The sequence below is a fragment of the Dipodomys spectabilis genome, unplaced genomic scaffold, assembly GCF_019054845.1.
Source record: "Dipodomys spectabilis isolate Male_0828 unplaced genomic scaffold, ASM1905484v1 ptg000588l, whole genome shotgun sequence".
NCBI lineage: Eukaryota > Metazoa > Chordata > Mammalia > Rodentia > Heteromyidae > Dipodomys > Dipodomys spectabilis.
The window spans coordinates 445864-513949 of record NW_024871265.1 but is presented as its reverse complement, the minus strand read 5'-3'; the positions used below and the strand labels follow the sequence as shown (position 1 = coordinate 513949).

At 43.9% G+C, this 68086-nt stretch overlaps 1 protein-coding gene across 8 annotated transcripts; it reads right to left on the bottom strand.

Moving 5' to 3' along the window:
• Positions 1-9534: 9534 nt before the first annotated feature.
• On the bottom strand, positions 9535-67530 carry Pax8 (paired box 8). Of its 8 annotated transcripts, none has more exons than XM_042670931.1 (13): positions 67437-67530; positions 66973-67080; positions 65729-65845; positions 37210-37375; positions 35146-35346; positions 33792-33880; positions 33336-33461; positions 32889-33064; positions 27372-27492; positions 26687-26893; positions 19451-19552; positions 12339-12425; positions 9535-10719 (listed from the first exon to the last, which is right to left on the bottom strand). In XM_042670931.1, exons 2-13 carry the CDS (start codon positions 66995-66997, stop codon positions 10643-10645), a joined length of 1494 nt encoding a protein of 497 aa, XP_042526865.1. In that variant the 5' UTR covers positions 66998-67080; positions 67437-67530; the 3' UTR covers positions 9535-10642. The 8 variants fall into 8 exon arrangements, with proteins under 8 accessions (XP_042526865.1, XP_042526866.1, XP_042526867.1 ...); XM_042670932.1 differs by having other exon boundaries at positions 26687-26896; positions 35146-35343; XM_042670933.1 differs by having other exon boundaries at positions 35146-35343.
• Between the last annotated feature and the right edge of the window lie 556 nt (positions 67531-68086).

Below are 68086 nucleotides of genomic sequence, written 5' to 3'. Positions count from 1 at the left end.
TTCTTGGTGCAAATCTAGGAGATAGATACTATATGCGTTTTGGCAATTTCAATTCAGACCCAGAGATTCCTTGAGTTATCTGTCTTGGGGCATATGCCAATATCTGAGCCAATCGCATTAACAAAGTCCAGGTGGAATATGAATTCTACCTTAGAAGATGGCAGGAGTATGGCCAATACCACCCAAAGAACAAGGAACTTGCACCATCTATGAGAAACTGTGGTTTTTATACTGTCAGGTTAGGAAGAATGGAAAATAGGTGAAAACCAACTAATACCCAGATGTCACTTCCTCTGTGAAGTCTACTTGAGTGATCTCCTCCCATGACTTTCTGCATCCCCAAATCTCCTCTCCTTTCCTTACCTCCTTCCTTCCTCTCTCTTTATTTCTCTATTTCTCTCTTGCTCTCTCTGCCTGCCTGCCTGCCTGCGTGTGTGTGTGTGTGCGTGCACGTGTGTATGTGCGTGTGTGTGTGTTTGTGTGTGCGTGTGTGTTTCTCTCTGCTCCCGAGAGCACTAAACCTTCCAAGAGCAGGGCCAAAGAATGGCATCTCAAGACTACCATCCCCACCCCAAATCTCCAGGTCTTCTTCCTCACTTCTTTCCTTTCTTTCCTTCCTTCCCTCCTCCTCCTCCTCCTCCTCCTCCTCCTCCTCCTTCTTCTTTGTTTTTGGTTGTGGGCTTGAACTCTGGGTCTGGGTACTGTCCCTGAGCTCTTCACTCAAGGCAAGTGCTCTACCACTTGAGCCACAGCACCATTTCCAGTTTTCTGGTAGTTAATTGGAAATAAGAGTCTCTTTCCTGCCTGAGCTGGCTTTGAATTGCGATCCTCAGATATCAGCCTCCTGAGTAACTAGGATTACTAGTACTAGGATTACAGTGCCCGACTACCTCTCCCTCCTTAAATTTTTTTTCTGTCTTTCCTTTATTTACCTCTCTTGCTCCTCCTAAACCCTAAATTCATTTCTTCGTAGGTGCAGCCTCTGAGGTCTTTCTTGGCTAGGTTCACTGAGGGCCTTTCAGGACAGCTTCAGGGAGCAGTTTTCAAAAAGGAAACATTTAGCTCCAATCTGAATTTCAGACCTGAGTTGTGACTGTCTGCAAGATATGGTGCTTCTATAAATCTCTCTGGAACTGTAAGGTTCTGAACAGGTGTTACCTGTTACCTGTAAGACAGCTGAGTGTCGTGTCCCCAGACTCATCCTCTCTTGACTTCCTATTTTTTTGAATGAATCTGTGGTGCTTTCTCCATTACTTTGAAAGATAACTCACCAGAACCCCTAAGAACATTCAACCCAGTGTTCACCTTTGGTACAAGGTTAGAAGCTTCAGTTTTTTGATCTCTCTGCATCTATCTGTGATGAGACACTGGATTGGGAGAAGTAAATGGACAGAGACAAGACTTCTTCCTCATTCAGGATTTGCAGAGCAATCTTGTGCTTATCTTTAGCCCTTCTCCTGTCCATATGAACTCACTTTTTTGCTTTGAGTTGGACTAAGATTGGCATTAGTTTTGCCTCTGAGACTTTGGTCATGTAAAACTCAAGCATATGACTTCTGGTCATGTGCTAAATTTGTGGTTCAAACCCCACTGAGATAAAAGACCTGTTATGATCTAGAGGTATGGGTCCATTCCTACTGCAGGTAAAGAATTAAGAGGCAGAGGAGTTGTGAAGTATAGTGAAACAGAAGGTTATTGAAAGGGAAAGCAGACTGAGGAGAGAGGTCCCAGAGCTGGGGGCCCATTGCAGTCTTCTTAGAGGGCAATTCTTACAATATGGGGGCTCCTCCTATAACTCCTTTTCTGGGCTGTGCACTGATTTTCTGATAGCTTGTGAATACACCATCATAGCTCTTTTCATAGGCTGAGTGGGAATATAGGACATTATGGGAAGAAACATTTAAGTGGGAAATCAGGGCATTATTTTTATTTTTTTATTTTTTGGGTCCGGTCGTGGAGCCTGAACTCCGGGCCTGGGCACTGTCCCTCAGCTCTTCAGTTCAAGGCTAGCAGTCTACCACTTGAGTCACAGCGCCACTTCCGGCTTTTTATTTTCTGCTTCTGTGGTGCTGAGGAATCGAACCCAGGGCCTCATGCATGCAAGGCAAGCACTCTACCACTGAGCCACCTTCCCAGCCCCAAATCAGGGCATTATTATGGAAACAGTTGCCCTCATGGCTCATGTCTGCCATAACTTAGATCTGTCACTTTTCTATCCCTAGCAAACAGTCCCCTCCCCCTTTCCCCACCTCAAACACAATGCTGAAGCGAGGGCAGAAGGGTGAGGAGCCCAATGCTCTTGTTCGGCAGAACTTGGAAGTGACTGCCTCTTGACTTTGCCTGCTTCGAACTGCATGAGATGACTCCAGGAAAGCTGGAGTTAGCTGTAGTGTCTTTATGGGATAATCCACAGTTAGTCACCTTTATCACGGTCAGGTGAAAAATTCCAGTGGTTTAACTCCTTTGAAGAACTAACTTACAGTCTAACAAAGTGAATACCAGGAAGCTGTTACTTGAGGTGGGAGGGGGAGTTAAAGTTAAGGGGAGGGATTATAGACAAATAAAGAGAGAAAGGGTAGGATAATGCAGTCATAATATTCAATGTATATATATGTGTGTGTAAAAATACAACTAGGAAAATTGAAAGGATGGGTGGGGTTGAGAGAGATGGGGGCGAATGACAAAAAGAGATGACATTTATCAAGAGGCATTGTACTCATAAACTGACATGGTGAAGCCCTTTCATACTACTTAAATATAATGATTAAAAATAATGATTTCCCAGCTGGGTGCTAGTGGCTCATGCCTGTAATCCTAGCTACTCAGGAGGCTGAGATCTGAGGATCATGATTCAAAGTCAGCCCGGGCACGAAAGTCTGTGAAACTCTTCTCTCCAATAAACCACTAGAAAATGGGAAGTGGCACTGTAGCTCAACTGGTAGAGTGCTAGCCTTGAGCTGAAGGGCTGAGGGACAGTGCTCAGGCCCAGAGTTCAAACCCCATGACTGACAAAAAAATAAAAAAATAAAAAATGATTTCCCTTAAAGCCAAGGGTTAGCAAAAGGGCTGCTTTCCTTTGGGAGCCAGAACACCGTTTTCACATGAGCAAGAGCCAAGCACATGGCCGTGATGGCCTTTCACTAGACCACCATGAGATTTAAGGCCAATTTCCAGACTAACTTTTCTACCTCTTAGAGCTTTTCCTACCTACCATAGGGACTATTCTGTTATCTTGGTGCTTTCTTTTTTTATTTGTATCTTATTAATTTATTGCATGCATTTCCTATGAGCTGTCACAAATCCTCCCTTGAACAAAGTGAGAATACATTAATATTTAAAATAAAATAAACAAAATGCCACTGTGTGTGTCTTAAGCTAGAAATTCCTTAAGGGCAGGGACCATGTCTGTTTATATTGCACCTGGCACAGTGTCAAACTGAGGCTTAACAAATGAATTTTGATGAAGAAAGAAAAAAGCCACAGAGGCCCTCTTTAACTGACAGTCCTTCAAACCCCTCTTGCAAGGAATTCCTTCCTCATGTGATCCTCCAATTTCTGACCATCCATGCTCATCCCATTGTCCCTTGCCTGTCCCAAACCCTGTAATAGCCATAGCCACATCTGCACCTGGTGAGAAGCATCACCTCAGACACCCCTCCTACCCTTTTACCCACTGCCCCAGCTTTATGAGTTTGCTTAAAGTTGGGCACCTGCACATGATGCTAAGAAACGCTGTGGACAGAAGTGTTCAAGATGTCCCCATGCATGCTTTGGCCCCATGGGGGTCTCTAGCCAGCCAGGGACCTGGCAGAGGGAGGGAGAGGATAAACCGCTTCAAAACTCCAGATGCAGCAGTTAAAAAGAGGACAGAAGCAATGATCCTTCAAATTGCCACATCTGTATAATCTGCCTTTTATTTTCTGCTTCATGAAGTTTTATTTCCTATTATTTATTCACCTCCCCGCCCTCCCCTCCCCCGCCTCAGCTCCTCCTTAGCAGCCCACATGCTCAGATAGGTCCTGAGCCTTGACCTGGGTCTGGGTCTCTCTCCCCACCCCCTACACACACACACACACACACACACACACACACACACACACACACACACACTGTCTGACTGCTGGGAGATGACTCTTGCCTCCACTTCCTTCCTCCCACTCCCTCCTTTCCCAGGGCATTTGGGATGTGAAACTCACCCACAGTTTTTGCATTTGAGCCCCTAAATACCCTTCCCTCCATGCTCCAAGTAGAGCCCTGAGGAAAGACACATGGGGTGAATAGGAGGGTCATGAAATGAAGACTAGTTGCCAATCCCAAGAGTTCTTGAACTCACAGCCAGATGATATCACGTTCCCAGCTCCAGACAGCTACCACCTTTTCTGTACCTGTCATTTCCCACTCTGCTGAGTCTCCTCTCTCTTTTCCTCTGGTTCAGCAGACCTTGGTCAGAGTCTGGATTTGCCCCATCCTGGGTGCAATAGGTGTCAAGGTAAGAAGAGGAACAAACCACCCAGTTTGTGTAGGGAGGGGAAGCCTGTGGTTGGTTCAAGACTTTGAGCACTTATCTCCTGCTTCCCTACCAGGGTATAGGAACAAAGAGGCAGGCTAAGAGGCACAGGTGCCAGATTTTTCTGTTCAATGAGCTAAGCAGCGGTGAATCTAACGACAGTGGATGGAATGGGCATAGATACACAGGAAGGCTAAGGAGTAGCCCCTTAAGAGAGAGACAGGCCAAGCTGCTGGGCCTGAAACATAGAGCTTATTAATGAAGTCTATAGCAGCTGCTTATAGGAGAAGACAGCAATGCCAGAGAAAATCCTGGGAAGCCCATAAGGGATTTTGCAAATATTGTCTGTATTTTATATCTTTCTTATGATCTTCACCAATTTTCCACATTGCTCTATGGTTGCAAACATCTCATATCTAAGCTCTGAGAGGTTTGTTCTTTTTTTGTGATGGAGAGGGTAGGAGGAACGTTCCAATTGGATTTATTTTGTTTCTCCTAGGTACCTACAAAAGAGAATTGCCCATAGTAGGTTAGTTCATGGAAGAATGAATGGACCAGTTAGTTAATGTGAGGATGAAGCAAAATCCTTATTATCTCTGTCTATGTCCCTCCTTCTTCCCTCCCTCACTTCTTGCAGAGCACCTGGGCAGCAAAGATGGCGCTGAGAGGGAGTTAAGTGGGCAGAGCCTGATTTACTGTAGAGCACATGAGCAGCAAAGATGGCTCTGAGAGAGAGTAGAGTGGGCAGAGCCCAATTCGCCTTACATTCAGTGCGTAACCAGCCTGTGGAAGCTTAGGTGCATGATAGGGTGTGACCTTGACAGTGATTGGTTCCTCTTCCTCCCCTGCCATGCCACCGCACCTTTTTGGCTTTAAAAAGGGCTGCTCTCTGTTAATAAATGAGTTTGCTTCCTGCTTGACTTGGCTCCCCGCTGTGTCTGGTTGTCTCCTGGGCTGAGGGAGGCTGGGGAACAGGCCAATGCTGCACTTACCTTTCATCGGACCCAACAACTTCTGCCCCATCCTGAGATCTTTTAGAAACCTGTCTATAGTTTCACATATTTGAGTCAGAACCTCTGCCCATCTGAGCAGGTAGGGAAGCAAAACTCCACCCATACTTCAAACAGGGATCAGATTCCAAATAGGGGATTTTGCCTGGAAAATTGGGAGAAAGGGACTTCATAACTAACAACTCCTAACCCTATTCAGGGTTAGGAAAACGTCTCCATGGTTTTCACTGGCCCTGTAACTATGGCATCAGAAGTGAAAGCAGAACATCATTCTGGGTTAAGCCAGATGGACACTCTTTGAGTCACCAGTGGGATGGATCAGAAGCTGCAGCTCTATACTTCAGGCCTGGGTTCCTCTAGCAGCATCCATTAGCCACTTTCAGTTGGGGTGCAGGACTTACCACACATGGCAACCGTGATTACCAGGATCCTTATCATCATTGTAACAATAGCTAACAGGTTCTAATGATACCCACAATCTAGTGGCAGGGCAGCCCTGGATTAGTGGCCCAGTCCTTGGCCCTCCCTTTGCTTCTCTGCCTCCCCCTCCACCAACTCTTTCTCTCTTCCTTTCTCCTTCTGTGAGAAATGAGTTAGTTTCCTTTCTAACCAAGCTCATCCATTTTGTGGACAATTTCTTTTCTGCTACAGGAAATCTTCTGGTGTTCTCAACTCCCCAGGAATTCATAGGTGGGAGAGTTGATATTTTGTACCTACGAGTTTCTACTGTGGGACACCCCCAAACCCAGGAAAAGATTGTGCAAGGATGAAGAAGTGGGTTGTAGATCATATAGAACCTAGGTGGGGGACTGTAATGGGAGTTCCCTATCTGTGCATCTAGCAAGAACTGGGCTATGACAAGCCCTATACCACTGAAAGGAAACAAATATAAAGCAAACAAAATAGCTATATTATTAAATGAACATATTTTTAATTTAATGTCAGCTCCTGGAGTTTGGGCAGAGATACGTGCATACAAGAGTCCATGGATGTGTATGTATGTATATGTGTGGGCTCTTGGAACTGCAGGGTAAGTTGTCTTGGTTGTGGGGAAGATATCCTGGCTGGGGAGAAGGCAAGAGGGAGTTGGATGGGAGAGGACCACTGTGGAGGAAGAGAGGGAGTGGGAGGTCTCAGAGGGGGTGGGAAGGGACGTATGCTGAGGGGGAGGGTGCTGGCTTCATGCTGTTACTAGTTTGATTTATCCCTAATGAGTTCTCAGCACATGGCTGCTCCCGGCTCACTCCAGGGGCCTCCTGCAGGCCCCAGCCCGCCCCAACTCCAAAGCCACAGCAACTGCTCGCTCAGAAAAGAGCCAATTTCCACACTGCACAGTCCGCTTCACTCAAGGGAAATCACATTTTCCTGGGAGAGCCGCAGGCAGAGCTTCACTCCCCAGCCTGGCCTGCTGCCACAGGGCACAGATGCAGAGGAGCTGGTCCACCTCCCCACCCCCACTTGGCCTCCTCCCACAGGGTCTGAGGCTCTTGCCCCAAATCGCAGGCAACCCCCACAGCTGGGTCTTAGTCTGTTCTGCTTTTCAAAAATGGGGGAAAAGGGTATCGAAGGAGAGTGCTTCCCCAAAGAGAAGAAAGACCCATCCTCCTCCATCTTCTTCCAGGAAGAAGATCCTGATTCTGTTTGGGGATGGAAAGAGGCAGTGTGAGGCTGATGATGGTGGTGAGTGGGGTGCCAGAGTGTGTGAACAGGATGACCAATTTCCAGAACCTGTGTCCTAGAGAGGTCCAAGAGCCAAAGGAAGGAAATAAAGCAATGAGAAGAGCAAGAAGCCAAAGAGAAGGGGACTTGAGAGCAAGAGGAAGCTTCCGGGCACCTCCACAGCTCATGGAGGATCTCAAGGCTCTCTGCAGTCATTCACCTTCTCTTTCACACATCCACAGACCTGGAGATACAAAAGTCCATCACATGGAGGAAAAGGCATAACTTCTTTGAACTCAGCAAAAGAGAGAATGGAATAAGAAAATAAGATGGAAAAAAAGAATGGACAAACAAGAGACACAGGGAAGCAATTTTTGTGGGAGGCAGGGTCCTTTCATTAGAACCATGCCACAGTCTGCTCTGTCAGATGTTATCCAGGGACTTAATCTAAGGTTCTGGGTTTGTGTGGTCAGTGCTAGGAAGAGCAGGTCATGAGGCATGTGATAGATCAGAAAGAGCTGCCTAGAAAGCCCAGGTCTTTTCACGTAGGGCAGTGAAAGAGGTTAGTATAGGAGCAGTTGCAATGGGGGTGTCTGTACAAAGAGCCCTTAGTACCATGGGAATGTTTCAGACCTCATTCCCACTTCTGCAACAAATACCACTCCCACCAACCCCTCAGAAACCAAGGCTTCTGACTTCTTGCACAGTAAACCAGTCGCTTTCAAATTCAGCCATCCACAGATGCTTCCCTCATGCTCCCAGGGCAGATTGGCCTTCCAGCGCAATTCCTACCACTTCCCACAAGTCCCTATCCTTGTCCTCACATCCTTTTTTTTTTTTTTTTTGTATTGTGCTCCTTTCATAGCCCACCCAACTCACAACATCACACCCAGTGCTGAGGTACCTCATAATCATTTCTCTCTGGCAACATTGATGGTGATGACTATATTTTCTGAACCTCAAATGATCTATAGTTTCATCTTGGATCCTTGGATGACTTATCCACATGGGGTCTAGCCAAAACCTAATCCTTGTGGTCATACCACACAGTCACCCAACATCTGCTCTGAGATGAGTGTCCTAGGATAACCAATTTAAGAGAAAGGAAGGTGAATTTTGTGCCAAGGTCACCTCATTAAAAATACATCCAAATCATTTGGAGAGGGTGTGCCATGGGCACACAGTATTCCTAGAAGGGTTTTATATGTGAATGAAAAGAATTGATGTCCACGTTTTTGGTGACCCTACACATCTTAAAGAATTCTTGAGTGGGAGGTTTTCTTAAGGCATTTAGGAACTTAGGTGCAAGGTCATGAAGAGCCTCAGATAAAACTGTCTTTAGGCTGGGTGCCTGTAATCGTAGCTACTCAGGAGGCCGAGTTCTGAGGATCATGGTTCAAAGCTAACCTGAGCAGGAAAGCCCGTGAGACTCTTATCTCCAATAAACCACTAGAAAACCGGAAGTGGCGCTGTGGCTCAAATGATAGAGTGCTAGCCTTGAGCTGAAGAGCTGAGGGACAGTACCCAGGCCCAGAGTTCAAACCCCATGACTGACCAAAACAAACAAACAAAAAAACAAACAAACTGGCTTTAGCATCCTACTGCCAAGCTCAAGCAAGAGGGAAGCACTGTTGCTAGAGAACGAGCCTCATTTCAAATGCTTCACAGGAGGGTTCCCCTTATGATACAACTATTGTCAAGCCACCCCTGCCCATGAGCTTCTCTGCTTATGGGAGACCTAAGAAGATAACAGCCTTGTCTTTACACTTCTGTCTCCCCACCTTCGGGGGGGGGGGGGGAGTGTCCCTTGGTAGGATAAAGAACCTTTCTTCCATCAATTATCTGCCCAGGTATCCATATTAACTTGAGCACCAGTTCCCTAATATGTAAACTGTTGCTGACTCCAACTTAGCTTCCACAACACCCTCTCACATCAGGCGGGCACAAGAGAGCCTAGTCTTTTCCCTTTCATCCTCCACCACTATGAGGTCCATAAGAGATGTCCCAGTTTGTAGCTACTCCTGGATCCTTCCACAATCAAGGCCACTGATTCTCTGACATCCTGTTTTAATACTAACAGTAATTGCTTATGGGGAGTACATGATGGGCCAGTGCCACATGCTTGTTTCATGCTCACATTTAAAGAATGCAAAACCTCAAAGCTTGAAATAACTGATTTACCCTGTGTTGGACATCTACTAAGGACAGAGGAAGAATGCTACCTCAGGGCTATGGGATAATAGAAGGTCCTTTTACACCCAAAGCTCCCAAGTGACTTTTCAGCCACTCAGCTTTGAGCTCAGGAGGAAGCCTCAACCCCATGGTACTTCCTTCTCCAGTCAACCTCAAAGCCTGAGATAAAGAGTAATGGTTTATTGAGTCATTTGGCAATGGTGGGTTGTTTTTAGAAAAGAAAGAAGGATCAAGGAGAAAAGCCCAACACAGTAGGGAGACGATTCACTTGGAAGCCAAAATATGGGGAATGGAAAGAAGAAAGCTTGACCTAAACAGAGCTTCATTTACAGTATTTACAGTCAGGCTGTGGGGGAACAAACTGCAGGGGCTAGAGAGGAGACCTCATTATTAGCTCCAGCAGCCTCAAGGTCTCTTCAGTGGCTGTGTGGGCTGGAGCTGCAGACAACACATTGATTTGGTAGGAGCAGTTGGAAGGGGAAGTAAGTCCCCACCATTCTGCCTAGCTTTGCCCTTGGCAGAGCTGCACTGTACCTCCCAAAGGCCATGGATCTTTGGAATTGCTGTCTCCAGTTACTTTTGGCTGATCTGGTTGCTGTCAGCAGCCAACACAATCTACTGGAAGAGAGGCTGGTTGGTGCTTGTAAGTTCACAGCAGCAAGCAAAGGGAAGGTCAGCAGGCAGCTGGAGTTTCTGATGGACTTGGCTAGCCTTTCCTCATGCCCAGGAGGGAGGTGTAGGTAGATCCAAGCAAACTGAGCTGAAGAAGGTGGCAGGAGGCAGAAAGTGGTGACTCTTAGTGACTAATGGAAAGCCTTGGCCCAGGGTATGAGTTGTGGGACAAAGGACTTGCTTACTACTGTCAAGATTGCTAGAGTGGTGTTGATGATAGATACACACAAGGGCCACTGTGCAATTGTTAGCTCATTTGCAACCCCCTCATGCTCTTCATGCTCCCTCTTCTTTCCTCTTCCTTTTTTTTTGTGGTGGGCATCAGCCTGAGCATGTTTCTCCACCAATTTGGTCTCTTTAGTAATAAACTGGTTCTCTCTCTGGAACTTCTGCCCATCATCATGGAGTTTTAGAGGACAGTTCAACCTTCTCCAAGGTCATCTTGTCATTCATGGTTCATTAACCACACAGGGAGTGAGTTGCAATGCTGGAATTGTCGTTATTTTTCATGTAATAAATAAAGATTCCTTTGTATGACTGAAGGGCTTGTCCCAAGCTGAGTCCTCCTGTTTCCCAGTCACTCCCACTGTCCCCATGACAACTACAGATGGTCAAAGGCTGTGGCAGTGGTGGGTGGTGCACCTGCCCTTGATGTGGAGCTGTAATAATATGGAGAACCTGGACATGTTAAAAAAAATAACAACAACATTGCTGGTCAGAGGAGGAAATTGCCCCACAGCCTTCCCTACATCTGCTGACCTATAGGACAGCATGTGTTAATCATTTATGTGTTGCCTACCTGATCATCAAAGATTAACTACTCTCCAGCCTTGTTTCTCCCTTCTCTAGCCTCACCTTTGAATTTCTGGCCAGAAGAGAATGGTGGCTTCTTGCTCTCTGTCTTTCCCCCACTCCAATCCTGGCTATTTTGGCCTTCAACACCCTGACTACTGGAAAAGGGTAACAGAGAATAGTTATATATGGAACCCCAAGAGCCAAGTACACTGGAGGTTATTGGGCTTCTCCCTGGCCTTGCCCAAACAGTAACAGGTTAGACTAGGATTGAGATTCATCAGTCTGGGCTTAAGGACTTCCTAGCAGGCTCTGCACACCTACTGGGTGGGCAGCCTAGGGAGGCTCAGCAGGGTGGCTCCCAGAGCCCCACACATCTTATTGCCCTTGTCCTCTCTGTCTTGTTCTTGCAAGCATCTGGCAAACACAGTCCATGTTGGCCACCCTTCTAGTCTGGAATACCAGGATATAACAACTAGAGAAGGAAGGTCTTAGGGAATGTACAGTTCAGCTAGCTTGCAATGGTGTCCTTGGGTCACTGGTTCTCTCGGATTAAGGTCTGTTCTGATACTCCCAAGGCCACCACTTCAGAAGGTGTACTAGTGGAATCCCTCAAGTTCCCCATATGTAGACTTGCTTTCCTGAAGAGTTTTCTCTATCCAGACTAGGCCCCAGGACAAAAGACAGGTGAAGAGTAGCCTCCAAGCTCATTGACACTGACACTCAACTTTCTGGCCTGTGCCTTAAATGCTGTTTTCTCAAGCCGAATACGGAGAACTGGATGGAATAAGAATTGCTGAGTAAGACTTTTACTGCTGAATCATGATTATTTGTGACCCACTTAGATGGTTAATGGGGACCACAGAATGGCATCTTGAAATCAGCTCTTGTAAAGGAAATCAACTGGCATGTCTTTGGGGGTGTCCTTGAGCCAGTATTTGCTGCTGTGGGTTATAAGCCTTTACAGGTCAGGAGACCTGTCTTAGGCTTTTCTTGAGTCCATCCTTGCCCTCTAATTTCCCCTGTCTTTGGAGGCGGGAACTCTAAATCTTACACACTCAAAAAGATTAGCCAGCTGCTGGTAGCTCAGGCCTATAATCTTAGCTACTCAAGAGGCTGAGATCTGAGAATCATGGTTTGAAGCCAGTCCAGGCCAAAAAGTCAGAGACTCTTATCTTCAATTAACTAGCCAGAAGTGGAGATGTATCTCTGATGATAGAGCTCCAGCCTTGAAGGAAAAAAGCTAAAGGCCAATGCCTAGGCCTTGACTTCAAGCCCCAGCAGCAGCAGAAAAAACAAACAAACAAACAAACAAACATGGCTTTGAAGACCTAAAGGGAACAGAAGTCAGAAAGTCTCTAGCCTTCTGTGCTGCTCCCCCCTCCCCAAATAAATAACAAGTCTCCATCTAGCCTAGTGCATCCCAGCTATAAACACATTTTTGTCTGGTCTTGTTCCCCTCCTACCCTGCCCAGCAGAAAACTTGAACAGCCCCAGGGACTTACTCAGCAAGCTGGAGTTGGGGAAGCGCCAGGCCTCGCTGTAGGAGGAGTAGGGGGTGTGGCTGTAGGTGTTGCCAGAGTATTCACTTCCTGTTGGGAGCACAAAAGTAGAGGCCTGTGAGGCTGTTGGCAGTCATAGAGCGGTGGGGGTCAGGAATAGGGTCTCCATGGCTGGAGGTGGATGAGCCCTGGGATAAGTGTGGCACAGGGTGGAGGCAAGTGAAACCAGGGCAGGGATTGTAGAGCACAGGTGGCTTCTCCATTGTTTTGTGGGAACTCCACAGTGTCCATTTCCCCAGGCACTAGAGGCACTATAGCCCTCAAAAGAGCCCCAGGAGTCAGACATCATTACTATCCTATTTTCCAGATAAAGAAACTGAGGTTCTGGGATCTGCAGAAGCTGGAGGGTCCAGTGTAGGGTGGAAGCTGTGCTGTGATCTGGGGTCTTTACCTACTTCCTGAACCTTCTGTAGAAGAGAGTTTCCAGAGGGACCCATGGTAGAGATAGGGGTAAGGGAATATCACATGGGGGAGTGGAAGCACAAAGAAGGGAAGGGAATAGCAGCCGAAACAAGAACTTTTTAAGTCTTTCTAAGTATAAATTTGTTAAGTGTGTGTGAGTGTGTGTGTGTGTGTGTGTGTGTGTGTGTGTGTGTGTGTGTGTGTTATGGTGTGGGTATGAGAAGGTGCTGAGAATCAAGGATAGGAAAGATGGGAAGATCCTGGAGAGTATGAAACACTGGAGGAGGTTATATTTTCTTGGGCTTGTTCTGTGACTTTGTTCTTACCTTAAGAAAATTCAGTATATGAATTTAACCACTAAGTAGATCAGATTACCTCCTTCTCTGAATAGAATCTTGAGTTTCTCAAGATTTATTTACCAAAAACAAACAAACAAAAAACCCAAATCACTTAAGCATTCCCTTGTATTACAACATTGACAAAGTTAAGCTGACCACCACAGCTACTTTTGGTACTTAGTATGCAGCTTAAAGTTTACAAAGCCCTTTTATTCTTATAACCATTCTATGACATATTTTCCATATTGTCAGTTTATAGAAAAGAAAAGTAGAGCATAGACTGAGTGAGTAATTTGCCTCAAATTACAGTGTCAAATGGTAGAGCAGAACTTGATCTTAGCACTGTGGAGGTGGGAGGGAAGGGATGGTAGGGGGAAAACAAAGGAGGGGGCAACAATGTTCAATAGGAAATATATTCAGTACCTTGCTCATGTAACTGTAACCCCTCTGTACAGCATTTTTACAATAAAAATTGTACAAAAAAGAACTCTTGACTTAAATTCCAGATAATTCTCTATGCACTTATCCAATAATTTCATTTACAAAGCCAGGTTCCTGCCACTTTTGAAAGCCAATGAGTGTCCACATAGTCTTTGAAAAACTCATCTCAAATGTGAGCTAAGTACTTTCTTAGGCTCCTTGTCTAAAGTTTGAAACTCTCTGGCTCTGCAGCCAACTAATCTGAAGTAAAATCCCCATATCCTACCTCCTGGTTGGGTAAATTTGGATAAGTCACTGAGCCTCTCTGAGCTTTTGTTCGTGTCTGTCAAATGGGGCTGATTACTGTTCCTATCTCATGCAGTGACAATTACTGAGATAATATATTCGAAATGTTTAGCCCCATGCTTAGAATATAAATAGCATTTAATAAATATTTAATTGTTATTATTTTCTCATGAAACAAGCGTTAAAGTTCAATTGAGGCTCAATAACTCCTGCCAGTTGGGGTTAATTTCTTGCAAAGACATAGGCATTTGTTAGAGCTTGAGGCAGAGATCCTTTGAATCTAGGCAGTCCAAAATAGGCAGCAAATCACAGTGAGAAAACAGTAAGTTCCCTAGGGGAAGGGACTAAGCCAAGCACACAAGGGCAAAGTATGAAGACAAGAAAGGGAGGGGGAAAGGGAGGGCAAAAAACAAAGAGGAAACAGAAAAAAATCTAAGAAATGATCTAATTCAGCCATTCACTGAAATGAACAAACTGCTGTGCAGAGAAGGAAGATTTTTGTCCAAGGCCATATTTTTAGTTAGAGCTTGAACTAGAAGCTGACTCCCTTGTCCAACACCAGGACTTGCTCAAAACCCACAGAGGAAACAGCCCCTGTTTACAACTGATTTACTCCACTCCCATTGCAGTGATCCTTGGGAGAAGGCTAGTTCTGCATTAGCTATATGGCAATGAACTTTTATTTGACCTTACCTAACACTGAACACAAGTTTAAAGGACAAGGAAGAGAGATAGAAAATACAATGTGTTTGCTCTCTGACTTTGTCACTATTCATACATTCTTTCATCTATATATTTATTCATTTATTCAGCACAAATTGCATACCTGACTGCCTCAACCACATGAAAGTCTACGGTAGGGAATGGGGCTTGAAGGCAGTATATACCCTTAGGTGTGGCATCTCCTTACCACCAAATCCACTAATCTCTGTACAGCATAGAGCATGGAATGTCCTTAGGCCTATGGAAGGCCAATTCTACCCACTCACCTTTCCAGGTAGCCCTTACAATTATCCACTCTTTCTGTTTCAATAGTCTATTGCTTTCTAATTCATTAAGCCCTTCAAATTCTTCTATTCTTAAAAATCCCCTTCCAAACTCCACATTCTCTTTAGCTACCTTTTTCTTTCTTTGTCCCATGGTCTGCCTTCATCTTCCATCTTCTTCTAATCACACCAATGTTGACCAAATCCCCATGATCTCTAATATGATCATTCCAATGGTCACCTTCGTGTCCACAGTTCTCTCACTTCTTAGCTCTCTTAGTCTCATTCCTCTATGATTCTGGAGGCCATCTTGCAGTTTGCTTCATAATTTGATGGGTCCTCTGCTGGTTTATTTTTATGCTAGAACTCTTGCTTTGAAGGCTTTCTATGAATTCCCATTCATATCCTCCTTTGTCTAATCCTTTGGCGATGAATATTAACTTTGTACCATAGTGGAAACTTATACTCTAGCCAGGGTCCTTTGCTGACTTCAGAAGTATCATGTGCCTACTGACATTGTAAGATGGGAGTTTAGTAGGTATTTATATCCTAACCTGGCCTAATAGAACTTGATTTTGACCTACGATGTACTACAACTCTTTTTCTCCTATTCTCCCACATGTATACTTATTGTCTATTGACTTTCTTAAGCCTCAATGCTATGAGTAATAACACAATTCATCTATTTTCTCTTCACCAATATCGCAAATTTATCAGCAGATAAATTTGTGATAAATCTGTGGATCTACCACCCAAACATTTCATCAGTGTCTTTCTTCTCCTCCTTCATTGCTACTTCTATAGTCTGTGCCACCAGCATCTCCTGGAAGAATTACTATATCATCTATTTGGTACCTGTGCTTTCTGTTGGTGGTCTGTAATCCATTTTCTCAGAAGCCTGAGTGGCATTTTAACAGTTGACCTTGCTTCTACCAAAATCTTACCTTGTAGTCCTTTCCTCAACTGTTCTCTGTTCTTCAAAAATATTCACCTCCTTTCAGTGTGCTATCATACTAAATTAGTTCCTTCCTGCCTTAGGGCCTTTGCACTTGTTGTTCTTTTGGACCAGGGATGGTCAGCACCAGTTTATCACTTGGCTGACCACTTTGAACAACTTATTAGAAAGGCCTCCCCTTATCACTCAATCTAAAGCATTTATCTCTTCTCCCTGTGGCTCTTTATTGCATAATCACATTTTATTGTCTTCTCATACTTATCACAATCTGATATTACACTTACCCATTTATTAACTTGTTCATTGTCCATTTATTTCTAATAGTAGATAGTAAATAAGAGGAACATACCTTATATACACTGTGCCACCAGATCCTTACTAGTATGTGTTAAGGAAAAAGTGGCAAATAGATATAAGGGTATAAGGATGGATACAATGTGGATTAAAGACAGGTGGTCAGAAAGATGAGGAGGAGAAGTGATAGATATATGGAAAATCAGCAGATGTGTCTGGGAAGGTGGCTCAGCAGTAGAGCGCTTGCCTTGCATGCATGAGACCCTGGGTTCGATTCCTCAGCACCACATAAGCAAAAAGAAAAAAAAGCCAGAAGTGGCACTGTGGCTCAAGTGGTAGAGTGCTAGCCTTGAGCTGAAGAGCTGAGGGATAGTGCCCAGGCCCAGAGTTCAGACCCCACGACCGGACCCCCCCCCCAAAAAAAAATCAGCAGATAGACAGAAGAGTAGATGGATGGAAAGATGGATAGAAAGGTGGATAGAAGGAGAGAGGGAAGAATAGGTGGGTGGATAAACATGCAGAAAGAAAGACAGATGGAAAAGATGGGTTAAAAACAGAATAGAATAGAAGGCCAAGTGTAGTGGCCCATGCCTGCAATCCTAACTACTCAGGAGGCTGAGAAATCAGGAGGTTTTCACTTTGAGGCTAGCATAGACAAATGTTAAGGAATATTATTAGCTCAACCATAGTGGGCACAATGGCATGTACCTGTCAGTCCAGAAGTGTAAGAAAACTAAACCATGCCAACCTAAACAAAAGTGAGCTCCTATTCAATAAGTAATGAAAGCAAAAAGGACTAGAATCATGACTCTACTGAAAGAGTACCTGCCTAGCAAGTGCAAATGTTGGCAGTGTCAAACCCCAGGACTACCAAAAAAAAAAGTAGATAGAAGGATGGATAGATGCTTGGTTGGATCCTTGTCTTTGGAACTGTGATTATAGTTTTGCATTGCTATGAGTTGTTAACTGCATTAGGGAGGCCAGAATCAGAGAGAAGAAGAAAAGAGAGGGGAAGAGAGGTGAGGGAAAGGGAAGGAAGGGAAAAGAAGGGAGGAGGTAGGAAGGGAAAGAGAGTGAAGGGTAGAGGAGAGAAGACAGGGAAGGAAGAAGTAGGGGAGAAAGTGAGACAGAGATAGAGACAGAGTCAGAAATAGAGGGACAGAGATTGAAGGCACAAAGAATGAACAGACAAGAGACTGTGTTCTGGCCCTTTTTGGTCTAGTTACCCAAAACTTGCATCTTTATTTCTGATATAATCAGGGGTAGGGAGGGCAGTGTGGTGAAGCAGAAACATCCCCAGATTTGAAATTCAAGGGCCTGTGTTTGAATCCCTCTGCCACTTAGTATTGTTATGACCTTGAGTATACCATTTTACTTTTCTAGCCCCAGTTATTTTTTTTTTTTGTACAACTAGTTATCATCAACCCTTCCCCAATCTTATGATAAGGATTAAGTGGGAACTAAAGTATGAATGAAAGGCCAGGCATGCAAAGGGCATAATAAATGATCACCTCTTCCTTTCCATAATTAATTGGAGAATGTCATTGATATGACTAACTTTAAGCATTATTATGTACCTACAGGTATGCAGTTGGTGCTCCTTGAATTTATTGACTTCAATTGAGGAAGTCCTCATTCTATCAACTGGGATACCATAGGATGGTAAGAGATGGACATAGAATTTTCCTGCAAAAACAATCTGCAGGAATTCATTTGCACAAAGGCTTTCCTAGGAGCCAGGTGAATAGAACTGCATCTTATGAAAACTTACTGGAAAGCTATCTTCTATGTAAGACAAGACCCCTTTCTTTTGCAATCCACTTACAGTCTGTGTGGTAGTTGTGTATGTGTGTTTCTTCATTGCAGTCGCTCTGGCTTAGGCCTTTCTGGAAACAACCTGGGGGCCTTTGATGAGAGGCCCATGCCTTTCAGCTACCTCACAGGTCAACTTTTGGCCTCAGGAACCCCTTGCCCTGGGCCTGCCCTCAAGGAATGATTCATAATTAAGAGAAAAGCCTTGCCTTTATGTTTCTTCCTCCTCCTCTAAGCAGGCAGCAGGGGAAGGTAGAAGGACTAGAAGGGGAGGGGGGGGGAGACTGAAGCTTGGGATTTTGATTGAGAGGCCCCATTATCCACACTCTTAAAAAAATAACCGAATCTTTTCCTTTTTTATCTTGACCAATCTCATTTCACGCTCCAGAAGAGGAAGGAGGGAGGGAGGCAGTCCGGGGCCAGGAGGGAGAGAGGAGTCAGTATTCTGTATTTTCAACGCTGCATTAAGCACATTGCCACGGTAACGTGCAGCAACAAGTGCCAGCTCAGCAGGTTCCCAGGGAGCAGAGCCTCCTTCCCTCATTCTCTCTCCCTCCCTTCCTTCTGCCCAGGAGAGCCCAGCCCACCTGCCTCTGCACAGGGTACCCAGAGTGGGTGGCTGGCAAACATTAACCCCTGCCAAGGGAAGCAGGCTTGGGTGAATGTACAAGTTTCTAGGCCAGAGCCAGGGAGACTGGTTCCTGGGTTGCACAGGGGTCAAACGTACCCTGAGATTAGAGCCTCTTCTGTGAGCTCCAGACCACTCCCGGGCCTATCTGTGAAGTGGAAATGTGTAAGATCTACTCTATCTATCCCAGTGTTTTTCCAATCTGGCTTCTAAAAGAGACTTTAGCAAAGAAACTACCACCATCCTCTTCATTTGTCCAGAACTTGTCCTCCTAGGTTACCATTGGGTGATAATTACAGACAAAGAAAACCAAATGACTGGCAGGTAGGACTCCAGACAATTCAAATGAGGATAGAGAGATATTCATACTCTATGGTACCCTCAGTACCTAGAACCTGAACCTTCTCATGCAGAATTGCAAGAGTAGAGGATGCAAAAGAGAATGTCAGTCATTGTATTCAGATCTTACAGATGGGGTTAACTGAGATTCATCAGTTAAATCAACTGCATGAGGACCAGTCTCACCTATGGCTCATCTATTTGACCAGTCCCTCCACATACTCCACTCCATTAGTATTCACTAAGTCAGTGAAAAAAGTAGAAAAAAGTAAAAGCTTGGAATTGAACCCAGGTCTGCCCCAGCCCATCCTTTTCATCATGGTGGATAATATGGATGATCTTGGAAGGAGGCTGAGCTGATTGATGCAAGTTAAAGAGCCAAAATGGTACTGGGACATTTTTGCATGGTGTTTGCAAGAAAGTATTTCTTTGGTCCATTATTTGATGCCCTTGAATTGAAGCTATGAATTGAGCCTATGGACAGGTCTCAACCTATCTCTTTCCTCTCTTGCCCAACCCCTTCTTTCAACACTTCCTTTCATAATGTTCCTTCTCCTGCCAATCCCTCCTCTTACCTGCCACCATGCCTGCAATGGCAGAAGAGGCATAGCTGCCCTGTCCACTGGTAGGGATGTGGGGTGGGTATCCGGGTAGCGTGGGCCCCACCATCTCTCGCCCTGGAAAAATACAACAGAGTTATCAGTGTAGGGGGTTCCCATGCTTATCATTTCACTCAGCGAGCTTTAGCAAATCTTCTTTCAGCTATTCCCAAGCCCTCCAAGGCCATTCTCCAAATCATCTCTCTTCCCTCTAAACCCAGGTCCTTGTCTCCTCTAGAAGGGCTCTCAGTGCTATTAGTGCAGTCCTCTTTTATTTTCTGGTCTCCAGTGGTTTTATTTACATAAATATGTGTTTTGAATCTTGGTTCCCTTGCCCAGCATAGTGATAGGCATCAATGGCCTAAAATAACCAGAAGCCACTTGACTCAAAGCATCTCTTTCCTCAGAGAGCACCAGTTCTAAGAGAACCAAGAATCAGATCCTGGAAACAGATGACAGATGTGTGGCCCTCTGGCTTATTACTTCCCTTTTTTGGTCCTGGAATAGATACTGATTCAACCATCATACCATTTTCCACTGGGCCAGTGAGGGGGTTTCTATATCTTCTAGGTGGATATAATTTATCAGAGATACAAGTGACATGAAACCTATTGGCTGTGCCTGACCTAAAAGGACATGTGGATGAGAGATATGTAGCTTTCACATGACTATGAACTATATATCTGTCAGATACATTATTTCTTGTTTTATTTTCTTTTTTGCCAGTACTGGGACTTGAACTCAAGACCTCACATTCTCATTTAGCTTTTGCACTTACAGCTGGCACTCTGCCACTTGAGCAGCGCCTCCAGTTCCATCTTTTGGCTGGTTAATTGGAAATAAGAGTCTCTTAGATTTTGATACTTGGGCTGGCTTTGAACCTAAATCCTCAAATCTCAGTTTTCTAAGCAGCTAGGTTTATAGACATAAGCCACTGGTGCCCAGTCTCAAATACATTTCTAAACTTTTTTTTTTTTTTGCAGCAAAACACTGATCTCCCTTTGTCTATAATTTTGAGCCATACCCACATTTGGAGATACCAAGGCAGTTCTAGAAATTAAACCCCATCTTCTTGGCTCTATGTGTTCACATCAGGAAGAGAAAGCCTAAAGTCTCCATTTAGGATACCAACCTGACCTGATTATCCTCTCCCCATGTACTTCCTGCCCAACTGCCAGGACCCCTGGTATGTTCTCTTCGTCATCTCTATTTTCTGTGGATACAGACCAGAATCTGCTTCACTTAAGGATTTTAGTTTGTCTAGGTCTGTCCAATAGGTGACAACTGTCCCAGCATGCTTATTAATAATAATTATTTTTGACCAGGTACCAGTGGTTCATGCCTGTAATTCTAGCTGTTCAAGTGACCTAGATCTGAAAGATTGAGGTTTCAGCTCAGGCAGAAAAATCAGAGATTCTGTCTCTAACATAATCATCAAAAAGCAGAGCTGGTGGAATGGCTCAAGTAGTAGAGTGTCTGCTGAACAAGAAATCTAAGTAAGCACAAGGCCTCGAGTTCATACTCTGATACTGGCAAAATATTAATAATAAAATAATGGTCATATTTCTCTCAAAAAGCTCCAGCTTGAATGATGTGCTATTTCATCATCCTAGTTCTTGCTGATGCCCACACAGTTTCTCAATCTGAATAATATTAACATTTTAGGCTAGTTAATTGTCTGCTGTGGGACCATCATGTGAATTTCAGGATGTTGAGCAGCTCTACCCACTAGATTCCAGACATTGTCATATGTCCTCAGTGGGAGTGGGAGCTAAGGACCATTCTTTGAGATTATGACCTCTGCCACCTTCATGGGGCTGGTTTTTCCCTTAGGACTAATAGGTTGCCTGTAAGCCTAGTACATCAACTTACCATAGCCACCGTCTCTGTGGTACTTCTCATCCCACTTTTCTCCCATCCACCACCCCTCTATATATTCTCTCCTTCATACCTCAGGGCCTTGAAGGTACCCAGTAATGATGGATGGGAAGGTATAGCCCATGAAACTCTACAAGTTGTTAATGTTAAAATGCTTCTCTTCCTGTAGTTTCTCCAGCACAATTATTTCATTCAACAAATACTTATTGTACAATGTATTTTTCTAGTACGTATAGTGCATTTTCCTAAGCACTCAGGGATACATCAGACAACAAAAGTGCTAACTATCTAGGCCAAGCATTAAGTGATGAAGCATAGACTGGGAAGGGCATTTGAAGCTGAGCTAAGGGATCAATAAAAGACCTGTCTCTTCAGTTTCCTCCTTTCCTCCTCCTCCTCCTCTTCCTCCTCTTCTTCGACTTCCTCCCCCCCCCCACCTCTCAGAAAGAGTATAGGAATTAGAGGATCTGTGGTCTTCATCCTGCTTTTATGGCTAACTTTCTAACTTTCTTCCATCTAAATACTAACTATGCACAATCTGGCTTAGCTTCCAAGATCAGGTGAGTCCAGGGAGATATAGCCATAGAGATGTTCATTTTCTGTGTACCCTTTGACTATCCACTTATGTACCATTTCTTCACATGCAAAATGATAGGTGGAGGGTGAGAATGAGAGTACCTTACATACTTATTATTACCCTGAGGTTATCAGCATGATTCAAACCCAGAGTTTCATGCTTCAGATATACATTGATTAATGCAATGGATACATTTTAGAACTGATTATGTTAGTGGAGCCCTTACAGAATAAATCCTCTTTAGAATGAGTTTTCAGTGTTCTTATTTTAAATGGTATGGGGTTTTGAAACATCTGAACACCACCTTCTATTTGATTTCTACTGAAGGTTCCAGGCATAGTTGGTACTGCACCAGACAGGATAGAACCCATTGAAATTCTACACTTCTATTCACATAACACAGGATCATCAGGAAAACCCAGAAAGGCATGAAAACATAAATATGGAAGAGAGAATTTTGATATATTTAGAGGGAGAGGGAGAATTAGAAAGAAGATAGACCACAGTAACTACTGAGCATGTGAAGAAGACCGTACTGTGTTCAGCTCTCAAACTCAGTCCCCTTCATCCTAGGTGAATCACCTGGCCAGTCAAGAGAGGGAAGGAGTGATCTGAAGTTTCTAAGAACAGGAATTCAGGGTACAGGGAGTGGATGGATGCCATGGCAGGGAGAAGTGAAAGAGAACAGTGACTCAGATCTAATAGTTTCTTTTTTCTTCTTTCTTCCTACTTCTAGGGGGCAGGGGAGAGGAGGAACTCTAGATCAGGCCAGATTATGGAAGACAAATCACTGAATTTCTCCACGACACAGGAGGAGATTTAGGATGAGAACCTGTAATTTGGGTTCATATTACTTTCTTTGGTAGAGGCTTCCTTGTATTGAGAAGGATTCAGAGGCAGTCTCTGTATTTGTTGTGATTAGGGGAAGGGTGATGGGATATGAGTCTTGGTTCTCAAGACAGTCACTTGCTAGTGCTGGTCTAGTATGTTCCTGGTCTCCTTCAGCTCTGGTAGCCACTCTCGTCTCCCTCCTGTCCTCATCCTGTCACTTTCCATCACCTGATCCTGCAGCTTCCTGAGTTATGTTGCTTAGTAGGCAGAGTTCCAGAACACGTACTCATTTTAGGCCACAACGTAATCTATGGTATCCACTGGGATCCTACCCCATGTGCTTCAATCCCAACATTGTTCTTACAAGTGGAAATCATTGGTCTCTCCTTATATTCTGGTATCAACGATGTGATTTTCTCAAAGCAGGGTAAATTTCTGAATCAAATGACTGGAGAAAAATCCTAAATATTTCTCTTTATAAAACCTTGTCCTGCCAGGCACCAGTGACTCATACCTGTAAACCTAGCTACTTAGGAGGCCCAGATCTGAAGATCACAGTTTGAAGTCATTCAGGAAAGCCCATGAGACTCTTAGCTCAAATTAATCACCAAAACTCCAAAAGTAGAGCTGAGGCTAGAGTGCTATCTTTGAGCAAAAAAGCTCAGAGACAGTACCCAGTCCCTGAGTGCAAGCCCCAGGACTGGTACAAAAACAAACAAACAAACAAACAAAAAGCAAAAAAGAAATAAAAATACCTGGTTTTCCTATAAAAACTACTAGTAGAGTTTTCTCCAAGATAGCTCTCACTTAAACTGCTACCATAGCTGTCTTAAGACTCTCTACTCCAATTCCTTAAAAAAATGATTTATTGGGCTAAAGTTGGTGGTAGCATACTTGTCCAGCTAACCCTAGCACTGAAAAAATGTGTTTTTTTCCCCAGAAAGCCAAGAGACTTGTACCTTTCTTGGAAACAAGACTATAGAAGATGTGGGTTGGAGATACATCATCATGGTCTAAAAGTCCTACTTCTCAGTTTATTGAAGCTCTTTATCATGAATTTATCCTTGCTGGGGTAATTCCATCTCCTCTGTATTCATAAACATTTCCTGTGTAGGCATTTTTAAAAGAAGTTAACTGAGGCCTACGACCAAGTTAATAGGTTGTGAAGTAGGATTCCCTAAGAAAACTAAAGCACCCAGATCTATTGGCAAATATTCTAAATGGTAGAGATCAGGACCAGAAAGCCATTAGCTAGAGGAATTCAGAGGGTAGAGGTGTTTCAGACTACTTCATCTGTCCCCTTTGATGTCTGCCCTCTATGTAGCCATTTTTCAATTCTTATCTTAGCAAGGAGAATTTATGGCAACCCAGAAATCTCTTTGACAGGCCTAAATATAATTTGTACAAAAGAATGGAGGAGGATACTAGACTCTTTGATGATAAAACCTAACTTTCTCCAAACTTTCTGATGACCTGAGTTGGAGTCAATCTTGTAGCAGCCAGAACAAGGCCAGCCTTGATGTCACAGTTGTGACCCATGTATGGGAATCTGCCTTGGAATATCTGAAGGGGACTGTCAGCAATCTTAGGTGAATTTCACTATTCCTCAAACTCTATGGTTTCCACTTTCTTGACTGACTGGGATAAATTGAGCCTCAGAAAGTCAGTTACTCAACTGAACTAAGAAAAATGACATAGAGAGAAATAGGAAGCAGGTTAGAGGGGTTTCAGGGTATGGGAGGAAGGTTTTGATGGGGTCACACAGCAGAGAAGAGCTAGAAAGGCTCATATCGGTTAGAACTAATTATGAAATAAAAACTAACCAGGATCCTTCTTCCTTTCCCCTTGATTGCAACATTTTCCAGGAATAATTTTGTCTCTGCTTCCTTTCTCTTATTTCAAATGTAATTCTCTCCCTCCTATAGATGGATTTATAGCCCCCAGGCTCTTGAGCTCATTCCCCTCCTATTTTTCCTCATCCTAGCATTTCCTCCTAGCCCTCCCACCAGAGCTTAGCTATATACTAAGTAGTTATGTTCAATCTTGACCAATGGTATCAGGCAGGTGGCCAGTCTGGAAGGAGCTCTAGGGCTGATGTCCTGAACTCATCATGGACACTAGCTATCATCAGCCTTGAGCTAGAGAACTAGGCTTGGCTGTGAACTATAGCTTTGGCTTGCTTGCTGGATACTTATCTGGACCCTACTCTCTCCATTCCAGGGTACTCAGCCTCCTGGCCTCTATGCTGAATCTCCAATGCTGTGGCTAGTCTACATGGTTGCTTCAACCTACCCTTTAGCACTCTAGAGGCCTGATTTGGGGTCATATTGCTGAGAACTTGCTGATGCTGTATATTTGGCTGCTTGCTGTCTGGATGACTACCTGGTATCTACTGCTAGTTGCTTTGTCTTATAGGTTGGATGACCTCCCAATCCTGCAGCTGCCTTGCAGAACGAGCATGTTCACTAAATTAACAGCTGATAAGATATTGGATACATTAACTCTGATTGATTGCATGTTGACAAGGAATCCTGTAGCCTTAAAAGGGTGATAGTGAGAAATTTGGGCCTCAGGGTCAGAGTTTGCCTGGACTGTTTCAATAGAACTTTATGTCATAGACCCTGTCTGTTGTTCTGATCTATCTCCCAGTTCTCAGCTGCTATCTGCCCTCTTTCTCAGTCTACACACTAACTTAAAAACTGCTCTTGACATCATGTGCTTCATCCAAACGTTCACCTCTGACTTGGTTCATCTCAGGGCCCAGACCATTTCCACAAGACACACAAGTATGCCCCACAATCCAAGCTGTCCTTCCCAGCAGGCATGGCCCTTCCCTCTCTTTTTTTTCCTTTTTTTGGGTCCGGTCGTGGGGCTTGAACTCTTGGCCTGGGCGCTGTCCCTCAGCTCTTCAGCTCAAGGCTAGCACTCTACTACTTGAGCCACAGCGCCACTTCCAGCTTTTTTTCTTTTTGCTTATGTGGTGCTGAGGAATGGAACCCAGGGCCTCATGCATGCAAGGCAAGTGCTCTACCACTGAGCCACCTTCCCAGCCCTGCATCCCATTTTCTTTACAGGTTTTTCTCTTTTAATCACTTTGGTCAAAATAACTCTGCTGCTGACTTTATACTGTTGAGATTTCAATTTCTGAGTCAACTTCCCCTACCTTGTCTCAGATCCTTAAACACTGCCTCTCTGCCCCCTACACTGGGTGTCCATCTTCATCATAATACTTCCTGCATAGATGCAGGTATGCATATGACATTTTTTAAAAATCCCAGATGCTACACAGGAATTGCAGTCAGTTTTAAGAATGGACCTATGACCTTGAATCAAAGGACCTGTGGTCCTTCTGGGCTGGCAAGATGGTGTTTTCCTGGTTCAAGTCCCAGAGTTTTCTGGGGGCAGGGTTCTCTACCTCAAAGAGAGTAGCTCTTCACTGGGTTACCTGGCTTCTGTAAACACTTTCGCTTCAAGGTGCCTTGTGACTGTGGGTTGTCTCTGTACCAGTTCTTCCTGCTCCACCTTCCCCTGGTCTTTGCTCCAGTATCTCAAGATGGTTGGGTTGGGGAGCAATAGACAGGGAGAATACCCTTTGGCACTAGAAACCTGCATCTTTGGAGACAGTTCTCAAAGGAAGAGACATCTAGTTGGCATTCTCTCTTCGTTCCTTGCCTTAGGATCCCTGTCATTTCATGTAATAATAAACCTCACTTTCCGTTGCCACCTGTCTTTCTCAACATGGAGAACTACCCTTTGGCATTGGCAGCTCCAAAAAGTCCTGGAGGAGTTAGGGAATAGTATGATGCTGGGCAAGTTTGGGACCAAAGCCAGGCTGGACCCAAACCAAGGGACTTTAGCTGACCCTGATGACCTCCCTCCCTCCCCTTGCAATACCTGAGAATCCTTGAGGGACCTCCCAGTCATACCTGAGAGGAGGGCCTGGCCCGTGAACTGCCCGTACACGGAGGCAGCATGGGGAAATGCATTGAAGGGCGGGACCGAGGCCCCGGTTGGGCCCCCACAGCCGACTTGCTGCAGATCCAAAAAGGCGGAGCTAGATAAAGAGGAAGGGGTGGAGCTAGAACTGGATAGCTCCGGGGTTTCCTGCTTTATGGCGAAGGGTGAATGAGGATCTGCTGGAGGGAGGGAGACAACAAGGAGAGAGGGGTGTGAGATGATGGGGCGGGAACATGCACAAATCAAGCCATGAGATGTGGGAGGGATTGAGCGGTGGGAGGGATTGAGCGGTGGCTTGGGAGTAGGGAGGCCTGGCTGCTCTTGGAGTCTGGGTCTGGGATGGGGTGGAGTGGGGAGTAGCCAGGGTTGCGTGGTGTTCCTCAGGGTGAATGAGGTGGGAGCCCGATGCTCTACCTCCCTGTCAGGTGCCTTCTGCCACCAGTGTAGACTGAGAAACGTGTGTACCCGAAGGACCGAACCCAAGAGGCCAAGGCCAACCCCTTTGCCTCACTCTGAGGCTCAGACAGCATAACCCGCTACTCTTCTCAAGGCAAGCACCTCAGTCACCTTCCTTCTGCCAGCCAGCCACCTTTGCCTTCCCCTTCTTTCCAGCCCACTTTTCATAGCTGGGTCCAGTTGGCCCAGGAATCCTACCTGCCACCACAGGGTAGGTCTGGTGTGTTGAGAGGTTGCGCCCCAAGGGCGTATTGGAGGGAGTCAGAGTAGCCTTCCCATCATCCAGGGCACTGTTGAGCAAGGGCAGTGGGTAGAGGCCCTGGGGAATAAAAAAAAGTCAACAGGACAGAGGCACCTGGGCAAGCTAGCCTTCCTACCGAGCCTATGACCCATCTTTGGATTTGGTGGTGGTAATTTCCCCAGGAAAGTTTCCTTTGCTCTTTGCCCCCATCCTTTTCAGCCTGAGCTCTACTTGGCATGACTCATACATTTGGATTCTCTTACTGTTCTGTTGTTGGCTTAGGGCTTCTCCTTTCAGGTTCTACAATTCAAGGTCAAATGGGAGGCCAGGTATGATATAGAGTCTTGGATGGATGCTGGTCTCCTTCCTCAGCTTTTCATATGGCTTAGTTCTAGAGTATAGGACACAGCTAATGGCCAAAACAGGCAACCCATAGGCTGGAGTCCTTCATTGTACTGTTAATTTATTCTTTCCAGATCATAAATGCAGGTTCAAGGAGTGAAGACACTCATGCCCCTCCACTCTGGAGTGGATCTAGGATTCAGATTTGATTGTTTCTGCTGTCAACTTCTAACCTGATGGCAAGGATAAATTCTTACATTTGCAAAAAGCTGACTTTTGGGCCTTCCCTTTGTCATTCTTACCAAGTTTCCCCAGGATCTGTATGGCTTAGACCTGTAAGATTATGTATCATACACTGAGTGTCTAAACCTCAGACTGTGATGTTCAAGCTTTTTCTATTGAAATCAGAACTTCAAAATGCTGACATGGGTGTTCTGTTCCACAGAACAGGCGGGTTTCATCTCTCTCTCTCTCTCTCTCTCTCTCTCTCTCTATATATATATATATACATATACACACATATACATATATGTGTATGTATACATATATGTATATGTGTATATATACATATATATAATCTTCAAGCAAATAGAAGCATTCAGGTTAGCTTGGAAGATAGTTGGGGTTAGTTTTATTTGAAAAACTCTTATCAAGAACTTTGGGAGATTCATTAGGAAATGGAAAGACTTGGAAAAAATTATATTAAGTGAAGTAACCAGGCCAAAAGAAACATATGTCCCATGGTTTCCCTAATTTTCAATAACTAGTACATGTCCAGGACAAGCAAAAAAGGTCAAAAGCTATGTACATATAATCATAAAAGATGATGTTAAGTGAAATGAACCTCAAGACAGGGACACAAGTGTTTTTTCCTTGCTTGCTATTGTTTTTAATGTACTTATAATGCACTATGTGATTCTTTTGTATGTTCTTCCCCCACAGTATAACCCGTTTTCACTGTATCTGATTCCGGTGTCCTGCATCTTGTATATACATTTTTATAATTTGGGGAGGGGAAGGGATATAACAAAATGCTTAAATAAGGATATAGGTTGACCCATTGTAGCAATGAGATGTACAAGACACTATGTTGAAAATGAACTTTACAATTTCGGGGGTGGGGAGGGAGGAGTGGGGGAGGTGGAGAGGGAAGGGATAATAGGGGAAGAACAAAGGAGGAGGTAACAATGTTTGATAGGAAATGAACTCATTACCCTACTCATGTAACTGTAAGCCTTCTGTACAGTATTTTTACAATAAAAATATATATGGAAAAAAAGCACTTGGAGAGGGGGTTTCAATAACAACTCATTGTAGATTCCTACTGTCTTCCCCCAATGTGTATGCATGGTTATAGCCTAAGTTTCTCCTTCAAAATGGAACTTGTTCAATTAAAAGCATAAATACATTCCTTCCTCCTCATGACTCTTCCATCAGGAAGGATCAGAAAACATCCATTGCTCACATGAGATCACACACATTACAAATTCAGTGTATAAAATATTGTACAAAACAGAAATTGAAGAATGTTGCATAGTTGCCTAAGTATGTTACTAAAGACAACGACTTTCAGTGATTTCTATTGAGCAAGGCTCTCCTAGGAGCCACAGCACTTTCTGTTTGCATGCTGGGCACTTTTGGAAGCTGTATTCTAGAGGCCACCAGGGCATCATCAGCCTGTAGCAGCAATTACGGACTAAATAGTGCTCTGGTTGCATTCCTTCTGAGGAGGTCCACTTAGAGACAGGGTGGAGTTGCTTGACTGAATGAAACTAAGCAAATACCTAATTTCTAGAGAATGCAAGAACAATTTCAAATGTTATATGAATGTATTGGCTTGCTATAAAAATATTTTTATGCCAAAATTTAGGCAGTTCAGTAAGAAAAAGAAATCTATATAGTAAAAAATAAATTGATGATGCTGCAAATTTCAGTGGTTTAAACATTCTAGTGTTTTATTTTTCTGGGATTGAACTTGAATTGATGGCAGGGGGCACAATGTTCAGCACTTGTGTTAGATCTCTGATTCTGCAATGGTAGCATGAGTCTACCTGTCTTCTTAGAGTCTTGGTTTATCTCACCTGTAATAATGGGGATCTTAGAATGGGGATTATAATACTAATGTAAAGATTAAGTGGGATTTTATATTCAGTACTTTTATAAAGTACTTAGAACATAGGACTTGGTAACAATAGAAATAGGTACTCATAAATAGTGATGACAGGCATAGGATCATAGGACTTTAGGATGGTGAAAAGAGGCAGAGGCTGCCAAATTCTTGATCTCTATAATTCTTTTTCCCAGTCCTAGGGCTTGAACTCAGGACCTAGGTACTATCCTTGAGCTTCTTTTGTTCAAGGTTAGTGCTCCACCCCTTGAGCCATACCTCCACTTCTGATTTTTAGGTAGCTTAGTGGAGATAGGAGTCTCATAGACTTTCCTGCCTGGGTTGGCTTTGAACATTGATCCTTCTATCTCAGCCTCCTGAGTAGCTAGGAGTATAGGCGTGAGCCACCAGCACTCAGCTCTATCATAAAATTTTTATTCTGTTGATCTGACTCTGGATGGGCTTGTATAATACACGAAGAACTATATGGATTCCAATTATGTCTGGTAGTAAAATAGTAACCACAAATGACCACATGATGTAGCTGTTGAACATCTTAATCAGTTTTCCAAACAAGAAGTATCTGTCTTCATCAAGAAGACAGAGTGCTAAGATCAAGTATGCATATCTGTGTTTCTTCTGGTGGCTTTCAAGTCAGAGGGCTTTCCCATGCCCAGGTGAGAGAAAACAGTGTACTCTGGCAGTACACTCACTCACCAAAGGCAGGAAAGACAAGGGCTCTGACTTTGTCTGGCTTCTTTCTGCTTCTCACAACCAGTTGTTAATGGACACTGTCCTGGGCATCTGTTTCCTATTTTATAGTCTGAATGGTTGGAGAAATTCAAATTGTTTTCAAATGTCTTTATTTCATTTGGTCTTTAAATTAGAATATACATGAAACTCCATATCAACACAGATAATAACTGACCTGCTTGATAAAACCAGGGCTGGCATTTTCAACCATCTGTTTCTCTAAGTCCTCTCTATGCCTCTTGGTCCTTGGTTATCTCCACACAAATAGAAAAGCTGGACTAAGATCTCTGCAAGGTCTGGTCTAGATCTGAGTCTCTCATTCTAGGATTCCCCTTGTATATGTGCACAGGGCCTCCCTGAAAACAAGCAGAGTCTTTTGAGAGCTTACTGATGGAAGCAGGAAATGGCTCTGGGATGCAGCAGGTATCCAGGGTCACCTCAGTAGGCTTTATTTACTCCCCCAGAGTGTCTGATGTGGGTACACTGGGTTTTATAGACTTATTCTCATGGAGTGGGCTTCCTGCAGGCCTACCATTGAACATTTATTTCCCTCCAAGAACCACTCATGGACTTAAGGATGAACACTCAGGCACATTCCCCAGGTCTGTTGATGGCCAGCTTTCCTTGTATTCTTCGTAGTTGTCACAGCTAAGGCTGATAAAAATGGCTAACAGATTGCTTGCCCAGCTACAGGGGGCTGGCATGGGGCCAGAAGCCAAGCCAGTCATTGGTAGTCAATTCAGCTGATTATTGTCTCTATTGTCTATTGTCTACAGATTTTAAAGATGTGCTAGTGGCTCATACCTGTAATCCTAGCTACTCAGGAGGATCATGGTTCGAAGACAGCCTGGGCAGAAAAGTCTGAGAGACTCTTTATCTCCAATAAACCACTCAGAAAAAACCAGAGTGGCATTGTGGCTCAAGTGGGAGAATGCTAGCCTTGAGCACAAAGAGGCTCAAGGACAGCATCAAGGCTGTCTAGCCTGCCCTCCCCCTCCCCCCCCCCAAGTGTATATATAGGTTTGCCTCACTTATAGTGTTAGCAGAAATGGGCAATAGAGTTCACCCTGAAGATACTCCTCAGCTTGTTGACTTGGTGCACTGAGGGGAGACAGAACTGAAACTCTTGACAGATAATAATGAACTGAATTCAGTGGCTGTCAGCTTTGTAGTCTTTGTTGGCCTCAGGGTGGGACCTCTCACATCTCTGTCAGCTTTTCATAGATGTCAACCAATTGTAATCCATTTTACCTGTCCTGAGCACTGGAAAGAAAACTTCCCTGCAGCTTGTGATTTATTGTTCTGGATTTCTCAACTTCTTCATTTGTACATTCATTTGATATGCTTTATTGAGTAGCTATTAAAAGAGGGGCACTGGATTTCAAATGTAGCTCAGCAGGAGAGGCCTTGCCTAGCATGAGGCCATGAGTTTGATCCCAGTGAAGCAAGATAGATGATAGATAGATAGATAGATAGAACAGATGGATATAGTTGGATATGTTTAGAAGGATAGATACATAAATGATAAAAAGATAGATATGACAGATGGATGGATAGATGATAGAGAGATTTACAATATTAAGTGCTACAGATAAAAATGCTCTCAAAGAGTCTCTCAAGAGACTTCCCTGTCTTTACCCTTCTATCCACTAGATTTTTATGATGCACCATGGGAAGGCACTGAGAGACACCTGTAGGTCATGAAGAATCACAGACACAAGGGGGAAGCATTACAGCTGATAGGCAGGGACAAATTTGCATTCGGGATAATTGAGCTGAGTCACAAAAGCTAACTGGTATTTTTCCAGGCAGAGAAGTGAGAGGAAAGGCATGCTGTGAGGAGAGCAGCTGGCCCAAGGGCAGAGAGGCATGAACGAGCATGGCGTGCTTGGGGACTGAGTAACACAGAATCTGGGCTGTGCCAGGGAAGCAGAGTTTGGGCTGGGAGTTGTGTTGACATAGTCAATGGAAGACTTTCAAGCTTCCGTACTATAGTTGGGGTAGTCTTGCCTTCTGATCTGGGAAAGCCACTGATGACAAAGGGACAGGGCCAGCAAGTTATGTTGCCCTTCAGTGAAAGGGCCAGGTTCAGGTTGTTTGAGGGAAGGAAAGAAGATTGGGAGAAGAGGAAGATACAGGGCCTCATGTCTGGTTGCATGAAGCATGAAGCCTGGGTCCCAACCCCAAAAGAGGCAACTTTATGGGGCCTGAAAGAATGTCTTACTCTAGGCCTTGCCCACCCCTGCTTACCTTCCACAGCCCACATCCTTACCTGCTCGCCTTTAGTGTGGCTGGGGGAGGCATAGGCCTCTGAGTAATGCTGTCGTTCAAAGGGGCACTCAAGAGGCTCCAGGTGGTGCTGACTGAAGGCGTCGGTGCGAAGGTGCTTTCGGGGCCCACTGCTGCTACTCTGTGAGTCAATGCTCAGCCGGCAGCTGTCCTGGTCACCTGGTACCCCGCAGCATGGAGAAAGCTTTCAGATGAACCCCCTACCCATTCCCTAGGTTACAGCAGAGGAACAGACAGGCTGAAGAGTGAGGAAAAGTTCAGGTTCTGTGCTGGCTGGGACAATGAAGAGACTAGGGCATGTGACTACTGCCATTGAGGAGTAGCAGAACCCTACTAAGTACTAAGCCAGGAAGGGAAAAGCATTTCTCCCCATCAAAAATCTGAAATTGCCCTCCTACACCCGACCTTCCTGTCCCCCTTCAGTACTCACTGTCATCCATCTTTCTCTTGCTGTCACTACCAGGCTGAGCAATTCCCAGAAGCCCATTGATGGAGTAGGTTGAGCCCAGAGAATCTGATTGTGGTGATTCTGGTGGTGTTACAGCTGAACTGGGGACTGCAGTGGGATAAGAAGGAGGGAATTAATCAGGATATGAGGGTGACCCCTCCTCACAGCACCTGCAGCCACCATGGCTTGGACAGGTTGGAGGTTATTCCTCCCCAGGGCCTGTTAGTAGAAAGGCTTTAGAATTGCTGTTGTGTGATGTTTCAACTTCTCCACATCTCAGTGCATCTTCTGTGGAAATTGGCTAGGCTTCATCTTAGCATCTCAGCTCAGTCCAGGCACAACCTTACAAGTATACACATGCTTGTGTAGGTCTGTTTGTATGTCTCTGTTTGTGAGGCCTTAGATAGGGTATTTATGTCTGAGTCTCTCAATACTCACTCAATGTGTGTCCTGGGCTCAAGGACTTGGTGGCCACACAACTGTCCATGGGGAGGTTAAATGGTTGCTGCACTTTGGTCCGAATGATTCTATGAGAAAGAAAAGAAAAGCCATTAAAGATAAAACAACTCCTAGCTGCCCCAGCTTCTGTCACCTTTATGACATCCCACTTGGCTATCTCAAAAGCTATCTTTAACTTATCTAGTTCACAGTTAAACCCAGGACCTCATTCCTCAGACTCAGTTCTCCTTCATATTCCCATTACATGATTGGAACCATGGACCACTCAAGGCAGAAATACAATGGAGCTTAACATCTGCTTCCCTATCTTTCCTGTTAACCTCTACCCATTTCTCTTTGTATCTCCTTAATACCTCAGAGCATGCCACTACCAACCTTCTCCCTCCATGGGTACTCCCTGGAACAACCCATTCACTCATGAATCTCTAGTTGATTCTCTCCATGGCAGCCAGAGGGAGCTTTTGAAATGCAAGGCAGCCTCCTGCTTAAACTATGTTAGGGGTTTCCCTTTGTTTCATAGGTCCAAGGTTTGAATATGTAACAAGGCCATCGGCTGGCCCCAAAGGGTGATATTCTGCTAACTTCTCCAAACTCGATGAAGCTCTCATACTCTCTGTCTACTAGCTTTCTTTCACCTTCTTGTATAAGATCTTGTTAGACATAAGGATTCTCTGCATGTGCTGTATCAAAGTTCTTTTGTTCTCATTTTCATCTAGTTAATTCTTACTCAATTTTTTTTCTTAGTAAAAGCCTTTTGTAACCTCCTGGTTATGAAACTAAGTCACCCTATGCTAGCTCATATGTGCTCAGTTTCTTGTCCTTTACAGGATGCCAGGCTGCATTTTCACAATGACTGTGAGGTTCTTGGTTTGCATCTGTTCCTATGAGACTGTAAGCTTCACTTGGAAAAGAACTATGTGTCCCCAGGTCTAATACATAGAAATGAGGGAAATATGTGTGAGTGAATGAATGAATGTGTGAGTGAATGAATGAGTAGGTAAATGATTGAGGTAGTGAGTGAATAATTAAAGGACTAAATGAAAGGTCAGGTTAGACTTCAAGAAAAGATTAATTCAAGAATTTAAAAAAATTAATGAAAGGAAGGATGTGGTGTTTGAAAAAGGAAGCTAGAAATAGCACACCTTGGTGTGGGGGGCAAGAAGAGGCCCCAGAGCACCAGCCAGTAAGGAGGCAAGGAGGGCCAGATTCTTTAGCATGAGGCCTGCCTCATCCCAGCCCTTAATTCAACAAAGCTGAACTCTTCTTCAGGTCTCTTTCATGATTCCCCTAAAGTTCAGGGCCCAGAAAGATGCCACAGTATGCTGTCCCTCACCTGTTGATGGAGCTGACACTGGGCACGGTGTCATTGTCACAGACGCCCTCAGCCAACAGCCGGTCACGGATCTCCCAGGCAAACATAGTGGGGTTCTGCCTCTTGTAGTCCCCAATCTTCTCCACCACCTTGGGGGTGGCCACTTTGGGCTTGGAGCCCCCTATCACTCCAGGCCGGATACTGCCAGTCTCGTAGTACCTACTCCAATAGAGAACCCCAAAGAATTACCCAATAAGCAGGTGGGGCCTTTGGGCAACAACATAGCCAGAGCCTCTCCTTCCTTCAATACTTCTGGGAAGATGTGTAGGAGTGAGCTGTTCTCCCACCTCCACTCCCACCCCCTGGCTGGGTGCAAATACTCCATGTTCCCAGAACAGCCTGTTTCCCTTGCTTGGGTAGGTCTAGGCTGCTGCCAAACCAGAACTTTCTACTGAAGCCTTCACCCTCACTTCTCTCTTTGCCCCTCCCTAGAAGAAGGGTTCATCAAGCCCTTTGCCCTGTCTTGCTAGTTCACCTTTGCTCACAGCCCTGACATATCCCTTAGCCCTGACTCACTGGCTTTCTGCTTAAAGTTAAAGCTATTCCTCCTAGATTCTGGAGTCCCAGCCTTGTTTAGCTCCCTGGCCTCTTCAGCTAGCCTCCTTTTCAGGGCTTCAACTACTCTCCATTTTCCATCCCCCGTCCCAACTAGCTACTTTGGTAGATTCCTGCCCTCGTTAGGATACTCTCTTTTCCTTGTTTTACACATCTGGTCTCTTTTGTCATTAAAAAGAAAAACTTGGCTCTTTAAATTTCCATTTATTTGTCTCTCCCATCCAGAGTTCTTTCCCACTACAACCATCTTGGAAATCCCCTCTTCCTGAACCCAGCCAAAGGTCACCTTTTCCCTGATGATTCAGGTGGGGAGCCAAGGCTTTTTATGGCTTATTCCTCTGTAAGCCCCTTTGCCTTACCAGAGCTCCCCTTGAATCCACATATGGGTTGGAGGGGGAAGGAGAGAAGGTACTCTGGTCTAACTCAGGGTTCTTGAAACCAAAACACATGGAAAGTCACTGCTGCTTCTAGCCAAAAGTGGTTCTTAACCTTGGCTGCTGGGAGGTAGAAGCACTTGGGGGTCAGGTACTCTAAAAAGACCTTAACTTGGGTCCATTTCCCTAAATTTGTCTTGGCTGGAGCCTAGACACCGATTTATTGATTGACTGATTGCTGGTCCTGGGGCTTTAACTCAGGGCTTAGGCACTGTCCCTGAGCTTTTATACACCGTGTTAATGCCCTACTACTTGAGCCACAGCTTCAATTTTTGCTTTTTGGTAGTTAATTGGAGATGAGTCTCATGGGTTTTCCTGCCCAGGCTGGCTTTAAACTATGCTTCTCAGATCTCATTCTCCTCAGTAGTGCGGGTTATCAGCATGAACCACTGTCACCTAGCTCACTGTTTTATTTTTTATTTTTGCATTTTAAATTTAAGATTATCAGAGTTGTGAACAGCTCTAGTCTTGTAGCTCAGTGGTTTAATATCCTTCATGTTTCTGAGTTTTGATTCCATAGTCATCTTATAAGCACCATAGCCTGGTTCCCAGAGAGGCGGATTCAGTACCTAGGAATCTGATTCCAGCTTTCCCACTGTTTCTGTTGCAGATGCTTTTGAAGTTATAGTTTGAGAAGCATGAATTCAAATATCCCTCTTAGACCTCAGGAGCCACCTCCAACATTGTGCTCCTTCCTTAGACTGTCCATTTCCTTGGGTCTCAGCTGAGACAATTCTCCTGCCTCAGAAGCATTGACAACTATAGAAAATATGACACAGGGTAAAGGAGTAAAAGAGGAGAGACTAAGGCAAGGAGAATTGGACAAAGAAGGAAAGGACAGGAAAGCAATAGTAGAAGAGCAATGCTGGGTAGAGAAGCCTCAGAGTACTTATTACCTTCTTCTGTTCAGAGGCTAGGACTAAAGGTGAACATGGGGGTTGGTCTATGGGAAGGTAGGTGGGTTTGCATTTAAGGTTAGCCTGGAGATAAGATAAACACTGCAGGGAAGGTGGTGTTAGGTGAATTTTGTGCTTACCTGCCGAGGATCTTGCTAACACAGCCGTGACTAACTCGGAGTTGGCGAGAGATGTCACAGGGCCTCACACCCTGGTGGGCCAGGTCTACAATGCGTTGGCGGACCACTTCAGGCAGAGGTCTGCCATTCACAAAGGCCCCTCCCAGCTGGTTTAGCCCTCCATGACCTAAAGAGATGATATTTACAGAGATAGTTGTCAGTGCCAGGCAGTAAGTTTAGGTGAGAATCAGCCACAAGTATGAGTGCTCTGTATATGTGAGCGGGACTGTGAACTCCAGGGTCAGGTCCTCCTATGCTCCCCATATCCATACCCCTTCTTGCTTTGCTTTCCATTTCTTGGGGAGGCTGACACCGAGGAATATGATGCTCATACCTCATTCCCAAATAGTCCAAGTAGGGCACATAACAACTAGGGAACCACTGGATCTCCTTCAGACCCTCAGCCTTTCACTCTAAATAACAATCCCCTATCTCCTTCCCTTCCTCTGAAAAGCCTATAAAAAGTACAGGATTCAGTGACTTCTGATGCTAATACTGAGGTGAGTTATCTTTGGGGAAGAGTGCCCCTTCCTCCCTGAGTTTTCTTTCCTTTTCTGTGAAATGAAGGCAAAGAATGCAATCAGTGGATTTTTCCATGTCTCTCTTCTTTAACCAAAGAACCATAGCATTAATACAAAAGAATAAATTAAAATCTCTGATTGAGCTTGGGAAGAATGGACCTGAACTTTTCCTATGTGTGTCCACCTGAATGACCACCAAGGTTTCTTTTCTAAGAGATAAGAGCCCTAAAAACAATAGGCACACCCCACATGTGCCAGAACTGCTACACTGGGCTGTAAGAAGTTTTTGGTACATTGTTTAAGCCAAGCTTTTGTTGCTTCCCTGATTCAACCCCTACCCTCTAACCTGAGCCTGTATTTCATTCTGATCCATTGATCTATTCACACTATCTACTGAGTACTTTCAATGGGTGAGGTGCTGTATCAGGCCCTGAAGGTGCAGAGCAAATGAACATTTGATGCCTACTCTTGACTCACAAAATCTGTTATAAAAGGATTCCAGACCACCAAACAGCCAATTGACTACCTCTAGAACTGGGGCTGAGGAGGGTTGTGGAATCAGTTAAGGGGCCCACAGATGGATTCCTAGACACATTGAAGTTAAGACTGAGGCAAATAGTGTTATATAGTGGAGAAAGAATCAGGAGAAAGCTGTTTTAGACAGTGAGAAGAGCACGTGTAATGGCTTTGAGGTGAAGGAGATACATGTTTGTTAGATTTACCAACATATTTAGTTCTATTAAATCCCTAGATCCATGTTGGGCTAATTTCAGGGCCAAGAGTCAAGATTTCCATTTTTCCAAACAGGGACTGGGGAGAGTTTTAATGATTTGTTTTCTTTGACTTGAATGACTCAGCTTATATTTTGAGGCACTAGGATTCAACACAGTTTAGGTTTCAATTCAGTGCTGCTTTCTTAGTAAGCCTTGTCTCCGGGGCCAAGTTGACCCTCAGCCTCCCTGAAGGGATCAGCCTTGCAGCCTTGTCTTGATGGTATCATGGCTTAGGCATAGTAGACAGGGACATGATTTGATGATCTGGCTGGTGATGGTTTGAACCCTGGGAGGTGGGAGTCACAAGGAGAGACAGGTGAGAAGCAAGAGCCAATAGCAGGTCTCTGCATGAGCCAGTTAAGACTATTTATGACCAAAGGTGGGAAGTGCCTTTGCTGGGCACACAGTGCCCATTATCACCCACTGGCTTAGAACATTCAGAACTGCTTTGCAATGTCTCCTCAGGGGCCCAAGCTGTTTTCAGAAGAACAGTTAATTTCCCTTAAAACAAACAACAACAACAAGCTGTAGGCCTCTGCCCTGGGCAGTAAGTCAAGAGGAAAAGCCCGCTAGCCAAACACCCAGCATGAGGGACATAATGATCCATCTCCCTGGTGGAGGCAACTGGGTGAGCTTGGGCACAGCTTCTACCTGCTTCGTTCTAGGCCACTTGTTTCAGTGAGTGCTTTTCCACCAGAGCTGGGACAATGTCCCAGAGGGCTATCAGTGCAGCCTAGAGGATAAACAGCGTGGCCCTGACCCACTCCTTAGCACTGCCATTGGTAGGGATTTTGCCCTGGCAAGCCAACATTAGTTCTGCTTTTAACTCTTTTTGGGTCCAGACATTGAACACCAGGGGGCACCAGCCAGCCACCCAAACACAGACAAGACTTTGAGCAGTCCTATGATGTCCCCATTTTCCAGAACATTCACTGTGTGTCTGTTGCAGCTTCAGTGTTTGTGCTGGGACTTTTCTATCTGGAAGCAAGATTTCTTACAAGTGGAGGTTATTCCCCCCTTTCAAATAGGTTTTCAAAATAAAAATTTATTTTTGGATGGCATGAATTGGGCATTTTGCCCAATTTAAAATAAATTAAAATAAATCCATGAATGTAATTCTCCAGTGTAAGTGTGCAACCTAGGGCCCTAAATAATCCTGAAGAGTTGACGCCATGTCCTTAGAAAATCAAACCTTCAGAAACCCTACTGAAGGCTGCTGATAATATACCTTTTTGGCACCTGAACTGTGAATTTACAAGTATTTGAGTAATTTTAGAAAAAGCCTATGTCCACATTCCTGACCTCATTCTTTCTGGTTGCTTGCTGGCTGTGTGTTTGTGCGTGTGTATGTGTATATGTGTGTTTGTATGTATGCATGCATGTATGTATGTACATATGTTTGCATAACAAGTTCTCCTGATGTAGTCTAGGCTCTTTGAACTCATAATCTTCCCGTCTCAGCCTCCTAAGTGCTGGCATTACAGGTTTGTTCCACCATACCCAGCTCATTCCACCTGTTTTAATTTATTATCTGAGAAAGTGGTTCTTGGGTTTTTTTCCAATTGAAATATTGAATGGAGCTAAGAGAAACTGCTACCAACCTATAACAATCACTATAGGAAGTAAAGGGGTAAGGATGAAGAAGTGTTTGATTGACTGAACGAAAGTATCAGTATAAAATTTTTCAATATCTAAGTGTTTTTACTTCGTTGAATGCTGTGACCCAAGCTTAGACTTGAGTAGTAGTTCTCAGATTGAAGAGTGTAGCAGAGATACTCAGAAGGCTTGTTAAGACAAAAACTGCTGAATCAAGGTCTGACTGGGACCAAGAATTTGTTTTTAAGAAATTTCTATGAGTCCTGAGAATCTGGGAGCCAATACCTTGACAGTCACTGGTTTAGACTAGATAATGGTTAGTGGCTGGTAAGGAAACTTTAAGAGCTCCTGCCTTATCTTTTCTCCTCTTCCACCTTATTCTAGGAATATTATTTGCACATATTAACCAAGTACTAATATGACTCAGGCATCAATCCTGAACAACGCAAGATGCTGACCTACAAACACTTAAACCTTTTTAGGAGATAGAATCAGATAATCAGAGAATTGCCCTGTTAGGGGTGAAATTCCTGGGAAGAGGTAAGTCTAGGTGCTTGTTGAGTTTACAATCATCTAGAGTGAAGATTTAGGGACGAATGGTTAAGAGGTAACCAACTGAAGGACTTTCTATAGAAAGGAAGAACAAGTTCTATGCATAAAGTCTCAGTATGTTGAAGAAATTGAGTAACATTTGCTGTGGCTGTAGACTGGCAGGAGGAGGGCTTGGAAAGGGCCAGCTAGCTGCATATGAAGGTGGTATCTATGGTCTGAGGTTTCAAATTGAATTCTGTAATGGGAGGATTTTCATCTTTCCTGTGTCCGGTGTGGGGGAGTGGACTCTTCTAGGTGAGTCACCACTGAATGCCCAAAGGTGGGTGCCGGTTTCCTTCCTGCCCTGGAAGGGGGATTGGCACCTACTGTATGGACCCCCTTTCCATGCTGCTCTGTGGACAAATAGGCCTTAAGGCTGGAAGGAACAATGAGTAGGGTCTCCTCTTTGGGTAAGAGGTTGGGTGGGAGGAGGGTATAAATTAGTAAGAAGTTTGAGCTGGCGCTGGTGGCTCATGCCTGTAATTCTTAGCTACTCAGGAGGCTGAGATCTGAGTATCGCAGTTCAAAGCCAGCCCGGGCAGGAGTCCGTGAAACTCTTATCTCCAATAAACATTCAGAAAACCGGAAGTGGTGCTGTAGCTCAAGTGGTAGAGCGCTCGCTTGCCTTGAGCTGAACAGCTGAGGGACAGTGCTCAGTCTCAGAGTTCAAGCCCCACGACTGACAAAAAAGAAGAAGAAGAAGAAGAAGAAGGAAGAAGAAGAAGAAGAAGAAGAAGAAGAAGAAGAAGAAAGAAGAAGAAGAAGAAGAAGAAGAAGAAGAAGAAGAAGAAAGAAGAAGAAGAAGAAGAGAGAAGAAGAAGAAGAAGAAGAAGAAGAAGAAGAAGAAGAAGAAGAAGAAGAAGAAGAAGAAGAAGAAGAAGAAGAAGAAGAAGAAGAAGAAGAAGAAGAAGAAGAAGAAGAAGAAGAAGAAGAAGAAGAAGAAGAAGAAAGAAGAAAGTAGTTTGAAGCTTCATAAGGCAAAGGCCCTTTGCATATCTAGAGGATTGGGGACGGGGTATGTAGGAAGAAGACAAGACTACCTGGCCAGATGCAAGTAGGTTCTAGAGTGTCTATGTCTTCAGACATAGGGAAATGAAAGCTTTTTTTGGATTGGACAGGAGTTATTTTACAGTAAAGGGATTTGGAGCTCTCTAAAACTCTGGGTGCTTAATTTTCTCTGCAACCTCTCAGCTGCTTGATACTTGATTTGGCTTGATTCAGATTTATGCTTGATTTGGAAAAATGACCATTTGGGGAGGTCCAAGGACTTTTAGTAATTTTCTTTGACTCCTAGAAGACTCTGAGAAGTTAAATATGGTAGAAATTTAAAAAAAAAACTAATTACCGGCACTAATATCAAATCTTTAAGATATGAGGGTACTTTCCTGTGAGACATAGGAAAATCCCTCTCCCTATTGTGGTACTAATAAGGATTCTTTATAAATTCCTCAAGGGCAGGGGCCCTATCTTTGTCTATGTAACCCACCCATAAAGTTTATTTAGTGATTTAGTGTGTAAATGTGGCAGAAAAGTGTTTTCTATGTGAGAGCAATTACAGGAATTCACAGAATTCCCCAAGGTGAATCTCAAATTCTATATTCCAGTATTTTTCTATTTGTTTTCATTTGCTTGATCTCTGTAGCTCTGTCCAACCCTTAAAGTTTGGACAATTGTTCAATGGTCTGTGCAAAAATTTTCCATTTAACATCTGGGGGTATTGCTCTAACTTTAAAGAGGGTCAAGGTGGGCAGGAACTTGAGTTTGGCAGGATTGCCATGAGAGGTATAGTTCTTGCTTTGAGGTGCCTTTCAAATCATGCTATGTATACCATAAAGACATGGCCTTCCATGGAGGAATGGCCTTGCCAGTGCTGGTTAGTTTCAGTGTTCTCAGACTTTTGATCTGCTTCTTGCAGGTCCTTAATCTCTTCTGCAACCTCTGCAACCTCTTAGCTGCTCCCTCAGCTTGATGTTTTCTGGAAGCAAGTCTGAGGCTACTGTTTCAGGACAATGGGATCCCAATGTTCCAATTCTGTATACCAGATCATTCCCTCATCCATGAGGTTTTGGGTTACATTGATACATCAGACCCTGGCCTCAGATTGAAGGAGCTAGCATACTGGCAAGCCTAACCTCTGGCACTAAATTTAGCAGAATATAAGTTCTTGTCTAATGGTTGTGTTCTGTTGCATGAGGCTTTTTTTTGCTTCCTGAGGAATACATAGCTTCTTTGTTTCTGAAGTCTTAATATCTGATGTAATGCTCCATACATAGTAATTGAATTTATTACTAGTAGAAGGAAAGAACAAAGGAAGGATGAAAGGAAGGAAAAAGTGAAGAAGAGAGGCAAGGAGAAAATGAGGAAAAGAGGGAAGAAGGCATATCCAAAACAAGTTCAAAAAAAAAAAATAAAACAAGTTCAGTGAAACCAACACATTGTTTGTCTTAAGCAGAATTATGCTTTTCACAAATGTCTTTGACATGAGTTGTTTTAAAAAGATATGCATATCCCAGCTTCTGCAGGAGTCAAGGAACAAATGCAGAAGTCTTCCTGCTGACTTTTATATCAAGCCTGTAATGTTGAAATTCAGTGTGTGAGTACATCCTTTCCTAAGAAGCTTTATGGTTGAATGTGGCAGTGTTTATTGTCAGTGCTGCCCCTATATGTCTGCCATGGTCCAATCAAAAACTAGTTCCTGGTTCTCTTGGCCAGTGAGCTCAATACCATGTCTAAAGTTAAGGACACAATCGATCTAGTCATAGAATAAATACTATTTGCTCAGATTTCTCCTGGTATTTAACATGTATTATCAATCAGGATATAATCAGAAAATAGAAAACTATTCCTTGTTATTTCAATTGGGATCTTTAACACAAGGAACTGATTATCAGGGTATTGAGGGAATATAAACACACAATGGAGGAACTGAAGTTACTCTGATGATCAGAAACTTGCAGGTTTTGGGGAACTGCAGGGTTTTCTTTGAATTTTTGAATCAGGATACTCAAAGGGTCAAGATTAGGAAATCTCTGCTTCATTTTTAATTTATGAACTTGCTTGAACATCACCTCCCTTTGCTTCTCCTCATAGTGTGTTATGTGAATATAACTCATGTGTGGCACTCAGCATGGGACAGGGCCTCAGCAGGCATTCCACAAATGTTCACCATTACCATAATCACATTGACCACTAATCTTTCTGTGCCAGGCACTGCTCTAAGGCTTCAGAATGTAGAAAGATCAAGAGAGATAGTGTCCAATTTCTTCAAGACTATAGTTTTCTGTAGTGCTTTCTGTAATAGTTTTCATTCAATTTTTCATATCTTAGCAGGTGACACAGCTTCTTCACCTTGTCTTCCCCTCTTATCTGGATTGTTTTCTGTGCTCACTAAAATCCTTAGAGATGAGAAAAGACATGGTTCTGGATGCCTTGAGGGGCAGGAAATAATGCCAGCTCCTCCTTCCCCTCTTAAGTGCATGACTGGGCAGTTATTTATTGACTTTCAGGCATTCTGCCTTCCTCTACTCTGTTGGGCTGTATTCCACCAGCTGGCCTCCCATTATTTTTAATGCATCTGGGAAGAGCAACATCCTTCTTACTGTTTCCTACAGTCTGAAGCTCAGGCAAATCTAAGAGGGTCTCTCAATAAGATACAAAATTTGGCTTCTTGGCATGTCTTTTCCTTGGGTCAACCAAGATGGTAGCTGTTACTGTGTGGTTTAGCACTATTCATTAATCTCCAATGTGGAGATGATTGAGTAGATGGACGATGAAGGATGGATAAAGAGGTTTCATTGGATTAGACTATTATTGGAAAAGAATCAAATTTGGCTGGTGGAGGAAAATGCTGGTCATGATGTCTCATACCTGTATTCTCAGAATGTGGGAGGCTGAGCCTTAAACTCATGAGGTCAGCCCATGCTACATAATGAGACTTGTCACAAAAATAAATACATAAATTAAACAAATGAGACAAAACAAAGAGGAAGGGGGAGTAAGAGGAAAGAAGGAAGGACTCTCTTTAGTGTTTAGTCCCTCTTTCCAGTTAGACAATGCTTAGGAATAGTAATTATAGGCAACATTATGAGATGTGCTTATTCTTGATATAACATGGACTACATACCAGCTCTACATTAAGCCCTGTAAATGTATCTTTCTCTTTAATTTTCATAACAACTCTTTGATGTAGGGAGGACATAATCCCCATTTTTAGAGAGATAATATATAAATTATTCCATGCTGTGATGTTTGGCCTTAAGAAGGGCCAGAACTAAGCCCCCATGCTGTGGGCTTCTCAATGTCATAGTAAAGGTTCTGCACTATGCAGTTCCTACCCACCCACTCCCTGAACCACCCCTGGCAGCAGTGTGGTTATTCCAGGCACAGCCAGACCCTTCCCTACCAGCACCCACCAAATGCTGCTTTTCAAAACCCAGTTCAAAATCCTCTCCAGGCTTTCATTTTGTTCGGGCCTAATTTCTTCCTGTTTTATTTTCTCCAGAGAATAAACCCAGTTCTTTATGTTTTCCCCCATTCTTCCATGTTGCTTTGTTCTTCACTCTCTTTGTTTATATCCATCTCTACCATCTGTTTTCTTTCCAGTCTTTCCTGTTCTGAGTTTGATTCCCCTGTCCTCAGTCTCTTCTAGTTGCTATTTATTTTCCTTTAGTTCCACCCCATGCTGATTGCTTCTTTCCCTATTGTCACCAGCTCTTAGCTCCCTCTCTGCCCCAGTCCCTTCTTATCAATGATGGCAGGCCCTTCCTATGCCAACTATCCCCTGCCCACTCACCCCTGTCTTCCCTCTCTCTCTCCCCTGGCTGATCTCCCCTTCCCTGCATAATCTTTATTGCCTGCATGACTGCTCAGGTTCTTTATCCCATCTTCCCCTCAAAGGCATTCACAGCTCTGCTGTTATTCTTGTATTAGCATTGAACCCATTAAAGCTAATTTGTTTGCCCTAATCTCCATTTATTTTTCCCTAGTTGATATTAGATTTCCCTTTCTATTGCTCCAGCATGATTTTTTTCTTTGTCTTCCTAATGGTCTACCCCCCTCTCTCTTTCTCTATTAATCTGGTTGGCTTCACTGTGTGGTTTCAAGGCCTTTCTCTCTGCTTCCCCCAGCCTTTAGATTAACCCTGTCACCTCCCAAGAAGGGCCCCTGTGTGTGGATTTCCAAGGATGGAGCTGCTGGAAATGTCAATAGGCTTCTAAGCTCACTAGGAAAAGTGCCACTGAACCTGAGACTCCAACGTTCCCTAAAACCACTCTGGAGGCCTTGCATGCAGGAGGCACAAAGGACATATAGGGGCTACTCTGAACCTGAAGGTCTCAGATTTCAAGTGTTCCCTGGGAGGGGGGGGTCTTCATGGTTCTGTCAAGGATTTCTGGAACTCTCTTAGAGATCATAGATCCTATGAGATCTTATAAGAATCCTTAAGATCCTGTAGGTCTTAGATCCCATTTCCTACAGCTCTTAGATTCAATAAACTATCAGTAGGCCAGTGATTGGGATACTTTTTCTCTGTGGCTGAGATTGGGTACTATTTCTCAAATAGGAGGTAAACCTTCCTCTTCCTGAAGTGGTTAAGTCTCCTCTGAAGATGTGGCTCTGGGTGTGGCTAATCTCCACCTTGTACTCTGGACTCCATTCTCCCAAGGACAGCTGCTTCCCAGGAACAAAGCTCAGGAAGCTCTACTCTGACAACCCATATAGCCCTCTATAAAATAGCCTAATTATTCAGCTTCCCACTGGATACTAAGCACCTTGAGGGCAGGTGCAACACCCCTCTTGACTGTCTAGGCTTCCCAACAGAGAGCAGAGGACTCTCTTCTGCCCTGTTGCACTCTATATTAGAATCATTTGAGGAACTTGGAAACTTTCCACCTTTCCACCAGATGATTCTGACATCATGCTTCTGAACCTAAATTTTTGAAAAAGCTCCTGTGGTGATTTTCCAGAGTTTATATCCGTTCAGTGGATGTTTATAACTAAATTGAAAGCATTAATTGACTAAACATGAACTTCCATCAAGGGCTACACATGGAGCATGCCAGTGCTCCTTGCAGATTTTCTAGAAGTCATCTTCCTAGCTCCTTCCTCTGAGCTTCTTGAGGCCTGCAGGCTCCCAGCATTATACACCAGCTGTGGGAGGACCCTGTGGGTTGCATAGTCAGGGTCAAGGCCCTGTTGAACATACAGCTTGATCTCCAGTGTCTGTACAAATCACTGTGCTGGACCCCAAGTCATCCCCAGGGGTCTGAAGCCTGTGGCTATTAATGCTGGCTTTAAAAAATGAGTTGATGTTAAAGCAATCTTCAGTTCATTAGATTCCAATCCAGTTAGTACCCACTCTCAGTCTAATGGTATTCCAGGAGAAATGTAGAGAAGTGGCTTCTGAGAAGACAGTTCTTGCCTTTGAAAAACTTAAAAATTAATAACCCTTGGCAAGTTATAGAACCTTAAGAGCTTTCAGTTTACTCTTATGCACTAGTTTTACACCAGTAGCTCTGTGGAGCACCCTGGCATGTACATGTGTGTGAGAGAGGGTATAGAATATGTGTGTCTATGATGCTGGTGCATAATAAAGAATCTGGGTCCCCATAACACAAGTAATAATGCAGTGCTAGATTCTCACAGAGTTGCAATGTTATAAATGTGGGTTTACTGCACATTCATTAAAACAGTGGAGTGAGTAACAATTTTCGATAAGAAATGTTCTCTTTACCTTACTTATATAACTGTAACCCCTCTGCACAGCACCTTTACAACTAAATAAAATTTAAAAAACTTACCTACACATGGATAAGGAAGGAAACAGGTACCTATTCCCTAGTGGGGGACATGAAAATGTTAGAAAGGGGAAGGAAAAGGAGAGAGGAAGAGAGGGGGAAGAGTAAGAAGAATGGAAGAACAGGTCAGGGAGAAGGAGAGAGGCAGGAAGAGGAGAAAGGAGACACAGAAGGAACTACAACTGTAGTTGGAGTACTTGTAGTTACTGAGAGGCCAGAGGAATGAGGAAGTCTTAAATATAATGAAGTCACATAAAATAGGGAGCAGAAGAGACTCTTACCAAGAGGGTTGAACTAAATGACCTCTTTAACTCTGGGATTCTTTACAATTGAAATCTTAACTAAGATGTGATTGACAAGCTCAGAGAGGAGCAAAGGGTAGGCTTTGGCTGAATAGAGTGGCACAGTTAGAGAGAGAGAGAGAGAGAGAGTATACGTGCCTCTGTGTCTGTGGGTGTGTCTGTATCTGTGAGACTGTGTGTCTAATGAAATTCAGGGGCAGAGCCAGAAGAGATCTGGCCATCCTGTGGAGCAAAACAAGTAGGAACAAATGAAGAAGAGCTACACAACACACTGAGCAAAATCTGTGACTAAAATATGCATCTATGGTTTTCATACCTGTTCATTGAGACAGTAGCTTCTCCAAAACTTAGCACCATGGCAAAGAGGATTATCTACTCTAAAGCCACACTAACCGCTGCAGAAGGAAGCAGAAGAGATGAAGGGGGACAGATAGATGTAGTTTGAAGGTTGTGATTTCAGGGGAGGAGGAAATGGGAAAGCTGAGAATGAGGAGGAATGTGACTATGCGTATCTGCACTCTAGTTTCTTCACAACAGATGATCCTACCAGTCTTCATAGGAACAACTCAGGCTTGGACCAGAGGCAAGATGCCCCTATATATAGAAAGAGATCCTGAACATATAGCTGAGTAGCAGAATAGCTTCTAGTCTACTGTTAGAAGGTGACAGGTCCTATGGGCTCCTGCATGATCTGAACAATGGTAGCGTGGGGGGCTTCTTTGGCCAACAAGCTATTGAGAGGTATTGCATAGTATCTGTGCAGGATACTTCTGAGACTGTACCCAGATGGGAGGAGAAGATGACCTGTCTAATGTTAGCCCTAGTTCCTGGTAGAGACATAACAGAACATATTTTCTGACCAAAATTCCTGTTCATTCTCCCATCTTTGAAAACTTTTGGGGATCTTACAATCTGTGTAGCTATCTTGCTAGACTAGAGGAAGAGATGGTGGGATTTATGAGAAGTGTTCTGAACAAGGAACCATGAAAGATTGTGGGCTTTCTTATCTGCTTGGTATTTTTTTTTTATTGTGAAAATACTGTTCTGCTTGGTATTTTTATCTTCTCAAGTGTTGAACCCAGACTTGACTCTGATTAGGAGTTCTGAGATTAGGAGGCGGAGTCCCTCCTATGGGGAAAGGATAAAAAAGTTTCTAGAGGACAGGTGTTGGCTTCCCCATCTCTCTGCTTCCCTTTTCTCTCTGTCAGTCTCAGAGCAGGATTTCTGTAGCTACTCTCACAAGCCGTGGAGCTAGGCCAATAACATGAAACACATGTTCATTAGGAGCCGAATTGTATTCCCTCTAAATTTGTATGTGAAATCCTAACCTCAGTACCTCAGCATGTGACCTTATTTGGAATCAGGGTCTTTGCAGATGATGAAGCTGAGTTGAGTAGGATAAGTCCTAATGAAGACCATGCCTCTGAAGAAAGGAGAAATTTGGACACAGACATAGAAGAAGAGGAAGACTACCATGCGCACTTACACTGCCATAAGCCAAAGACTACCAAACATTGCCAGTATATCATCAGGAGTAAGGACACCACAGAGCATTTCTGCTCCACATCACCTGCTGACACTGTGATTTAACACTTTGGGCTTCCATAATTGTAAGACAACAAACTTGTACTGTTTAAGTCATCCAGTTTGTGATACTTCGTCATAATAGCTTTAGAAAATGAATTCATAGATCAATAGATATGTTTAGAAAGAAGAGTTTCACTCTGTAGTCCAGGCTGCCCTTAAACTTATGATCCTCCTGCCTCAGCTCCTTAAATGCTGAGATTACAGATATGTACCATCACACCTGGCTCAACAGGGTTTTAAAATTGAACTGGATTCAGTAACAGTTAGGGAAAGGTCCTGTGGGATCCTCTCCTGAAATATTTGGTAAGCCCTCCAGCTGCCCTCCAAATGCTCTCCAGTATAAGGCAGATCTAGTCAGGCCACAGGAGAAAAATGATTACTAACATTCTACCTTCTATAAGTGCATCTGCTCCTTTTGACATACAGCACTGTCTTCCCTGCAGAGCTGCTATCCTCCCCCCTTTCCTTCTCTCTTCCTTTACTTCCTACTTTGCTTTCTTCATTTAACTCAGGGCTTCATGCTTGCTGGCTGGCACTCTACCATTTGAGCCAAGCCTACAATCTATTTTAGAGATGGAGTCTGACTGTTGAGCCTTTCTGTTGATGCCAGCTTCAAACTGTGATCCTCCAGATCTCAGCCTCTTGGATTACAAGTAGGAGCTACCAGTACTTGGCTCTTCTCTCCATTCTTGATCCATCTATCACATCATTTTTTCTTTTACATGATTTAGGAGTTGTGCTTTAATATGACTGCATTAATAATGTTCATTTTATTTTATTTGTTAAAAAAAACAGATAACATTCTGAGAGGGACCCAAAGTCTCCTTATAACAAACAAGAATTAGGAGCCAGACTAAGACAGGTTTTGAATGAATGGGAAGAGGAAAATTCCTTGTTTCTATAGCTGCTCCCTGTGTGGTTAGTGAAAAGTTTTGATCCTTTTGTAGCCACTTGAAAATGCACTTGGAATATACCTCTTGCTTAATAACCAGAATTGTCTCCTTTCCTGATGATTCAGAAGATGCTTCGAGGTGTTACAGTGTCTTGAGGTCATCCTTGGGAGCACAATTGACCACACTCTTCAGAGATATAAGGAATAGGTGCCACTTAGAAATGTCCTATTTAGTCAAGCTTGGTAGTGCACACTTGTAATCATAGCTATTTGGGAGGCAGAGGTAGGAAGATTGAGGTCCAAGGCTATCCTGGACAAAAGTAGCAATTTTTTTCTTAAATGAATATCGTCAGGAAATCAGCATATCATAGCCTAACCCTCCTGGGTTAGGTTCCTTCATTCACTAAGACTTCCAGGTTCTCCTTCCTTTCAGGAACTCCTTGACTCTGGATCCAGTCTACAGATTAGCTATTCCTACATTTAATTCCAACAAACATCCATAGAGCCTTGGTTCCATAAGAGATGGAGTTTTACAACAGCCCTATGAGGGAGGTGGCTGACATCTGGAGCCTCACGTTGTAGGTCTCAACTAGGAGCACTAAATGGGTTATATACAGCTAGCTAGAAGCAGACCTGAGCCTGCACCCAAGTCTGATCTACTTTGACCCACAACCGAATGGGCAATATCTGGGAGGCAAAGACATTTTACAAGAAGGATTGTGTTCCCAACAGACTGGTATAGGAGACTACATGTGCACTAGCCCTCTGGCTAGACCCCAGTCTGATGACTCTCAATATTTCTCTAATGCTGACATGATACAATAACAAAATTCCAGAAACTCCAGTACTTTGTAAGCAAATGTGAGTTATTTTTGCTTATGGTTCTAAAGGCTGAAGAGTCCACATTTAGGTGGTCACATGTGACTGGGACCTTGTGTTGCATCATAATATGGCATCACAACAGAAAAAAATACCCAACACTTGGGGTGGCCTTTATTTATCACAAACACTCACTGTCATATTAACTAACCCAGTCCTGAGAGAACTGGCATATTCTCAGTAGACATTTATGAGCTAATTATCTCTCACTGAGCCCCACTGTAAAAATATCCCCACTGCTCAATACCAATACATTGGGGACCAAGTCCCCACTACATGAACCTTTGGGGGACAAACTAGAGGCATCTCCTAGGTCTGATCTACAAAATAATCCCTGGGAACTTGTGAAGAATGCAAATTCCATTGTTCTATATTTTGTAAAAGAATCTCAGGAGCTTCTGAGGTTCTTGTGTCAAAGACTCAAATGAGAAACAGGACTCCAAAACCAAGAAAAAAATGAAGTAAGGCAAGGGGAAGAAGGGAAGGGGGAGAGAAGAGGGCAAGAAAGATTTTTTCACCTAATACATATATATGTCTGATATGTGCTAGAAAATGTTTGAAGTTTTTAGTCCCAGCCTCTAAGAATGATGAACTCTTGGCCCTTTAAGAGGTTCTGACCTAAATTCAACTAACTGTTTTGCTACACCTTCATGCCATGTCTACTAGGCAGACCTCCTGTTAGATCAGAATGTATGTTCATGTTTTCTACTTCCTGTGGCCTCTACTGCCCAACTCAGCTACCCTGTAATTGAGCGTGTATGCCATAAAGGTAGCCTCAAAACCAAAAAATGCTCCAGAGAGACATCCTCCAATCTTAATGGCTGCCTTGGGTTCTTGGAAGGGCTGCATTTCTTGTTTCCTCAGTTCACTAGTTGCCACCTACTATAAAGAAAATGGAAAAGTAATGATGCCAATGTCATGGAAAAGAATTAGATGTGCTTCACATTGAGAAAATTTCACATATAAAACTCAAGTATGCTAAAAAGTAAACCATATCATTGTATAATAAGCAACACAAACATTTGTGGAGTCTTTCCTTCTTACAGGAATCTATATGAGGTGCTGAGGCTACAGAAAGGTCTAAACCAGTTCTAGATATAGGGTGTCACTGGAAGAGGCCAAGTACATGACAAGCTATGTTGGTAACAGGTACTAAGAGCTAGGGGAAGGGAGTATAACAGGGGCAGTGGAAGTCAGGGAGCATAGTAATGAAAATCCTGAGGCTTGAGTAGGTGTAGTTGAAAGAGGTGGAACTTGAGCCAAACTTATCAAAGAAGCAGGCAAAGGGACGTTGTTCCCAGAAGCAGCATTTTTCAGGGGTGGGCATGTATACTGTGTGTTTTGGAAACAATGACTAGTTGGCTGGAACATGGTTTTGTATGCAAAAATAGTGGGAAATAGGGTCAGCCAGGTGAGCTCTGGATTGTATACCAATGGTTTGTCCTAAAAGGCTTGTTAATGTTTGGATTAAAAGGAAGTATAAGCAGGTATCTAAGATTACTTTGGAAAATCACCAGGCTAAGTTTCTCTGGAACAAGGCCAAGGGAGGAGAGAAATGAAAACATTTTGATAATGTGAATAATCTAGCTATCATACACTATTGCCACAGCTGCTCTACTTAATAAAAACAACATTCTGTCCCAAAGAGGGACAGAGTCAGGAAAGTAGATAGCTCTGGCAAGAGAGCAAAAAGGACATGAAAATTGCCAATGACAGAAGTGCAAGGTCAAGCCAGTCCAGGATGGAATTTGTGCTGATCAGTCAAATGCTCTAAACAGACGTTCTGCGAGAAGATTAGAATTAGTGTCCTAGCCTGGTTTCTCTTGTTACCTTGTCCTTACAGCTGGCCCAGATCCTGCTCATCTTTCTTTCATTGTCTCCCTCACAGGTGCACATGCTCCTGAGTCTCCATATCTCTGCTGGGCTGCTCCTTCCCTGAACCACCTATGGGATCCTGCCCCTGCCTCAGGTCACACCTGCTGGGTGGCATCCAGCTAGCTTCCCTCTCCCCACTAGCTCAGCACATTCTGGCTGTCAGGACTGAAGCCTTTCCTTTCTTCCTTTGGTTGTGGGTAAAAGTCCAGTTTGCTTTTCTCTCTCTGTAATGTCAACATGAAGGCACAGGCACTTGATCTAAGTTCTCAAACATTGAAGCTAACTCCACATCTGCCATAGTAAAGAGTTTAATAGACATTTACTTATTGAATGGTTTAATCAAGTAATAATGCTCTTTGAAATCATTTGAAGTTAAAAACTTCAAATGGCCAAAGAGTGCATGATTGGGTGAGGATGCATCATAAAAGCCAAAGGTAATTGAATTAAATCGCAGAGAGTGAGAGTGATGGATTTACACAGGGCTTCTCTAGATACCAAAGAAAACCAGGCATGAGGCTGAAGAATCAGAGTCAGAAAATAACTGGCACGAGATACTTCTTTAGATGTCAGAACAAAACTTGAGAAGATCTGGGCACAGAGTGCCCAGAGCATCCTGAGCACTCATCTATCAGAGAAAGGGGTTAAAAGGAGGGAAGAGAGGCTCCACACAGGAGAGTGGAGGGCCAGGAATAGGAGCCTTCTCAGAGAGTAGACCAAGAAGTCTGTGTCTGTTGCCCAGAAGGAGACAAAATATGATTTCTTCAATATTCATTAAAACTTCAGAGGTAACAAGCTCTTCAGAGGCAATCTTAAGGAGAGAAATCATGGCCCCAAGTGTTTACCAGGAAAGCTGAACATAAGACAGGAGTGATGGGTAAGTGCATGCCTAGGAAGCTGAGTACTGGGAAGTCTGCCATACTTGGCTGGATTCCTTAAATGACCAACATACATAAGCCATGCTATGCACCTAAGAAGAAGGGGGTTTTGCTAGGAAACATAACTGAGAGGTGCTTTTATACAAAATAAAGAATATTGAACCTATTATTTTGTTTATCTAGGGAATTATGGCCACTCTGTGGACATCAGACAAGTCTAGTCCAATGCCAACACCAGCTGTTCTAACACTTGGTCTGGACATGGGACATCTAGAAGGTCAGTGTTCTGCAAAACAATACCACGAAACAATGAGCTTAATACAGTAAAATCATTGTGTTGTTGAATCAGATCCTAGGTTCTAAGGAAAAGAAAAGACAATTGCTCCTAAATAGAAACATTCACATCTTAAACTTAAAGGTATTTTCTTCACAAATGCACTTTTTCTTGCTAGTAATTTAGACTGTAGCAATGACCAGCTTTGCTCACCTTGATATCTGAAAGTTCCACAAATACTGCTTGGTCAAACGTGTAAAATATTTGATACCACCATATTATTTGCAACAAGCATGTAAACAGCCCATGCAAGTGGTACAACAAACAAGCCTGGTGTTATGCATCTGTGGCATTGCTGTTCACTTTCACTTTCCCTCTTCAGGTCTTAGTGAGCACAGGCATGATTAAGCCAGGACACTGTTGTTCTTCAGGCTGTGGGGCAAAAACCGAGGGACCTCAGTGGAATATGGTTGCTCATAAAGTCTGAGTGAGGGAAGAATGCTAGAGAAGATATCCTCATGATCTGAGCAGAGTATATCCATGACATCCCTCAGCCTGTAGCTCCCAGTGCTTTATCCTCACAGGGATCAACAAGACTAAGCCTTGCTGCTATTTGCTATACCCAATTGTTAGCTTTGCCCTGATCTAGAAAAAATGACCATGAACCCCAGAGATCAAGTGATGCTAGGGACTGCCACTGGAAAATAGTTGGCTAACTCTAGGCTTAAACTAAAAGTAATAATACAGAATGTAAAGTCAGGACCTCCCTGAATACCCATGTCCCATTCCATAATGTCAGTGAAAGAACAGAGTTGAAAGAGAGGATAGATACTTTTGTTTCTCTACTTAAATGTCAAAGATAGGATGCAAGAACAAGAAACCCACAGCTCTAAGTGCCTAATAGGACCACAACACAGAACAGATTCCCTGGGTAACTAGGATTCTACTGTCCCTGACCATATCCACGATCCTGTCCTTCCTAGCAACTGTGGAATCAACCAGGATCAATTACACCTGTAACTTCATAGTTGAATCTCTCCAAGTCTCTGAGAATGAGAACCTTCTTTGGCATTCTTTTTTTTTTTTTTTTGTCGGTTGTGGGGGCTGAACTCTGGGCCTGGGTGCTGTCCCTCAGCTCTTCAGCTCAAGGCTAGCGCCCTACTACTGAAGCCACAGCGCCACTTCCGGCAATTTTTTGCTTATGTGGTGCTGAGGAATCGAACCCAGGGCCTCATGTATGCAAGGCAAGCACTCTACCACTGAGCCACCTTCCCAGCCCTTCTTTGGCATTCTTTTGTCTTTTATCACCTATAAATCTAGGACAATGTTCAATATGCACATATATATGTTGTAAATGTTTATTCTTAATATATTTATATTGTAAGAAAATGAGTATTGTGTATCTGTATGTCTGTATGTCTGTGAGTACATGTGTGGGTATATGAATGTACCATATATGAAGATCAAGAGCAAGGAAAGCCAGGCATCCAGGATACAAAATTTAAGGAGGCACTCAATCTCAGGACTGACCTTATCCTTGTATAAGCCTGAGAAGGAGAGCTTCCTTAAAATTTTTACACCTTAGAGCCTCTCTCTAGTTTCAGACCTGCTTGGATATAAGTGTGTATCTCTCTGTATTTTGGGTGTAAGTGTTGTGTATATGTATCCATGAGTGTGAGTATGCATATTGTGGTGTGATTATATGTTTGTGTGTACCAGAAGCTCTCATTGGGCTTCCCAGCTCTCATCAGCAGGTGAAGGAGGCTCTATCATCTAGTCTATTTACTCTTAAATCCTGCTTCATCAGAACTGGCCACAACCTGAGTTTGTTCCCTCAGCTTAAAGTCCTCACTCTACCCACACCATACCCTGGGAGGCACCACAGGGTCATGGAGAAAGCCCTGGTTTTGAGACAGAGTTCTCCGCTCTGCTATAAGGGCTGTGGATCTGGATCCAGGCACATTTCTTTGGCTCTCAGGTTCCTCATCTATATTATGTGGTGCCATGGCCTCATTTATGAGTCCCTGGCCTTGAATGCACCTTAGGCTAAGTGGACTATTCACTATAACAAAAACCTTTACAACTTTTCAGATGTATGCAGAACCTGTTTGGCTCGGAACTCAAGTAGCTGTAGTCTAGAAGGTAAGAACAACAGAGATGAATACACCTCCGCAAAGTAGACTTCCAAACAGCCCCAAAAATGTAGGCATAGGAGGCCTTGGGGAATTGAAGAAAGGAAAACTGGAAGTCTTTGAGGATGGTGACATAGGAGCTAGGTTGGCTGAGTATAGTTAGGATGTGGGGTTCAAATGCTTCACAAACATAACATCAGCCCATCTTGAGGCAGGACTGATGAGTCCCACTGGATTGACAAAGTAAATGGCTCCTTAAGTCAGGTGGATATGAACAGATGAATGGGGTTCAAAGCCAGGTGTAGCTAACCCTAAAGAGCAGTCCATTTCATCAGTGCCAATGCAGGGGATAAGTTCCCTGGCCTCAAGACGGGCACCATCCATGTGGGCAAATTGAGGAACACTGGCAAAGCAATCAGTAGAAGGTTGTACATAATTGTGGCTACACTACAGTACAGAAAGTAAATACTTTATAGCTAATAGGGCTCAACCAGCCAGGCCCTAAGGAAGACAGAATCTCAGAACAGAAGGACATGTCAACAACAAGGAAGTGGGAGGCTTAGAGAGGAAAAGCCCTACAAAGTTTGCAAACTATGATGGCACAGGAATTGAGCACTGGAAGTCTCCAGCAAGCATTTAGGTTTGGCAGAAGTGGGCATGTCTCCACAATACTGGCACCTACAGCACTGTGGCCTTTTGCTTTGAGCTTCCAGGCTACACTAGATGGATCCCTAGCCTAGACTATCATGGAGCTAATTTCACATAGTTTCATAGGCTGCCTTTCTGGAGTAATGTTCAAGGGATCCACTTGACTTTAGAAGGACAGATGAGGTTTATCTACCAGTGGTGATGATGTGGTAGCATGGCTATTCAAGATGACTGCTGATACTCCCTGGTGGACAAGCAGCTCTATATCCACCCTTGAATTGTCAATGCTCATTCTAGTCCTGTCCTTGAATGGTTTACTCTGCTTATTCCCCTCTTAGAGACTGTGTGTCTGTTCTCTTTAAATGGAATAATGGATTTTCAAATCTCAATCATTTACTTTCTCTCTCCTGACCATAAATGGTGTTCTATATGTGGCAAGTAGCCTCCATGAGGACTTGTTAAAGTTGAGTTAGATTCTAGCTGCTTCCTAGCTTGCCTCCAGTACTAACATCCTTCTGCCTCCTTGCTCCCACTTCAATGTCATAGCAAGACACCTGACCAGATACACCCCAGTAAGAGTATCAGGAATTTATCCCATTGCCATCAGCTCCATTTTGGCACAGGAACATGGACCAGTCTCAGTGATGGAATCAAAGAGCACAACATAGCTCATGTCAAGGGTTGGTGCTTCACTACTCAGACCTTTAGATGTCAGTAGATTTGCCATCATGCCAAAGCTGTATTACTATTACACCAAATAGGAAACCATAAAAAAGTAAGTGGGAAAGGTGAAATGCAGGATAAAACAGAAAATGGTGGATTTTAATATTTTAAGTCAATATGGAATCTATGTTGATTGAAAGCAGGGTCCTAGCCAGGTGCCTAGGGCTCTCACGCCTGTAATTCTAACTACTCAAAAGTTAAGATCTGAGAATCCTGGTTTGAATACAGCCTGGAAAAGAAAATCGGTGAGACTCTTATCTTCAATGTCCTCCCTTGAGAAAAATTATCCCCCACACCAAAAAAAGAGCTGGAGCTGTGGTTCAAGTGATAGGAGTGCTAGCTTTGAGCTGAAAATGCTCAGAGACCATGCCTAGGCCCTGAGTTCTTGCCCCAGGATCAGTACCAAAAACCAAACCAAAAAACAAACAGACAAAAAACAAGCTAAAGGAAATCACCCAAGTCCTGAGTTCAAATTCCAATAACAGAAAACAAACAAACAAAAAGCAAAACAAGTTACTAAGATAAGTGTTTTTTTTTGTCTCTGGCATCTTAACTGTGTACAAAGAATCAGGGCAGACTCATATGAGCTCTGTTTGCTCTCAGACAAATTCATAATACTAATTCCCTGAGCGTTCTGATTCTAACATAAAGTCCATAGACAGATTGTTCCATCATATGCCTAATGCTCCCCCGACTATTGGGTTTTCTGGGAAACTGAAATGGGAAATCCTTTCCTAGATGGGACTACCTAACAGCCAACAAGGTGAGGGAAGCTTGGCCAACTTTCCCAGGTATCACTTTATTTATTTATTTATTTATTTAATTTATTTGTGCTGGTACTAGGAATTGAACTCAGGTCCTCAGCTCTCTTGCTAAGCTTTCTTATTCATGGCTGGCACTCTACCAGTTGAGCCATGCCTCCAGTCTGGAATTTTGCTGTCTGATTGGAAATGGAATCTTTCAGACTTTTCTACCAGAGATAGCTTTGAACCTCCATCCTCCAGGTCCTCAGCTTTCTGAATAGCTAGGATTACAGGTTTGAGCCACCAGCACCCAGCCCATTTATCCTCTCCTTTTCACCTCAATACATGATGTGCCTATTGTTTTGGCTATGTGGAAGTCTGTCCCACATTTTCAGAGAAACGAAGTTTCAAGTTGGGTTTCAAATTACCCATTTGAAGTTTCACAGAAAGTACTAAGACAAGAGAGCATTGGAAATGTGCCCTGAAGACCTCCCTTCCTGGTTATCAGTGTATCTGGCAGAAAACAATTTCTTGACTAGCTGCTCTTTGCCCAGTGAAAACACCACTTTTACTTACATTGCTTTCTAGAAGCTCTACAACATCCTTCTAGTTTACACAGATTTAGAAATCAAGCTCAGAGAGACAACTGACTTGTATAAGGTCACTCTGGAAGAAAACAACAAGGTCTGGGTTAAGAACAAAGCCTCAAGGCTTATCTTCCTCCTGCTGCTGGCAAAGCAGGCACTTTGATGAAGGGTGGCTGCCACAGTGCACTGGCTTTACACTCATTCAAAAGTCCCTCACCCTCTTAACACCTCACAGCCCCTGAGCTTATCCCCCAAAATAATAGTTTTACTGTCTTTCTAGAAACACTGGGGAATTAAAAAAAAATGCAACTCACACAGAGAGTTAGTCCCCTGGTGTGTGCAAACACACAATTCACATGATGACACAGATTAAGCCATTTCGCTCTTGGATGCATCACCTAGTCAGCACCTTTCTGTGGTGCTGACCTGTCTCAGCAGACTAATTAGCACTAACTACCCAGGTCACTCTAAGGCCACTTAGGAAAATGAATGGAAAAGACAAAAACACTGACCACTGCAGCCAAATACAAGAAGAAAAAAATACAATTAAAAGAAGGAAGGGAAGAAGTGCTTCTTCTTTCTTAGCCAAAGATAGGTTTTTATCTGAGAAATACAATCTGCTCAAGTACAACCCAGCTACTGTCCACCTGAAACAATAAAATTATTAAGAAGGTCCTCCTTACAAACATGTTTACAAACTGAACCTGTGCAAAGGATCAATGGAGCAAAATTTTTTTTTTTTTTTTTTTTATTGTCAAGGTGATATACAGAGGGGTTAGAGTTATATAAGTAAGGTAGTGAGTACATGTCTTTGGTTTTGAACCCTTCAGTTAGAGGGACTCTGAGGAGACTGCAGAGGGAATGAAGCTAAATGTAGGAGACACCCATCCAGTGCCTCTACCACTTCTGGCTGTGTTGCATGGAGAAAGGGCTGTCCAGTGCTAGTCCCTGGCATGGTGGGCAGGTCTGGTGACTGCAAAGTTATTTTTGCCACAAATACTCTCCATCCCTAAAATGGACCCAGACTAGTGTGGGTCTTAAATTGCCAAGGTAGAGAACTAAGCCTCCTATAGACCTTCAAGCTTTTGGGGTGCTAAGAATGGCTGTTTTCTCTGGTGTAAGCAGAAACACTATAGTCCTGTGGGTTTTTTTTAAAAGTCTTTCTCCTTCTTTCTCCCTACAGTGACTTTGAGGAGAGATATCATGATAGTAGTACATCACCCATTTCACAGCTGGGAAGACGGAGGATCATACTGAAATGGTGTTTATGATAATTAATTGCTAGAGAGCTGAGGACATGGATGTGGAAAGGAGCTCATAGAAGACCTTAAAGGTTTCTACTAGTGCAGGCACTTATGGTTCTGTCTGAGTTTTCACTGTGTTTGCAGATGTGGATCATTGTTCTACTGGTAGGACTAGGAGTTGCTGATGAAACTTTGGGTGGGTAGGAGTAGTGGGCAGGAAAATGGAGTCAGATCTATCTCTCTGAGCATTAGTTTTCTACTTGTTCTATAAAAACATCAATAGCAATAGCTTCAGGGCAGAATTATGGGAATTAAATGAAATGATGTATATATCTGCCCTGAGCACAGCACCACACTTGTAACAGTCCTCAGCGACAATAATTGTAGCTTCCATTTATTGAAAGCTTGCTAAGTGAGTGTCAGCTTGGCTCTTGTGGACAGATTCTCTTTCTTTGGATATAAAAGTAGCATCAGATGGTCAGGAGCGACTACAAGGCTTGCTATGAGGAGCCCTAGAAATACTTGATATCTCATATGACATTTGAGACTATTCGCGGGGTGCGGGGGGGATCTTCAGAAATAAACAGAAAAAGGGCCTAAGTAACCCTGAGGAGCCTTGAACTTTCCTACCTTTGACCTTGAACAAAACTCAGTAAAGGTATGTCTCTACCCAGACCCATTCTGTGGAACGCCAAGGTGAAGCCCAAACTCAGTAACATGAATTACATGTTTAAGTAGAAAATTTCTCAGGAAGATCCTTTTCTGGCCAGTAGCTTGAATGACTGACATTTGCTTATCATGTGGCTGTGGAGGGGTCTGGAGCAGGTTGGTAGCCCAAATAGGCCCGTCAGACTAACTCTGGACATGATAAAAATAACCATCAATCCGCAAGATCTACTTGAAAGTCTGTGATTACTGTAGATAAGTGTGCAGTTAATTTCTGTTCACCCATCCTGTTCCAGAGACCATTTCAGGGCTATTCACCATAGGCTGGATTGTTTTCTGTACTTTCCTCCCCAAAACAGCCTCCAAACACCCCTAGTAGAAGCAAGCATTTCACCTATTTCCTCTTCAAAACAACCTAGGCTAAGGTCTACAACTTGAGTCCTCTCCTTCAAAGGACAGAGTGGGGGGCATATTCTTCTCATGTACAGTGCACCCTCAGCTTCTAGCTCTGAAAGAAGTGAGGACTGATGGGGAAACAGTGTCTCAGCCTATATCTAAGTCTCAACTTAAAAACAGAAACTATCTGTACCTCATAGGGGACTCACTCTGTTCCTCCCTCCCTTCCCTCTCTTCCTCCCACTTTCCTCTCTCTCTCCCTCTGCTCCTTCTTTCACTGTCTTCCAAAAGGAAGCTGCTTCTTTTATCTTTTGGCTTCTTCTGTACTCAGAACAACAGAGCTCAAAGCTTCTTAGCTTGAGAACTCAGCACCTCTTGGACTGATAAATAGAGCACCTTGAAAATGGTTAGAACTAAAGACAGATCAACTATGGCAAGAGAAAGTAAACATATCCATGCACCAGTCAACCCCAGCAAGCTCCTCATTGAGATTACAAAGCAGTTCCTGCCAGAGCCAGTGAGGATGCTCCAGTATGCTGGAGAGGACCAAAACTACAAAGGAGCCTTCTCTGCCTCAGTGAGTTGTGCCCCAGAAAACTGGAGTCATCTGGCAATCTTTTGGGGGATGTGGTTTGGATGTTCCTAAGAATGGTAGATTCTGTCTGTTTGTGTGTACACTCATCAATTTTATGTTTGGAAATGTACCAAGAGAAGTGGGGGGCCCATTTCATTTATTTCTGCTGGGGGTGGGAGACTTCAGGTGAAACTTACCAGTGAAAGAATTGGAACTTTTCACAAAATAGAATGTACTAATGACATAATTTGATACAAGTATTTGAGGGACATTTCCTATGGAAAAATATAATTTCTACACTACCCTCCCCAAACACACACAGATTGTTTTTATGAGAACCAATTAATAAATGCTAATTCATTCAGGCATATCTCCACTAAATTACTGTTTCATTTAATTGCAGGGGAATTTTCCATTACTAAACTCTCCCTTGCTGATTTTTTGCATTATTTATATTTTTTCAGTTTTGGTAGTAGTGAGGTTGGTATGTGATATTATCTGCTGTTTGTGCATCTTAAATTTCTTTTTCATTTAAAATGTTTCCTCATTCTTTCAGCTCCGAGTAATCTGGGAGAAACATCATTATAAGCAGACAATATTTTATATATAAATGATTGAAAAGGCACTAGCTGAAATTAATCTAACTGAAGTGAATCTTGCATAATTATGTTCTTCTAATGCCTGTGTGTGTGTGTGTGTGTGTGTATCTTTACTTTGGGTTTACTCACAAATATATTCTCCTGTCAGTAAGTCACAAGCGTGAATATGAATAGACTGCATAGCAACTAGAGATGAAGAGTACAGGGGCTTTCATAAAATTAAAACAGTAACATGCCAATATCTTGGTAAGTCCTTAGAGCACGATGATTATTTTCTTACTTCCTTTCTTTGGACCCTCAAATCAAAACTTTGATAGTCAGATACCTAATCTCCTGACCAACTGACTCTCAAAGATTCTACCTTTTTATGCATAGAAAAGTAAGAGTCTAGGGTGGAAGAAAAGGTGAATAGGTGTCTATGATAAAGAATTTGTGTTCAAAAGAATATATTTTGAAGATGGGATTTCAATTTTCTTATATTGAAGAGCAAAGATTTCATATACCTGGCTGCCTTCCTTTCTGAGATTAGCACTTTCATTTTATTCTCAGCCACCTTCCTATCTTTTTTGCTTTGCTATTACCTCGTATTCACTTTCTTTCTTTCTCTCTTTATTCTTCCTTTCTCATAGAATTTTTAAAAATTGTCCTAGAGTCTGTAAATTATTAAACTGTTTACTCCAAGGTTTAGTTATGAGATGGCATGTCACCATAAGTAAGGTTTCACCTTTATACTGACCCCATCAATAATTACAGAACAAGAATGGTCTAGTAAATCTTTCTATTAACTATTACAAAAATGATTTCATTTATTCTGAGCATTCTATTGATTCTACATTTCTACATGTAAAATTTCACTGCCTTTTACGTTTTGCAAGTAGAGGGACTCAATCCAAAATGAAGTTGGCATATAAAGAGCTTGTGAATTTATTCATGAGAAAATGTACATCCTCCCCAAAATGTACTTTTCATTAAAATTAGAGATTTGGGGCCATAAATAAAAAGTTTTTAATTTATTAATAGGTTTGAACCAGAATATTTCTTAATAATTGAAGTTCCATGAGATTGGTTTTTGTTTTGTTTATTTTACTTCCCTTTGTCCTTTTCAGAAAAATTAGTCGTTTTTTTATATAGACTGAAAAAATTAATTAACTTTCCTTCCAGCCCAAAATGGCCCGAGATAAATGCTTCCAATAGACATCAAAAAAGTGTCAATTAGAAATAATTACTTCTTATCAATCAGTGGGGCAATTAAAGTGACAAAGCTTGAAAAGATACTTATCTTAAAACTAATTCACAAAGTAACTAAATTATCTCCTAATTAACTTGCATTGAGCAGGGTGGGAGGATAGATCGTCTTGAAACAAAGATGAATTGAGGAACCCCAATACCTCTTTATGTTCCTCAATACTATGTCTCCTCTCCCAAAAGACCTTGTTTTAAACCAGGCAAGAAACCTGGAAAAGAAGCAAATCTTTCCTGAGATATATTTATTCCCCTTTCCTCCAAGTCTAAAACCAGGAGGACTGACAGGAGCTTTAGTTTCCTGGTCTCTGATCAGGAACTAAGTGGTATTCTTTCTCCTTGATCTTACATTTCATCTTTGACTTTTTTCGTAAGTAATTATGAGGATTGCAAATTATTTCTTATAAAATTTGATGACAACTAGCTTGCTTTTATCGAATTCTTTCTCATTGACATATTTACTCACATTTTAATATGTATGTGGCATTTATTAATTTTCATGAACCTTTGAAACAAAATAATTTTTCTGCTGTAGAAAATTTTGTTCCCTGATGCAACAAAAAATCCCGAGGATTTTACCCAACATTTAGCTCTGACTAGCTGGCGGGCACCAGAATAATTTGCTAGCACCATTTCCTCGGAACAAAGCTTTGTAGTTCTGCAAGCAAAATTAGCTGAGGGTGAGCCTCGGTAACCTGGGGGGCAGAAGCGTGCAGGAAACTTTTCTAGGGTGTCTCGGGTTTTTAGAAATGGTGTGCTTGGCCGGCCTCGATGTCGCGAAAAGCCAAGCCGCTGCTCACACTCGGGAGTCTAAAGAAAACTTCGATGAGAGCTCTCTACATACAGATAAACTTAGAAAAGAAGGTGCGGGGCGGGAGGGGTGCTAAAAACGAAGAGAGAGAGAGAGAGAGAGAGAGAGAGAGAGAGAGAGAGAGAGAGAGAGAGAGAGAGAGAGAGAGAGAGAGAGAGAGAGAGAGAGAGAGAGAGAAGGGCTCATACAAACAAGAAGTATCAGCTTATGAATTGAGTTTTAAATATAGGCAATAGTGCCTATATTTAGCTCGACCTATAGAGAGAGTCGGAAAGAATTTGGGGACAACCTTAAACAGAGACATTTAAAGCAATTTTTCCTTTTTTTTTAAAGCACTAAATTAAACGAATGTAGGCTCCCTCCCTCCCCCACCTCCCTCCTCCTCTCCCCCCCCCCCCAGCCTTGTTTGTTTGGAGAGTTAAGAAGTCACTTTGATACCCGCCCCCCCACCCCCTCCGCCCTCGCCAAAAAATACCTGGCCGGGCTAGGGGAAGATGGCTCCCTCCTCCAATCCCCGAGTGATTTGCATCTGAGCTAATGGGAAATCCGAGTCTCATCATGAGATCTTTGTCGATAAAAAAAATAAAGTAAAAATAAATCCTGCCTTTTGTCTTTCCTTCTTGGATTCCCATTAATTCTAATGAGTGTTTCTAGAATAAAAATAAGAAGCGATTTTTTTTTTAAGTCATACGGAGGGGCTGTGATTGCTTTATTTTCCCCCGCAGCGTCGGGGAGGGGCGGAGGAAGGTCTCCCACAACCCGGTAAATTCAAAGACCTTGAGCACCCATTCCTCCAAACATCGCTCAAAGGTCGTGGGGGTAAACAGCGAAACTCTCAAAACAAAAACAAAACAAAACAAAACAAAAAAAAAAACCCCAAACCCGGCGGAAGTGAATGGGAGCAGCCTGGGATGGCATTGGGCACACGCGCTAGGCCTGGGAGACCGTCCTGATCCCCAAGACAAGGGCGACACCGGGTATTGTACCTTGGTTTGGCTTAAAGATTAAAGGATTTACACCTTTTTCTGGCTTTGGAAAGTGGTGTGAGGAGAACGCCTGGCTTCTGCGAGCAGCCGGGTAACGGATGCCAGGCATCTCTGCCTAGTCCCCGGCCTCACTAGCCCTGCGTCTGCGTGAAGGGTCTTAGCTCTCTAACCTGGCAGCCCCAGAAACTGCCCCAGGTCCGCAGAGGGTGGTTGGCACGGTTCTGGTCCCTTTCTCAGAAGGCAGCTGGAGCAACGGAGAAAGCATCCTGCTGGCTCCATCTGCGGATCTAGAACGAACCAAGAGGAGAAACCTTTCGGCGCCCCTGGAGGTTACCGGTGCCCCTCCTAGAGGAGCCTTGGCGCTCCGACCCGGCACTGCGCAGCACAACCTGACCTCCCGGCGCTCTCGGCTAAATAGAGATCTCAGCCAGCGCCGCGCCGGCTCCGGCTCTCCTTATTATAACAAATGTCCCGTTTGCGGAACAGGACTTCCTATTCGCCGAGAATATTGATTTCCTTTCACTTCACCGGCCCAAATCGATAGCGATGAGCCCTGGCCCCATAAATCGCCTTCCTCGAGGCCGGCCGTCCTCCATCCATCACCGCGGGCCGAATTGCGCCTCGTTTGGCTGTCCGCACAGGCTGCGCTTAGCGGCCGTGCCCACCAGTTCCCGACCCTGGGGGACTCGTTCCCGGTACAGACCCCGCCTGGCCTGGGTCCGGAGCCCCGGGAGCCGGCACGGTAGTCACGAAGCACAAGCGCTTTGAAGGCCCTAGGCCCCGGGCGCAGGTGTGGAGGCGGATTCGGATGCGCTAGCAGTTCAGTCCTAGCCCGCAGACACCCCGCAGGAGACGCTCGGCGTCTGCCCGGTGAAGGGCAAGAGAATCCCGGAACACCAGAGTATGCCACTGGCTCCCAGACCCTCGGCCGTAGGCTCCTTTCTCGAGGGCATGAGAGATGCGCAGAGCTTACAGTCCTGTTAGGGGATTCACAGGAAGAATCCTGAGATGGGAGCGCAGAGGTCGCGGGGCAAGGGAGCTACAAGCCCAGCACCCAGGCGGCCACGGATCTGAGAACGCGAAGGATGTTCACCGTAACCTGTCGTGCAAGACGGAGCACAAAGTACAACCCCCGGTGACCCCACAGAGAACCCCTCACCGATCCGTGTAGTCCGCAGAAACCAAAGCCTGGGGAGGGAGGCTCAGTCAGGTGGAGGGGGACCCGGAAAACAGCCAGGCGGCCCCAGCGGAGAGTTAGGCCCAAGGCGCCCCAAGCTGCGTCCCCAACAAGGTTGTCTCGCCAGCCGGGAGCTGAAGCTCCGGAGCCCTATGGACCCCTATGGACCCGAGCGCACGCACCGACGCTCCACGGCGCCGCCGGGGCTCGTGGGTCCTGGCTCGGCCGCATCCTTACCCGATCTGATGGAGTTGTGAGGCATCGCCAGGGAGTCGCGCTCAGCGTGTAGAGCACTTGGGGCTTTTTTACTCAGGTTCGGCCGCACTACGTCGCTATGCCGCTGCCCTGCACAGACCCAAGGAAGGGGCATGAGACTCAAGTCCCTTAACCTTAGACCATCTACCCAAACCCTGTCCCTTAGACTTCGATCGATCGCGTGCCAAGATTCGGGGAGGGTGAGGGGAAAGTAAGGCCAATCTCAGCCAGGCCTAACTCACTTATCAGACCGGAGGATCCGGGATTGGAGGCACTGAGGAAGCTCGGGACTCCAGTCCCGGTATCCTCTCCCTCCACTGTCCCAGCCTTCACCTATTTGACTTGGGAAGGAAAGGGTTGCCAGACTTCCCTGCACCCTCTCATTTCTTGAATTCCCACTTTTTTCCCCAGCCATCTAGTTCCTTGCTAACCCCTGGGTGGCATACCTGGCCGGCAGGACTCAGGCCTTCACTGCCTAGGTCCACCTGAGAGGGTGCCCTGGGCCGGGTGTCTCTCTTCTTTCTGAAGTTTGTTCCCATCCACTCGGCATCTCCGACCGGTTTTATCCCGCCAAGGCCCTGGGAGATGGGTCTGGTGAGGCTCTCAGGCCGCCGATTGGCTGGCTGGGTGCAGGGGGGTGCGGGAAGGGGAGGATTTTGCAAGGGGGACATGGCTGAGTGGACTCAGGAGTTAGAAACATTTGCTGGAGCTTCTGTTTCCAGCGGAGGGAAGAGAGGAAGGTAGCTGAGCCCTAACTCAGCCGTCCTGGAAATGCTGGAGGAGTGGGAGATAAAGGCCTAAGGTCTGAGGATTAGGCTCTCTGGAGCCTCTTGGGGTCGCTGACCACCAGAATAAGCAACATAGCTCCTCTATGACATCCATGGCTCTCAGCTCTCCCCTGATCTGCTCTCAGAGAACAAACCTTCATTTTTTAGGAAGGAACTTCTGTTTTGAAGCCCAGTTCTTTCAGTGGAAGCATGGTAATAGGATGCTCCCAACTTCTTCTAGGGCAGGCCCTTGCCCTTGAAATTGTTTTCTCTGGTCATATCCCAAACCATTGAAATTCCTCTTTGTGCAGGCAAACATGTCCAGCCAC

Bases quoted from the DNA above. Each gene is read 5' to 3' on its own strand.
- Pax8 (XM_042670931.1), bottom strand. From the start codon at position 66,997: ATGCCTCACAACTCCATCAGATCGG. The intron at 37,376-65,728 runs GTTAGAGAGCTA...TCATCTCTTTAG, and splicing joins GCAGTTTCTGGGGCTGCCAG to GTCATGGAGGGCTAAACCAG. The intron at 26,894-27,371 runs GTAGGATTCCTG...TCCCTCCAGCAG, and splicing joins GACCTACCCTGTGGTGGCAG to ATCCTCATTCACCCTTCGCC.